General features: G+C 43.6%; 3 protein-coding genes and 1 pseudogene across 4 annotated transcripts; 2 read left to right on the top strand and 2 right to left on the bottom strand.

Moving 5' to 3' along the window:
* Positions 1-1,542: 1,542 nt before the first annotated feature.
* On the bottom strand, positions 1,543-8,672 carry hgh1 (HGH1 homolog (S. cerevisiae)). The gene is made up of 10 exons (XM_036131046.1): positions 8,526-8,672; positions 7,047-7,173; positions 6,787-6,925; positions 5,878-6,015; positions 5,379-5,530; positions 4,519-4,619; positions 4,170-4,268; positions 2,732-2,823; positions 2,537-2,659; positions 1,543-2,443 (listed from the first exon to the last, which is right to left on the bottom strand). The coding sequence occupies exons 2-10, from the start codon at positions 7,154-7,156 to the stop codon at positions 2,222-2,224; spliced, it is 1,176 nt and encodes a 391-aa protein (XP_035986939.1). The 5' UTR covers positions 7,157-7,173; positions 8,526-8,672; the 3' UTR covers positions 1,543-2,221.
* A 1,856-nt stretch (positions 8,673-10,528) lies between these two features.
* Positions 10,529-12,692, top strand: LOC118560212 (tripartite motif-containing protein 35-like). 2 transcript variants are annotated; one of them, XM_036131045.1, is made up of 2 exons: positions 10,529-10,895; positions 10,995-12,692. In XM_036131045.1, exon 2 carries the CDS (start codon positions 11,012-11,014, stop codon positions 12,398-12,400), a length of 1,389 nt encoding a protein of 462 aa, XP_035986938.1. In that variant the 5' UTR covers positions 10,529-10,895; positions 10,995-11,011; the 3' UTR covers positions 12,401-12,692. The 2 variants fall into 2 exon arrangements, with proteins under 2 accessions (XP_035986938.1, XP_035986937.1); XM_036131044.1 differs by having other exon boundaries at positions 10,536-10,923; positions 10,995-12,689.
* Positions 12,693-37,377: 24,685 nt separating this feature from the next.
* Positions 37,378-42,812, bottom strand: zgc:153675 (transmembrane protein 263). Its single transcript, XM_012855888.3, has 3 exons — positions 42,570-42,812; positions 39,267-39,354; positions 37,378-38,333 (listed from the first exon to the last, which is right to left on the bottom strand). Exons 1-3 carry the CDS (start codon positions 42,576-42,578, stop codon positions 38,047-38,049), a joined length of 384 nt encoding a protein of 127 aa, XP_012711342.2. The 5' UTR covers positions 42,579-42,812; the 3' UTR covers positions 37,378-38,046.
* A 2,532-nt stretch (positions 42,813-45,344) lies between these two features.
* On the top strand, positions 45,345-52,194 carry LOC118560211 (annotated as a pseudogene).
* Positions 52,195-53,465: the final 1,271 nt, after the last annotated feature.

Genomic DNA, 53,465 nt, shown 5'->3' with positions numbered 1-53,465 from the left:
ACAGAACTTTAACGCGTTCTTATTAAAATGCTTGGTGTAAAAACATTTTTTTTTTTTTATATTTCCTGTTTACCTTCGGGTTACAGATGAACTGCCTCACAGATTGGAGGAAGAGGAGGTGAACAAACTAAGAAAAGGATGTTTGAACGTCTGACGCCCCCTTCTGGTCAGCCTGGGTATGTTAAACCCACCAAACAGCAGAACCGGTCCAGATTAAAATATGAGGAGGAACAAAGCAGCTTCAGACGCCATATGAACTGTAGGAAATTATATTAAACGGAGCCAAGGCCCGAATCCATGAGGCTCCAAGAGAAATCTGGTTTTGGGGCCTTTATTGCTGCCAATAATATGCATTTATTAGCAAATGTCACACGTGTTTTGATTGTTTTCTATCAAGCATAAGCAAAAATTTTGTTTTGGAGCCAAAACAAAATGGAATTTATAGTAACAACCCTGAGAATAAACTCAAAGTTAGTTTTCTATTAACAGCCACACAGACATAGATAAACATTACTTTACCAAAGCTTCTAGTCAGAGTGTCTCATGTTACCCTGAGCAACCTCTATAGTTATGCTGCTATAGGCTTAGGCTGTTGGAGGACATCAGGGTCTATTTCTCTCACTCTGCTGAGTTCTCCTACTGCTCTCCAATCTGCATTGTTTGCTGTTATTTCAGCTTTTAAGTTTTTGTTTTCTGTCTTTTTTCTCTACATAGAAGGTACACCTGGTCTGGCGTTCTGTTAGCTGTGACATCATCAGGGGAGGCAGATCATCCTCTATTACCATCTACCATAGAAAGTACTCCTGGGTCAATGTGAGCTTCTGTGCTTTCTGTGTCTCTGCTCTGTCTTCTCCAACATAGAAAGTACTCCTGGGTCAATGTGAGCTTCTGTGCTTTCTGTGTCTCTGCTCTGTCTTCTCTAAGCCCCAGTGGGTGGAGGCAGATGAGCGTTCACACTGAGCCTGGTTCTGGTTCTGCTGGAGGTTCTCCTCCCTGTTAAAGGGGAGTTTTCCTCTCCACTGTCGCTTCATGCATGCTCAGTATGAGGGATTGCTGCAAAGCCATCAACAATGCAGACGACTGTCCACTGTGGCTCTACGCTCTTTCAGGAGGAGTGAATGCTGCTTGGAGAGACTTGATGCAACCTGCTGGGTTTCCTTAGAGAGGAAACTTTCTCACCAACCTGGAGGATCTGATGGAGTCTGACTTTGGAAAGAGACTTGATGTGATGTGATGTTAATTGGAGCTATAGAAATAAAACTGAATTGAACAATATTTATAATTAAGTAAAATTCTCTATTATAGATCATACCTGGATTTTTGCTTTAATTAAAACTAAATCAAAGTAACAGAAACAATAAATAACCTAAATGTCAATACTGCATATATTTTACGCTCCACTATGTCATACTTACTGTAGTATCTGCCACATAAAATCCTAATAAACAAAACTAAAGGTTGTTGTTGTATTACGGCAAAGTGGGAAAAAGTTAAAGCAGTGAGAATACTTTTGGCATTCCCAGTTTCAACAAATACAACAGCTGACTTTATCCTTCTCTCAGCATATTTTTCTTTATTCTTCTGTGGAAACAGGCTGAAATGTGACTAATATGACATTTAAAGCTGGTTTTTGTTTTAGTCTGTACATTTAAAACAAGATAAGAGGGGAAATATTTGACACTCCAGATGAACCTGAAAGCAGCTCCTACTGTTAAAAATACTGTGTGAAATAAAGATAAATTTACAAAAAGTGTGAATTTATTTTAACACTAACAGGGTTTACATTAAAATAAAAAATAAAACCTAAAACCGCTCCTCTTGCTCTGGTTCTGGTCAGTTAGGAACGAGACGTTTCTCCATCCAGTCTTCGTTTCCTCCTGCTGAGGGTAGGACTCTTCAGGAAGGTTCCTGTGAAGACGATCAGGAGCTGGACTGCAGCTACAGGAAGTGAAGAACAGTCACAGGAAGTGGAGAACAGTCGCAGGAAGTGGAAAACAGCCACAGGAAGTGGAGAACAGCTACAGGAAGTGGAGAACAGCCACAGGAAGTGGAGAACAGTCACAGGAAGTGGAGAACAGCCACAGGAAGTGGAGAACAGTCACAGGAAGTGGAGAACAGCTACAGGAAGTGGAGAACAGCTGATGAAGACCACTTCAGGAGATGACAGGAGGCTCTGGCTCCTTGCAGGTCTGGATCTGGATCCATCGCGTCTCTGCAGCTTTTACTCAACGACTTCCCTCTCTTTCTCTCCATCCGTTGCTCCAGCATCCCGTTTCTGCTCCTCCTCTTCTTCTTCTTCTTCTTCACGTCTCATCCTCTCCTCCTTCTCCAGCTCCTCCTGCTCCTTGGCTGCAGCCTCCTTCAGCTTTTCCTCCACGTCCTGCGGGATCTCCACCTCCATCAGGTTCTCCATGCCCTGCTCCGGCTCGTCGCCTATCAGCACCTGCAGAGACGGACGGTTGGGGGGGGGGGGGGGGGGGGGGGGTAAAGTCAGACCTCAGCTGGAGACGCTCCTCAGACTCCTGCCGCTCCTCACCTGGATGAGCTTCTCGCAGGCGGCGGCCACGTGAACGTCCTTCTCCCAGCGGTGGAACTCCCTCATGATGGGATAAACGTTCTTGTGTCGGAGCGTCTGCCGGCCGGCTTTGGTCGCCGTCAGCTGTGTGAGAGACGCAGAGTGAGCGGCGCGGCCTGAAAACCTCAGAGCTGGGTGGCGTCGGTGGTTCCGTACCAGCAGCAGCGTTTCCAGCAGCATCTTCCTGATGTCGGGGTCTCCCTCTCGCTTCTTGTCCTCGGGGAGGTACTGCAGGTCCACAGGCAGGCCTGGACAACAAATCAGCTTCTGAATTATCCTCCTGGTGCTTTTACTGGACCTTTGAAAACCCGGGGACCCAGACGTGACCCTCTGAACCCCGACACTAAGCAGAGACGTTCTCTGCAGCAGGAAGATGTTGGTTCCTCAGATCGGAGCCAAATAGAGAGAACGAAGCTGCAGCTCTGATTGGAGGATAACATGAAGCACAGCGTGTCTGAGCGGCTTGTTAACGCCATCAAACTGCAGCACAGTTTCCTCTCTGCTCAACAGGGACCCAACAGCAGCGCTTCTCAAACAGTGCGCCCCCTGGGGGACGTTTGGAGGTATTGCAGGGGGCGCAAGAACAGCCTTGTCTTTTTGGTCCAGAAAATACAGGATGTGTCACCATGGTGATAACAGCGCCCCCTGCTGTTTGGTCTGTACCTGCAGTCGGTAGTATGATTATTACTATTAATAAACTTGATGTAACTGAAGTTTGTCTCTGATTTTATTAGTTTGATCTTTTTTACCATATCAGGTCCATATAGTTAAATAGTTAAAAGCTGACTGCAGGTACAAGTCAGACTAAAAGCCATTTATATTGTTATTAATATAAAAAAAGTGAAGCAATATCAAAATATTCTAGTTGTTATAAACTATTGTAAAATTATATATATATATATATATATATATATATATATATATATATATATATATATATATATATATATATATATATATATATATATATATATATATATATAAATAAACACTGTCAAATCAGGTTGTAATAAGTTGGGAAAGTGAGCTGCTTCCATCCTGCAGACCGTTTAAGGTCTGCAGTTCTGAGTGGACTTAAAGTGAGTCGAGGTCTCATTCTCTGCAGAATTGGGCTTTATAGTTTATTAACCACATAAAACTTACTATGAATTTTGTTTTTAGCAACAGTAAACAGTAAGTTGCCTAATGATCCTTTTTCTCTGGACTTTTCAACATTTCTGAAAAGTACCAGGGGGGTGAATACTTTTGTATTTTAGTTTTAAAGCCTAACCAGAGGCTGGGTCCAGGTGAATCAGGCCAGATGGCCGACAGACTGGACCACGTTTTCTTTTAATTCTATCTAAACATCCTTTAATGTTCGGTCTGTGCTTAAATAAATCTGAAATAAAAGAAATAAGATTTTCATTTTCTAGGAAAATTCATTTTGGGTTTAAATTTGTGAGGCAGAAACATTAAAGCTAACAGAGATTGAAATATTTCCCTCTGTGTGGATGAATCATTACAGTAAACAAGTTTCCCTTTCTGAACTGAAACGATAAATATACTTTTTGATAATGTTTTATTTTTTTCTGTGAATGACGGAGCAGAGACTTGCCGTCGTTCTCCTCCTCCGTCAGCTCCTCCGGTCCGGCCAGCGGCAGCAGCAGGAACGGCAGGACGTCCACGGCGTCGCTCAGCAGCCACTCATGATGCGCTGCAGGTCAGAGAACAACGTAAATTAACCAACGAGACCGAAATAATCCAGAGAAAACAGCCGGATCGCTCAGATTCCTCCGTTTAGACGGCGAGCGGCTGCAGCCGGACACTGATGGCCGGTAAAGGAGCGGCTGACAGCACCGACTGCAGGAAATACCTGCTGATTCATGAGAAAAGGGAAAACTACAGGAACCGATCCCAGACAGCGGGAATGAGCCGCGTTTGTCCGTCAGGACGGCGTCTCTCACCGTGGTCGAAGCAGCAGTTCCTCAGCGTGCCGATGACTCCACCCCTCCGCACCACCGACGCCTCGTACTGAGTGAAGGGCAGCAGCCGCTGGATCACACACCTGGAACACACATCTGCATCAGATCAGCGGGAAGAGGTCTAAAGTTGGCCCAGATAACGCTCCGTCTCTGCTGTGGAACAGAAAACAGCAACCAGGGAAGAAATCCTCTTTATATGAGGATATTCCTGTAAAAGGCAGGTAATCATAATCTGCACAACTTTTCATTTTAAATCATGTTGAGTTGTCATTTGTGCAGCTGATAAGGGAGCAGAACAGTTTTTTGCAAAACTTTAAAGTTTAGCATTCAAACTTATATTTGAATACTAAACTTGAGCCTCAATGCAAAATCCCACGTTCCCCCGTAGAGATACCAAAGTCTGCAGCTTTAGTTGGAGTTCATAGAGTGATGGTTTCTATGCTGACTATCCAGAGAGGACGAGGAAGTCTGGAAAATAGTAGTTTGAGAGAAGCGCTTTGGAGATCTAACCACCCGGCACCCTGTGGGGAGATTAAAAAGCCCTCCGCAGTGAACCCTGTAATTTACTACAATAATGTGACTAATGCTGTTTTTCAAACCCCTAGACTTTGGTAAATTTCAGGTTACTGTAGTTTCTGCTCCTGTTCTGACCAGCATTTTTACTCGGATGTCCTCAGATGTCAGTCCTCCCAATTTTCTGAATATCTGCACCACCAGGGTACTGCAGTGGTCGTGTAAGTCTCACTTTTCTCCACATAATCAGCTTTGTAAACGTGTCAGACAAACATCCTGCAATAGAGACGTTAAGGTTAGACAAGCAGACTTCCTGGTCACAAGCCCACCTGTTGTGGTCCATTATGTAGCTGCGGCCCTGGGGCAGCTGGGTCAGGTTGGACAGCAGGGGGCCCAGGTAGTGCAGTTTGGCCTTTTTGTTGTAGCTTTCATTGCAGAAGATCTCCACCAGCTTGGCCAGACCAAGCTCTTCCTGCAGGACCTGAGGGGAAAAAAAACAGCAGAACCTTCACAACCTGACAGGTGAGAAGAAGCTCCACTTCAAGGCCGACTTCAGTTTTATCTTTTTCTGCAGCTGAATTTAAAACCTAAAAGATGCAAGAAGAAGCAAAACAAAAAGAGTTATAGTGTCGGAAATTATAAAACCTGATTAAAAAAGAGAAATTAAACATGAGAGTAAATAAAATCATGAAAGGGAATTATAAAGTGAATTTTGAACGGACTTTAGGAGTCTTCTCCCTCTGCATTTTAATGAGGGAGAAAGGAGGGAGGAAACAGTCCAAACCGTTTAAGTTTGTAAGCAAACAGGTGAGGGAAGCAACAGAACACCTGGAACACGACCCTGCAGGTCTTCTCAAGGCGGCTCAGGTTGGACAGGATGGTCGAGATGTGGTCAGAGAACAGGTATTCTGGATCCTGCAGCTTCTTTAACAGCACTGGAAGAACGTTGACCTCAGAGACCAAAACCTGAGACAAACAAAAAGGATCTACAGTGAAACAAACTCAGACTGCAACAAGTGAAAAGCACCAATTCAGTTCTATTCCATTTATATAGTTCATCTGCCTCGACCCACTGGGGCTTAGAGAAGACATCTATGTTAGAGTTCATAGAAAGTACTCCTGGGTCAATGTGAGCTTCTGTGCTTTCTGTGTTAGAGAAGACAGAGCAGAGACACAGAAAGCACAGAAGCTCACATTGACCCAGGGTACTTTCTATGTTAGAGAAGACAGAGCAGAGACACAGAAAGCACAGAAGCTCACATTGACCCAGGAGTACTTTCTATGTAAGAGAAGACATAGCAGAGACACAGAAAGAACAGAAGCTCACATTGACCCAGGAGTACTTTCTATGCTAGAGAAGACAGAGCAGAGACACAGAAGCTCACATTGACCCGGGAGTACTTTCTATGTTAGAGAAGACATAGCAGAGACACAAAAAGCACAGAAGCTCACATTGACCCAGGAGTACTTTCTATGTTAGAGAAGACAGAGCAGAGACACAGAAGCTCACATTGACCCGGGAGTACTTTCTATGTTAGAGAAGACAGAGCAGAGACACAGAAGCTCACATTGACCCGGGAGTACTTTCTATGTTAGAGAAGACATAGCAGAGACACAGAAAGCACAGAAGCTCACACTGATCCATATAAACATCTTCAGTCATTTTTCTTCCCCTTGTTTTGCTTCTCATTCAGGATAAGTAATTCAACATTTGTTAGCGCAGAATAAGACGCTCACCTGGTGCAGCGTCTCATCAGCTGACAGGTTGATCAGGACGTGGTAACAGTCCTTCACTATGGCAACAGAGGGATCAGAGGTCAGCGCAAAGACAGCTGCTATTAGGTTAGGTTTAGAGCGGAGGAAGCGGCAGCCATCACTGGAAAAAAAAGCAAATATACTCAGAGCGAGAACAAAGAGTTTTGATTAAAATGTTCTTTGTGTTGTTGATGCTCATAAATCTGAGGTAAGCGCTCAGATAACCAGCCTCAGCGTCTCACCTGGTTCCAGACAGTCCCAGGATGTACTCTGTGGCCTTTCCCTTCACATCTGGCCGGGTGCTGGGAGTCAGGAAGGACAGCAGCTCTGTAGCCTCAGTGTCGCTCAGCATCTTCTGAACTGATGTGTCTGAACAGAGATAAAACTCACAGTAAACCACCAGCAGCAGCTCAAAGTGATCCGCAGCGCTAATCAGTAACGCTGAGCGTAAATAAAACAGTCAGTGCTTGGCACAAGGCGTGTTAATGTCAGAACAAACACTTCACTCCTCCTGAAAGAGCGTAGAGCCACAGTGGACAGTCGTCTGCATTGTTGATGGCTTTGCAGCAATCCCTCATACTGAGCATGCATGAAGCGACAGTGGAGAGGAAAACTCCCCTTTAACAGGGAGGAGAACCTCCAGCACAGGGGTTCTGCAACCTGTGGCTCTTAATAACTTTGACTACAAATTCTATTTTCATTATGGTATTTAAATGTAATAATGATAATAAATGCAGGTTTTAGCAGTTTTTTCTTGGACTAATTGCTTTAAATTTTCCCAACAGAATGATGCTAAAAGTGCCAGTAATATTTAATTTTAAAAATGTTTTAATATGTTGGGAGTTATGACTTTTTTTTTTACATCATTATCCACAAATATCAACATCCCATCCATCCTCTTTTTATTAAACCTCAATATAGACATAAAAGGGCGTTTCTTTAACGATGACACGTATTTCCTACAGCAGATCTTTATCAAAAATTATAACTTGTCTTTTTTTAAAAGGCCTCCGACTGAGTTTAATTCAAGTGGACTGTAGGAAAAATGACTCTTTAGACTGTAAAGTTTTCAGGCCTCTGCTCCAGCAGAACCAGAACCAGGCTCAGCGTGACCCACCGGGGGTTTGAGAAGACAGAGCAGAGACACAGAAAAGCCGATAAGCTCTGATACAGGAATACTTTCTATGTGAGAGAAAAGTAAAGGTCAATGGCAGCAGTAGCTCCATCGGTGGCTTCTTCTAGGAGAGAAACACAGTTAAGCAAATAAACTCTGAGCATTAAAAGCTCAGAAAGCTGCTGTGTCTATGAGAGAGACGGGGTTAAACAGTGGAAGACACGTCCAGCTGGATCTTCTACAGGAGAACATCAAGTTATATAGAGGATATAAAGATTAACATTACAGCAAATATTACAAAACTGGAGAGTAGTAGGAAACAATTTCAATTTCAACAATTTCCCCCTGGAATTATTAAAGTATGTCTGAGTCTGAAAATGTAGCAGCGTGAAGGAAAGTGGTCATTACAGGCATCAGTAGAGAGAAAGCTCAGTATAATTTACAAACCTGTAAAAATGTAAAATGATTGTGTAGGAAGATCTGTTGAAATAAGCGCCTCATCAGCTGATTTTCACACTGGATCTGCTTTGTTTTTGGTCATGTTTATGCTTATAAACATAATCAGGAATATAATCAGGTTTGATTTGTAAAAAATAATAATAATCACCTTATAGTCGCAGCAGCAGGACTCCTCCTGTTTTCATGTCGCTGGATCTTTTACAGAAATTCCTCCAAGATTCAGATTCAAGGAGCCAGAAACATGTGGACACGGCAGACAGTACGTCACTTCCGGGTTCTTCTTCTTCTTCTTTGGGTGTAGTGATGCAAACAACACATCTGCTCATTACCGCCACCAGCTGGTATGGAGGAGCTGAACGTCAGGAATTAAATCTCATTTAAACGCGATGGTTTAAGATGATTAAATATTAATCTAGTAAATCTAGTTTCACTTTAATTCTCTTTAGGGTTTGGATCAGCTGTCTTCTCTCCATCATACTCCTGACAGTGTTATATAATATAATGTCTATCTTCACCTCCACAGTACTCACATTATCCAATGCAATCTTTGCCTTTAACAAAGTGTGCACTGATAGATCCTGTGTTCCCAAATCTGAACATGTGAAATGATTTCTCTCCTCATCCTGTAGTTACTGCTTACGTTTATGAGTAAGTGGTAATACTTTCTACTTACGTTTGGAATCACTACTTAATTATGAAACCACGGTTGTTTTCTTTCTTTCTCCCACTTCTTCAGTCAATTCTCCTTTATTTTCTGTTTTAACACATTTCTTGTGTTTTACTGAAGCCGATAATTAAATCTACTGATCTGTTTCCAGCGACTTTACAATCATATTTGTCATTGCAAGGCTGCTGGAGGACATCAGGGTCTATTTCTCTCACTTCTCCTACTGGTCTCCAATCTGCATTGTTTGTTGTTATTTAAGCTTTTACCTTTTTATTCTCTGTCATTTTTCTTTTCATAGAAAGTACACCTGGTCTGGTGTTCTGTTAGCTGTGACATCATCAGGGGAGGCAGATCATCCTCTATTACCATCTAACATAGAAAGTACTCCTGGGTCAATGTGAGCTTCTGAGCTTTCTGTGTCTCTGCTCTGTCTTCTCTAACATAGAAAGTACTCCTGGGTCAATGTGAGCTTCTGAGCTTTCTGTGTCTCTGCTCTGTCTTCTCTAAGCCCCAGTGGGTGGAGGCAGATGAGCGTTCACACTGAGCCTGGTTCTGGTTCTGCTGGAGGTTCTCCTCCCTGTTAAAGGGCAGTTTTCCTCTCCACTGTCGCTTCATGCTTGTTCTGTATGAGGGATTGCTGCAAAGCCATCAACAATGCAGACGACTGTCCACTGTGGCTCTACGCTCTTTCAGGAGGAGTGAATGCTGCTTGGAAAGACTTGATGCAATCAACTGGTTTCCTTATATAGGACATTTTTGACCAATCTGTATAATATGATTGAATTTGACTTTGTAAAGTGCCTCGAGTTGACATGTTTCATGAATTGGCGCTATATAAATAAAATAAAATTTAATTTAATTTAATTTAATTGAATCAATACAAGAAACGGCTGAAAAATAACCTAATAAAATACATCTCATTATAAACGACTTGATCTAATCTTATATCTCTTTATAATCTCTTTGCAAAGAATTTAATTGCGCTAACTACTAGGCGGCAGCACCCCATTTATTTAAATCCATCCCTATTTAAATCTAGAACTGATCAAGAATTTACTTTAGATTATTGATTAAAAGCTTTTCTTTCATAAATAATCAAAGTAGAATCCTTCATTTAAAGGAAACTTTGACCTCTTTGGATCAGAACAGCAACAACATTAAACACAATAAATCTTGTAGGTTTTAGGACATCATCTGCAGCAAAGGAGGTTAATTTAACCAGATCTAATGTCATGGAGAAAGTCTTAGTGGAAGCAGGTGAACAGGGGTTAAAGGTCAGATCTGAGGTGTTGGTCTGCACTACACACCTGTCTGACAGTTTCCTGCTGGCTCTCTGACAGCTGCACGGTCCAGCTGAGCTCAGCCTGCAGCGACCGAGGAACGCACTCCAGGAACGAGGAGTTTCCCTCAACACCAAACACCACCTTCACCTCCACAGAGTCTGAATCTGACAGAAAAACAAGAAGAAACAAGAACGCAGAGCATGAAATGTGAGCATCTGGATGTTCCAGTCAGTGGAGACCCTACAAGAACTTTAGGACAGGGAAAAAATAAAATGTTCACTCAAATTCAAGTAGCTCTAAAACAAAAAGCTGTACTGGTGTTTTTCTGAAGCAGCAGATGCGCAGAACGTCCTCTAGAGGGCGCCACATATCTGCCTCCAGACTGATTACAACAGGAACCCTTTAAAAAAACAGGAAACAGTTCAGAAAGTGTCAGAGATTAATGGAGAATCCACCGTGAGGATCACCTTCATCATTACCTTCATCAGCTACTCAGGGCAGACTAACAGTGAACGAGGAGAACAGAGAGAGCTGAGGGACCGAGACGCTGAAACACAGACTGCTGCAGGTGGAAAGACAAGAAAATCAAAGTGAAAGTAAGAGAAGAAGGTTTCTGCAGGAGGGAAACTGACTTCCTGGTTTAACGATCTGTCTGCTGTGTTTTCAGCTTCACTCAGAGACTAAATGGCTTCCAGATTAGAGGAGGATCTCTGCTGTCCGGTCTGTCAGGACGTCTTTAAGGATCCGGTTGTTCTGTCATGTAGCCACAGCTTCTGTAAGGAGTGTCTGAAGAACTGGTGGAGAGAGAAAGCAGCACAAGAGTGTCCAGTTTGTAAGAGAAGATCTTCTAAGGATCTTCCACCCTGTAACCTGGTTCTGAAGAACCTGTGTGAGACCTTCCTACAGCAGAGAGACCAGAGAGCTTCAGAGGATCTCTGCAGTCTGCACTCTGAGAAACTCAAACTCTTCTGTCTGGACCATCAGCAGCCAGTGTGTCTCGTCTGCAAAGATTCAAAAAAACACACCAACCACAGATTCAGACCCATGGATGAAGCTGCTGAGGATCACAAGAAGAACCTTCAGGAAACTCTGAAACCTTTAAAGAAGAACCTGGAGCTCAGGAAGAAAGTTCTAGAGGAGTTTGATCAGACAGCAGAACACATGAAGGTCCAGGCCCGACACACAGAGAGGCTGATTAAGGAGCAGTTTAAGAAGCTTCATCAGTTTCTAGCAGAGGAAGAGGAGGCCAGGCTGGCTGCACTGAGGGAGGAAGAGGAGCAGAAGAGTGGGATGATGAAGGAGAAGATGGAGGCTCTGAGCAGAGAGATAGCAGCTCTTTCAGACACAGTCAGAGCCACAGAGGAGGAGCTGAGAGCTGAAGACGTCTCATTCCTGCACAACTACAAGGCTGCAGTGGAAAGAGTCCAGCGCTGCCCCCTGCTGGAGGATCCACAGCTGCCCTCAGGAGCTCTGATAGACCAGGCCAAACATCTGGGCAACCTGGCCTTCAACATCTGGAGCAACATGGAGAACATGGTCTCCTACACTCCTCTCATCCTGGACCCAAACACTGCTAGTTCAGAAATCATCCTGTCTGAAGATCTGACCAGTTTGACTTCAGGAGAGGAACAGCAGCTTCCTGATAATCCAGAGAGGTTTGGGTCATGGTGGTATTCTGTCCTGAGTTCTGAGGGCTTCAACTCAGGGAACCACAGCTGGGATGTTGATGTTGGAGACAGTAAACGCTGGACGCTTGGTGTGATAGAAGAGTCTGTCCAGAGGAAGAGAAACATAGAGTCTGGAAGGTTGATTCTATTGTTGTATGAAGGTAAATACTTAGCATGGTCTCCTCCATCTCCTCTCATGTATCTCTCAGTCCAGAAGAAGCTCCAGAGGATCAGAGTGAATCTGGACTGGGACAGAGGAAAGCTGTCCTTCTCTGATCTGGACACTAACTCACACATACACACCTTCACACACACCTTCACTGACAAGATGTTTCCATACTTCTACACTGAGGATAAAGTAAAAATCCTACCGATGAAGATCTCAGTGAGCAAACAGCAGCTCTGATGTTCTCAGCATGAAGAACACAAAGTCCAGATGAAACCTTGATGATCTGATTGAAACTCAGTGATTTTAAACAGAATCTTGGAGCTTTTTATTCTGAATTACTTTGAATTTAAAGTTAGTTCTTGGGTTACTTTATATTTTGGGTTATTAATCAGATTTATTTGTAGGTTAATAATTATGGAAATGTTTAGTAAAATTTACAGGATTTTATTTAGGGGATTTAAGGGGAAGGGTCCTGAATGTAAATGCACGCCACACTTTTCAGATATTTACTTTTACATTTTTGTTTTGCTCCACTTAATAAAACCTCAGCAGATTTATTGAAGTTTGTGTTTTTAATGCTGCAAAATGTGGAAAAGTTAAAGGAGGATGAAGCTGAAGCTGGGTAGTTTTTATAGATAAAGTCAAATTAATGAGATAAATTTAAAAGCTCCCTAATAAAATGGAAATAATTGGTGTAAAGCCATATCTCGTGTAAATGAGCAAGTAGCTTTATTCTTTAGCATAATATTCAACAACAAATAAAATCTCTTTTAGCATTTAAACATTCTATTGATGCACACTTATTATGCATCAGGATCACCTTCTTGTTATCTTGATGCATTTTCTCAACATTTGGACTTTTTCCTCAATATTTCAACTTTATTCTGTTATAAAAAGAAAAACAACCACCAGTTATTCCCTCTGAGTGAACCTGAAACTCCTTCATGGTCAATTTTAACTACATTTTAACAAATCAGACAAGACTAAATCTAACAGCCCACTTAAAGGGAGAGTTTCTGTATCTTTTTATTCATCTTAATTTGGAGCATTTAAGACAAAAAGTTCAGCTTCTCTGATAGTTTTAAGGTAAATTGAGCCAAATTAGACGAGCTAACAGAGCTAAACTTCAGAGAACTTTGATTGGACTAAATCCAGTCAGGACATGTGGACTCAGTGGCACCTCCAGGATTTTTAATGGGGGCATTTAAATGTTAGGGTGGCGGTTTTATTATTGTCATATAAGAGGAAACAAACACCAAACCTATCACAGACTATTTGTCTTTTTTCAGTTTGTTTTCACAAATTTAATTTCTAACAGACAGGAAATTAGAATATTACATTTAAAATATTTTATGAGAATTTATTCAGTTTTATTCATTTTTGAAGGTTTAACTGAAATATTAAGCAATACTAAATGTTGATATGATGTAATTTCTGTATACTAAAAAATAAAAAAGTTTTGGTAATGATTTTGTGCTTAATATTATCAGTGTGTGTGTGTGTGTGTGTGTGTTGCAATACGCTACGTTAAATATTTTTATTTTTGGACATAACAGTGATTATTCTAAGAAAAATACATGGAATTAATTAATCCAATATTTTAAATGTTGGCACGCTGTAATTTTGATTAAACCTTTAATTTAATTAACAACCACTGTAACCAGAACAGTGCAAAAATCCTCCAGAACACATTTGTTTAGGATTTTAAGTGTTCTAGTTAAACTGTTTTACTGAAACATCATTAGTTCAACTTTTTTAGTAAAACTGTTGTTAATGTTTGCTTTTAGTTTCTATTCTCCCATGTTCCATTTTGTTTGTACATTTTATTCCTACTTATATTTTAATCATGTAAAGCACTTTGCATCGTCTCTGTACTAAAATGTTTTATACTAATAAATTTGTCTTGCCTTGAAACATTTAGGTTTGATGAACACAAAAAAGCAAAAACAACAAATATGTGAGGGGCTCAGAAACTTTAGTAACTGATTTATTTATTCAGCTGAAATAAAAAAAAAAAGCAGAAATAAGCAGGAAGTAGAGCTGGAGCTGCTTTATTCCACATTTACTTCATCACTTTAAAAACTGTTTGTGGACAATCAAAATATAAATACATCTCTCTCTCACACCCTGATTCAAAGCTGCAGCAGCGAACCGTTGACGACCGGATCATCGGCGACCGGATCTCAGAGGACTCAAACACCGACGGCGGGAACATGTTTGCACGCGGGTCCGTTTGCAGAGGGAATACTGGGCCGGCTGCCGGTACCGGACACGCTGAGAGACGCTCCGGTACCAGAGAGTCTGGGCTTTTAATACGTCATCGTTAGCAGAACAGACAGGAAGTGATTCAGTGAATCTTTCTGGCTTTAATAAAAAGGTCTGGACCATCGGGTCAAAGTTCTGACTCAAACCCAGTTTGGACTGAACCAGATCCAGGTCCCAAAGTCTCATGTGAGCCGTTTACATCTGGACCTGCAGAAACCTTCACCTCAGCTCCTCAGCGCTGAACAACACGGTTTATGCTCCTGAAACGGACCTAAAGTTCTGGTAATAATGATCCATCCAGTACCAGCAGAACCACACATCTGATTCAGAAGCTCAGCAACGTTATAGTGGAACGTTCTACAGGTTCTGATACGTTTCAGAACCCCGGTACCGACCCGTTCCTCATCAGGAGGACCCATCAGAAGCTGAAAGCTGGATCTTTACCTGTTAGGACAGCTTTGCCCGAACCGACCCAAAACGGGTCGATCGTGACCAGAACTCTGTCCCGGGGCAGCTTAAAAGCCCAGAGGACAGAAATCAGACGTTCTGCTTCTCACAGCGTTTACATTTCCCCCTCTGCCCGTCCAGAACCCAGTTGGTGTTCTGAAGGCCGGACGTCTCAGCTTCGGTTCCAGAACCCGGACCTTCTCGTCCGTCCAGAACTCCGTGATTCTCCTCACGGCTCAACGGGCCGGAGTTCAGTTCATTTCAGACAAACCTCTGATTAGAGAAATTAGAGAGGCTGATGGTGAAAACAGAACCAGAACCAGAACCTCGGGTCATCCACACCAGCGGTGAACAGCAAACCAAACAAACCAGGAATCACTGCAGAAAAGTCCAGTTCCTGGTTCGGTTCTACAGCTGCAGCAGAACCCGGTCTAAGCTGACATCGTTCCACAGAGTCGTGGTTTCCCAAATCCAGCTCAGACCCAATGGGCTCATAAACGGTTCTGATCAGAACTTTTAAACCCAGCCATCATGGTTCTGTTAGTTCTGGTGCTTTTCATGATTTATTTGAGCCGTTCTTCATCCAGGATGGGATCACTGGACAGAAAACCAGCGCCGGTAAGTCCAGAACGAGCGGACCAGCTGCTGGCACCGTTCCCAGATGGATCTCTCAGCAGCATGAACGCAGAGGGAAATAGTCTATGATAGTCTGTCAACTAATATGAATATATTGTTTATTCATATTAGTTGTTGTACAATTGTACACCAAGGTGCCTCATGTTACAGAATCAGGAGAGAGTCTTCTAGTTGTAATGTGCAGTGAGTAGTTGGACACCATTATAGTATACACCATTGTGTAAACACAAGTAAATAAGTAATACCGTTAATATGAGAATATAAATAAGAGTGACAAACTTAAAATAGTTTTTCTCCAGGTCAGTGATGGAGTATTTTGGAATCCCCCCCCCCCCCCCCTTCAAAGAGTTGCATCTCTATCCCAGCAATCATCTCTGTGGACATAAACCAGAGAACAGCCTCAGTCTCAGGGTTTTATTTATTGATTTCCAAGTATTACATCCTTGTGACTGGCTCACTACATACCAGACAGGAACTCCTTTCTTAATGCCCCGGTGTCGATGCCAGCTTCTCCTATGAAGGTGATTTTTAATGCCTTTGCTGGGCCTCCAGTCTTCTACCGCTGCCAAAGCTTTAGACCTCTCTCCGTCATCTTGTCCCTCCAGACAAATTTCAAAGGTCTTCCCCCTCTCAACTTTTGAGTCAACCCAACGCAGAACATCTTCTTCACTGTTAAAATAAATATAAACTTTTAAAGCAAGTTTTTTTATAGTTATGGGTATTTTTTTTACTCATTCATACTTTTGTGGATGCTTATCAGGCAATCAGCTTTCATATATGTATTTCTAATATCTAAATTCATGTTTCAAAGACATTTTTAAAATTTATCATGACTAAACTTAATTTCTTCCTCATGATTTATTGCATGCCAATAACAGATACACATGATAACAATTTGAGAGAAAAAAAACACCATATGGATTTTGGGATAGTTTTGATTTACTTCTGGATTAACGACACAATTTTTCAGGAATATTCAGGGACAGTTGCCTGTTGACAACATCCATCTTTAACTTGCATTAAGTGGAAAAATGTGACAAGACAGGCATCTCACCTCTGAATCACAAAGAGTTGTCAGAGACGTCCCTTCAAAATCACATGAACATGCAGGGCCAGCATTTGCAAAGGCATGACCTTTTTGCACTGTGTGCATGTCGCCTTTGGCATGAGACTGAACTCTGGAGCATCACCTGGTAGTGGTGTCATAACAATCTTCCCTTGGAGAGGAGCAACATATAACATAAACTTCCCTCCTGCAGAGGCACTTCTGAGAACAGAGCCAGTGTATCCCTCTGACTCTAAGGCGACAGCGGTCATTCTCCTCTTTCCATGCCCACCTGCAAATTCAAGTTTTATGGGAATTAAAAGTAGTGTGTCGTGGATGTCCTCCAGACGACGTAGTAATTAGTGCTAAGTCTTTCAAAAATTCTAAGTTCTTGGTAAGGCAGTTGAAAAATCTCCAACAGTGGTCCAAAAATTAGTAGAGGCAGCTGGGTCTCGGTCCAGTATGGTTTATTGCAGTAATACAAGTCAACCACACATGAGATGTTCACCGGTCAACATCTGACAAAGCAAAGAAAGTGGTCTGCTTATATACATTCCCTGGGTCTTGGGGGCTCCTCCCCGAGCCCCTCATATTTATTACGTATTTTCAGATACTTTTCCACGGATATCTTTCTTGTCTTATTATATACCGGTGGAAATTTCCCGAGGGTGCATATTTTTTAAAAACATGGTTACACATTATTACATCATTCCAGATGGCCCCACCCCATTATGTTAACATCATTTGGCTATTCTGGACGGCTACACATCATCTCCCTTTCCGGACAATCATCCTACACATTTTGTTTACATTACAGTATAACTTGATCTTTGGTTCAGATGTTTCCAAGGTGCATCCTGTACTTCTCCACTGCCAGGGTTTGTGTGCATTAACTCTCTAACTCCTATCTTGACCTCTGGACTGACACACACACACATTTTCCTTAGATACATGTTAAAGCACACTTTTTAACCGTTGTGACAAGAATACATTCATTGTGAGATATGTAAGCACACCCTTCAACTATTGTGACAAAAATACATGCATTGTGAGATATTAATCCACTACATTCCCCCCTGTGATCCTGAAAAGGGTCACAAAGTAAATCACACTCTACAAGTGATTGTCGATTCATCACGAATACGAACTTCAAGAGTAAATATCGATTATACATAGCACACCAAAAGCTAACAGTAATTAGCACACCAAAAGCTAACCGTGATTAGTACAAGATTCTAGGATCAAAGCACACCTCAACCTAATAGTGAGTGATACACAAAACTATGATCACATGGTAAAACATGAAGGATTATAGTAAAACAAAGAGGGAACCCCCCTTGGCACTCTTGTGAGGACTTTTGATCTTGTTTACATTTTTTTATAGAAGGATTTTCAGTGTTTGTTTTAGCAATGATACGGGGCATCAGGATGACATGTCCAAGCAGCTTGATCATCTGCTCTGACACCACAACCCATACCCAAAGGTGTCACTGCACACCAGTACATCAAACAATTTATTGTTTAAATAATACTCTATCATGCCTGGCTAGGTCAGGCGAACTAGTCACTTAATGGTCAGTAGACCTTCATTACAACCAACATATGAGCAACCCTATCGGTACTCTCCGCACAGTACTAGTACTGTCACATAGGTTATAGGTATACACAATCATATTTATCTTTTTAGGTGTACACCATCATATTCATCATTGAGGTATACACAATCATATTTATCATTTATATCCAGCTTAGTTTTCTTGAGATTATTGATAGTTCTGGGGTTGGGGATTAGGGAACACCACCCCCCTTGGAGGTTGAATCCCCCGTCCTCCGGTGGAAGTCTCAGGAGCTTGTTGTCCCGGCAACTGATGCTGCGCCAGTGTGGTAGTAGCCAAGCGCCACTGCAATAACTGACGTCTTGCTGTGTCGCGTTCCATTGTCATCTGCAGCAGTCTTCCCTGTAAGTTGACTATAGTCTTTTGTGTATCTTGAAGTTGTTGTGTCAGTCTGTCATGTTCCTGGGTTAACTGCCACACTTTGGCCTTATGTTTGGCTCGGTATGTGCTGCGGCGAATTGAGAACATGCGCTTTTGTGACGCCGGAGATAGACCTCGGATCAGTTGAGTATAGACCACAGTGTTCATAGAGGCAATTTCAGTCTTTAGGTCTTGTGAGGTTTTGTAAGAATCCAGAGGGTGCATCAGGAACCCCGAGATGTGGTTCATCTTGAGGGAGCTTAGCTGCATCTGCTGAAAGACATTAGCAGGCGGTCCCAGTGCAGGATTCCCCATCGTGGTAGGACCAGTCGTCATCATGCCCGATGTAGACTGCATCTCCTGGAAAGCTCTGTTTGGCCATCCTCGGTCCTCTGGGTCCTCGGGGCTGGCAGGACTGAAGTCGATCCTCAGGGCCCCTGGTGATGGCAGGTCGTCCATCGGCAGTCCTCTGGGGTTCATCATGAATCTGCTTCCCCCCGGTGGTATGGCGCCTGGCCCCTCTGCTGGATCGTCTGGCTGCCTATTGGGAATACTGGTGGCTGTGCCTACATATGCTTGTGTGCCTAACGACGCATGTGCGGTGTTTCCTCCTCTATTTGCGCGTTCCTGCCACTCCTCCGCGGGTATGTGGTGCACATTAAAATAAGCGTCCGCCATTCTTAACAGTCTGCATGTGGAGACATAGCATAGTATAGTTATATATCCTCATGAAGCATATATTCTCCTAAGAGAATCTATAAACACTTTGGCATGCAAATTACTACATCTAAGCAAGTCTATACGCACTTGGCATGCAAATAACTATATATATATATATATATATATATATATATATATATATATATATATATATATATATATATATATATATATATATATATAACTGATCAAAAAATACACATACCTGGTGGGGGTGAGAGGAGATCATGGTATTACTTTATATGAGTTGGTCTACCTGTACCTCTATTATTGGGAACTGACCAGTTACACTCACAATAAGTTTTGAGACCAACCCTCGAATGAGGGGTACGACGCAGCAGACGACTACTAATATTATAATTATTATGACTCCTAGTATTATCCCTGCTGCTTTGAGGTATCTTGACCACCCAAGCTTATTGAACCAATCCCAAAACCCCTTCAGCTGAGTGTTCCAATTGGATCTCTCCACATGTTCATCTCTCATGGGCTTCATTTCTTGAAGAACACCTGTTAGGCTGCTGTTAACATCAGTATGCATAGGGATCAAGGTACAACAATCTTTACCGATATAATCACATAGCCCCTGGTCCCCGGCCATGCGGGATTCCAGTACGAACCTATGTTGTAAAACCATTAGTGATGTGGCATGTAATAAGGTCTATGCCATGCATTGTGAAATTTATAAACCTTTGTTGATTGTACCATAGGAGATTTATCCACCTACTATTTCGAGCTATGTATTGCGCATTGTTAATTGATCCGACGATTGGTATTGGTATCGAGCCGACCCCTCTTCCAGTTTCTAGCCACTCACTTTCAATAGCAACATGTTCTTCAGGCACCCCGAATGGGGTCTGATCCCATGTAACATATACTTCATCTGACATTTTCCAACTCCGCTCGTGCTTAGAGGGAATATTTCTTTTTGTACGGTTGCTTATTTCATTAGATGTTTCGTTGCTGATTATTTGATTATTTATTATTAACTTTAGTTGTCCTGTCAGCATTACTGGAGCACAGATACCTTCCCACTGAGGAGGCAGTGAGGATAGCATTTGCTCATTATTGTGACACATCCAAAAAATGTCTCCTAAAGGGACAGATCCTTGCGCCAGACTCATTACTCGGTATTGAGCTACCGCTGTAGGTCGTAAGTCATAGATGATGTTTCCTCCATCTGGTACTACTTGTTTACAACTTATATTAGCTTTGAGGCTAGTTTCACATAGCTTGATGTAGCTAACGTTCCCTCCAGCTGTCGGTGGGTACCACTGTAATTTACTACATTTCACCATTTTGTCTGCAGTCCCCATTTTGCTAGAGGTTCTTTTGGTCACCTCTTCTAATTCTTTTCCTCGTGCTATACAAAACGGAAAAATTAGTTCAGCTGGTTTTTGTACTACCGGAGGGAGGGAGGATGTACTCAGTACAGTAAAAGAAGAAAACTAGTCAGATTCAGAAGAAGACGCATACGAGAGACGCCCAGACGGCGATGGAGTGGGCTGACACGGCTCGATCGCTGGCCCAAACGCACCGTACGGGGAAGGGGAAAGGGAGGGAGGGAGTGGGGAAGGTGAGGGGTGTGGAGAAGGGGAAACACTTCCACCAGTGTCTGGTGGGTGAGAAAAAAGAGGTTCCTCCAGTGCCTCAGAGCTGGGTGAGTCTGGGACAGGTCTGTCAGGACTCTGAGTGGCAGGAGAAGCAGCATTACTGCTGCCAGAGTCAGAAGGCGAATCGGAAGCAAAAGAATGAACACTATCATCCTCAGAGTTCCCTGACAGTGGAGACCGTCGGGCCGCCAAGCGGGCTGATCGTCTCTGGCCGTCAGACGATGACGGGGGTGAGGCTGCATCAGTGCTCGCCCCAGGTACGACATCAAACGTTGGTGAATGTGATGTGGTGGCATGCGGAGGGAGACTTGTTGCTGCCCTGTCAGCATGCGCAGAGCCCGTCGGTCCTGGATCAAGTCCAGGTGGGTCTGGTGGATGGTGACGGGTGCAGTGGTTTTTGTGGAACCAGAAGGGCTTACCTTCAACTTTTAGGGCAGTGGGAGTGGTAAGAACAACTTTAAAGGGACCTTCCCTACGAGGTTCGTTCCACTGACGTCTAAACACTCGTATGAACACTCTGTCACCGACTTGGACGTCTCTGACGTCCACTGGAATACGTGTCTCGTCTCGGTTGTGAGCTGCTTTCACCTGTTGAAATATAAGTCTGTGAATATGGGTTAGTGACCTGAGGTAGTCCCCCAGTTCACGTTCGAGTTGCGCTAGGGAAATCTCCTCCTGGGGCCCTCGGACCTGTGGGAGAGGCATAGGTCGACCTGTAAGCATTTCATGGGGAGTGAGATGGGTTAGTCGGTTAGTTTGAGAACGCATTGCCATCAGTGCAATTGGCAACGCATCTACCCATGTCAGACGGTTATTGCTATCAGCAATGATTTTTGCAATTTTGGTTTTGAGGACACCGTTGGCTCTTTCCACAGATGCCTGCGATTGCGGATGATACACACAGCCAAACTTTTGTTTTATACACAACTGTGTGAACATTGCCTGGATAACCTGTGAAACAAAGTGAGGCCCGTTATCAGATGATATAGTATCAGGCATACCAAACCTGGGAAACACTTCTTTACATAAAAACCTTGCTGCTGATTTGTGATCGTTCTTAGCAGTGGGGCAGGCTTCCACCCATCTGCTAAACCGACAAACAACCACAAGCATGTATCTCTTTCCCTGAACACGAGTTAACATGTCAACATAATCCATAATCAGATGACGAAATGGGCCGTCTGGCATGGGGATATGTGCTAAGGGTTGTGTGAACATTTTACGCACATTGTACTTGGGGCAGTGTGGGCATATAGCCAGTTCTCTGTCTACCATAGGTGTCATATAAGGTGACCACCATACTGCCTGCAATTTTCGAACAACTTGGGCTCGCGAACAATGATCAGGTTCATGCATTATTTTGATGGCTGTTGGCAATAAGGACAATGGTAGTACGAAATGCCCTCGGAAACTTCGCCACAACCCTGCATGGGGGTGTGATGTGCGTACTGCTCTCCTTTGCACCCACAATCGTTTTTCTGCTTCAGAGACGCTGTTCTGCGCTTCAATTAATGAGGCTAAATTAGTGATGGGTTTACAATCAGCTGCAAGAACCATTGGTCCTTGTACTGCAGGTCCTGTGGCTTCTTTGGCTGCTTCATCTGCCAAGTTATTTCCTATTGCTATAGGTGTTTTCGCCGTCTGATGAGCAGCACATTTTACAATAGCTAACGCAGATGGGAGCTGCATGGCTTGTATTAATTCCATGACAGCCTGCCCATGTGTCACGGGGGAGCCATCCGTTCGAACAAAGCCTCGCTGTTTCCAGATGCTCGCGTTTATATGACATACCCCGTATCCATACACACTGTCAGTATAGATGGTGACTCTTTTACCAGTAGCTAATTTACATGCAGCTGTTAATGCCTTTATCTCTGCCAATTGGGCAGAGCAAGGTTGGTCAAGGCTCACTGACTGCACTTTTGTATAGGTGCCGTCGGGGTCAAGCCTACCACTCCGTATCCTGCTTTGTTCCCCGTCTCGCCTCTGACGCATGACCCGTCAACAAACAGCGTCAGATCGGACGGGATTGGGTGATTGTATAAATCCTCCCTTACTTTCATGAAGGCGTCCGTCTCTTTGAGACAATCATGGGGCTCACCTTCTGTTGGCAATACCATTCTTGTGGCCGGGTTGATCGTGACACAATGTGCACGGTAAGGTCAGGTCCTGAAAGCAGAACTTCATAACCAGTCCGACGAGCTTGGGTTATCACAAAGCGTGGGCTTGTGAGCAGTGCATGCAATTGATGTGATGTATACAAGAAAATGTGGTGGCCCATAGTGATTACTGAGGCCTTTTTGTACGCGAATGCTGCTGCTGCCAAACCTTGGTAACAGGGAGGCAGGCCTTCTTCAACTCCATCCAATTTTGCGCTGTAATAAGAAATTGGCTGTTTACCTGTGGGGGTGTCTTGCATCAATACTGCACATGCATACCCTTGTCGCTCTGCCACGTACAGATGGAATGGTTTGCCATAATCTGGATTGGCCAGAGCAGGCGCAGTTTGGAGATCTTGTTTCAGCAGTTGGAACGCGCCCTCTGCCTCGTCTGTCCACTGTAACTGAGCCGACTGGTGTCCTTGACCTGCGGCTTTAATCAGTGCTCTCAGTGGAGCAGATTTAATGGCGTAATCACACACCCATGGTCTGCTGTAACCTGCCATGCCAAGGAAAGACAACATGTGACCCACAGTCTGAGGTTTGGGCAATTTGGTTATGGCTTCTATTTGGGACGGTGCGATAGACCTCATGTTCCCACTGAGTTGCCTGCCGAGGTATTCCACTGTTTGCTGCCAGAATTGCAGTTTTGGTCAACACCGTAATTGAGTCTCTTTCACACTGCTCTTTTGAGGCAGAACAGATCAAAATGTCATCAACATACATCAAAATGGTGGATGGTATGTCTAAGTGATTTAGATCATTTGCCAGTACACGATTGAAAATAGATGGTGAGTGTACAAACCCTTGGGGCAATCGTGTGTACGTATATTGTTGACCTTTGTACGCAAATGCAAACAAATACTGGGAGTCTGGATGGACGGGCACACTGAAAAATGCTGAACACAGATCTATCACAGTAAACCATTTTGTACCCGGGGGTATATTACTCAACAGTGTATGGGGGTCTGGTACTATTGGTATTTCTTCTGCTACAATAGCATTGATTAATCTTAGATCATGGACTAGTCTATAGTCATTACTGTTAGGCTTTTTGATGGGAAAAATTGGTGTATTACAGGGACTTACTATTGGTCTAAGAACGCCTACTGTTTCTAATCCTGTTATAATGGGCTGTATGCCTTCTACTGCTTCACATTTGAGTGGGTATTGTCTTTGGAAGGGTAATTTAGCATTTAATTTGATGGTGAATTTGATGGGGTCAGCTGATTTCACTAAACCTACATCTGTTTTGCTTTTGGACCACACCTGCTCTGGAACTTGTTCCAATAGTGATGCATGCTCCTCAGTCACCGCCATTTGTCTTTTCCCAGGCACTTTAATGTGTTCTGCCATTACTTCATCTGCTTGTGAATATGAGATTTTGAAGAACAGTCCATCTTTTGATACACTAATCCGGTTCCACGCAGTATCAATCCATTCCGTGACTTGCTTGGCTTCTCGAATCATGGGACCCAGGTCATGTGACTCGTACTTGTCAGCAATCAGCAATGTGACATGCGGCGCTGAGTTGGCGACTTGGAACCATTCTGCAATGTCTTTTTCAGGAAACTTGACAACGGCTGCGGCTCCTTGTGGCCCAACCATTATGTCAGCATATTGGATGACAGTTGTTTTGTTGTTAATTTCTTCATCCCAGCTTTTCTCGTAGTCTTCATGTTTCTGGCCTTTGACATAAAACATGGTACAATGGAGAGGGAGGAAAGGTTCTTTGGATTCGTCGTAGTGGTTCATTACCAGGGGTCTCCATGTTTCCCACTCCATTTGAAGGAAGGAAGTCGGTGATGTGAGTTTCATCCAAAATACTTGGTCTTCTGGTTCATGATTTGCCACTGGTGGGGTCATCTGTAGGCCTAGTGGCATCATGAAAGCTTCACTATTGTCTGTTGCTTCGAAATAGATTCCATTTGGAGTACATTTAATCTTTGCATTGAGCTGGCATAATACATCTCTGCCCAGCAGATTAATTGGCGTATCTGCTGAGTATAGCAGTGGCGAACACACAGTCTTTTCTCCTATAATCATGGGAACTGGCTTAGTCATGGGTATTATTTGTGTCTTCCCAGAGAAACCTACTGTTCGAATTTTTGATGCTGAGAGAGGCAGGCCAATTCCACTTTTTCCTATACAGGAGTAGGCAGCTCCTGTGTCAATCATGAATTGATGATGACTGTCGTCTATTGTGACATAAATTCTGGGTTCCGTTTCCAGGCGTTGTGTTAATACCAGTGTTGTAGTCAAGTCACTATGCCTCGATTCCGAGTCCAGGTTCGAGTCACCAGTGTTCAAGTCCGAGTCAAGTCCAAGTCATTAAAAAAAAAATCCGAGTCGAGTCCGAGTCGAGTCCACTACTCATCCGAGTCGAGTCACTATTGATCCAAGTTCGTTGTAGGAACATGTCGTGACGTGTGATGTATGACATGAAGCAGTAACATTCCATTGCACTAATAACTCTTTCGCTGTAGTTACTCTGGGTTTTACTCGGTAAAACGACTGCTTTTTCCAAGTCGAAGACGTCTCCTAACCATGGTTTTTAAACATTGTTGTTATGGAACGTGCAACAGCGACTCGAGGTACGCTGATAGGCCGCATATGAAGGATGTTAAAGCCGCAGGCGGTGTCGATCGCCCCTCGCAGCCAAGCGCCGCTCCAGCCTATTGGCCACCGCCGCGGTGCCGGCCTGCGGGCGGGGTTCGCGCACCGCTGGCCGCCCGCCACCGCAGATGCTGACACGCATTTTCCTCCCCCGTCCACCGGGCGATTCCCACAAACGCGTTCGGCAGCGTTCCCCCATTACTCACAACAAATCTGGTGCAGATCGGTCGATGCAGCGAGGAGATACAGCCGTTTGATAATGATAATGCATTTGGCCACCGGGCCGGACTAAATTGTTCGGCCGGCCGAAAAATTTATACGATTCCTGGACGGTGACAACAAACAGAAAAAAAAAACGGCCGATGACGCCATGAACGCCGAGCAGGAGAAAAACAACGACTTACCTTCCTATCAACTCGGCCCGTTTTCCAGTCTTTCTAAGCCCTCGACACTCAAGCCATCGTTTGAGCTGAACGTTGGTATGTTGTTCAACAGTTCTACCAGTAAACTGGGCACCTGGGAAATCCTTTTGTGAAAGTTTAACAGCTGTAAAGTCGGTCATATCGTTGTTTCTGTTGCATGTGTAATGGCTGGTTGCTACGTGCGCTCTCACACTGTTTGCCCAACCTTAGCGGCAAGGGGCGTTGCTCATGAAATGGTGACGTCACGTGCGCGGTACGACATTTAGATATTAAAATCATACACCAAATAATATATATATATATAATGACATACTGAAATTATAGCCTAATGATATAAAAAAAAGTCGAGTCTTTTTCTCAATTTCCGAGTCAGAATGATCTGAATGTAGGAGTCCGAGTCCAAGTTCGAGTCATCAGTGCTCAAGTCCAAGTCAAGTCACGAGTCTCTAAATTTAGCTAATGACTCGGACTCAAGTTCGAGTCTCGGACTCGAGTACTACAACACTGGTTAATACTGGTAGAATGGCCTCTCTTTCAGGTTTCTCTGGGCACCCGTATTGCCAATATGAGTCTTGCCCTGCTCCACCGTTGGCTGGTCCCGTGGCAGGGTGCTGGGGTCCCATCCATGGATTGGTTGGGCAGTCCCTTTGCATGTGTCCGACTTGTCCACATCCCCAGCACTGCAGCCTCAGTTGCTGTTGTCCCATGTCTGGACCTGCCTGGGGCATCCGCTGATATTGTCCTTGAGGGGGCCTCCTCGGGGCTCCTTGTGGTCACCTCCATCTTCCCTGCATGGGTGGCCACCCTTGTCCTCTTCCAGTCATTGCATGTTGGGGACCTGCCCCTTGATTTAGATGCACATGGATAGGAGGGACCTGTGGAGTTTGGGCCCCTCCTGCGGGTGGCGCTGTTGGATACTGCATCTGCTGTGTGGGTGGATGGGTAGTAGGAGATATCACTGGGGCTTGTACAACTTCGTCCCCTGCTGGTCCACCCTCGACCGTAGTAGCGGCTGCCACCGTCAGTGCTGCTTAATGTTTGGGCTTTTCTCTCTCTTTCTTTGCTTTTGATAATTCTCCAATTTGCAGTTGGGCCAATTTTGTGGCCAGCATCTTGCTTTGGTCTTCAAGTGCTTGTTTTTCAACTCGGTGCATGTTTACATAGTGTATGACATGCTCAGAGAATGCAGGCCAGTCCATTTTATGAGTCCCACCACTCCATCCAGCTTGGCCTGTACCTCTTTGGGCATGGCACCTTTGACGTACATCTTAAACAGTGCCTTGGTTGACTCCTGCTCATCCCATTCACTTCCTGTCTCTGCTTTCCACATTTGTTGAGACTTGTGCAGAAACTGGGCTGGGCTCTCGTCATCCCTTAGGCATTCTTCTTTCAGCTTAGTTGGGTCTCTGCGTGAGGGGTACTTGCTTCTTAAGGCTCGCCATACTCGGGGTCTCATATGGTTGAAGGGTTTTCCCTTCAAACCGGTGTCCGATCATGACCCCTGGAAGTTTGGCTTCCCCGAACACTTCTTTGGCTGCCGAGTATCCTGCTGCTTTTATTAGCAGTGCTTTGATGTCTCCTGCTGCCAGATTGATGCCTCCCATGATTTCTTCTAATTTTTCTATCCACCTGTCTGCTCCGTCTGCCAACGGTGTCAGCCTTCCTGCAAGCGTTATAATGTCCATAAATGACCATGGCACGTACCTGTCCTCATTAGGTCCTTTAGATATTAAGGGAGCTATAATGTGATCTCACTGACCCAGTGCTGCCGCATGTCGCCGTGATTGCGATCTTGTTTCCATTAGGTGCTTGCGGCTTCTCTCCACCTCCAGGTCCACATCATATTCAGTTGTGAGTTGTCTTTTCACACCTGAAGACATCTCGCTCTTTTTCTTGGCCTTCCAATGATTTACAGCTGGGCCCTCCCTGCTGAACTCATAACTTGGAGATATCATGTCCTTCCCCTCATCCCGACATGTAGCTCCCTTCCATAGCTCCTCCTCACTTTCTTTTGTTTCTTCTTCCCCTTCTTCCGCTTCTTCGAGCAGAGTTATGACCTGACGGTCTGAGCTGTCCGCAAAGTCAATCAGGGTTGCTGCCTCTTCCACACGCTGCGTAGCCTCGTTTCTTTTCTTCTCCATTTCCCTTTTTTGTCTTCTCCTCCTCTCTTGTTCCTCTTCTTCACACCTTTTTACTTCCCTTTGTCTTTCCATCCATTCCCTCCCTTCTCTTTTCGAGTCACGGATCATTTTAAGGTACTCCTTCAATTCCTTCCGCTCTGCAGTCGTTCTTTCTGTCAGCGATACTGACTTCTCTTTTAGACTTGGCTCTTGGGGTGTCCGATGAAGTGCAGGGTTCCATTCAAAGGATGCTGGCGACAGAAGCCTTGGAGGTGCTGGTGAGCTAGAGCATGCACTACTCTCCTCTTCATCTAACGAGCAGTTTGGTATCTGTTCTTGGCTTATATTTTCCCACCTTTCCTGTTGTCTGTCTCCTTTTTTTTTCCTTCCTCCTCCTCGTTATCCATCACTAATTTTAACCTTCCTGTAATTTTACCCCTACTAATTTGGTCTGTAAACACTGGATACTGTCCTGCTGTTGCAGGGCGATAAGGAGGTGGCCTACGATCAGTATACTCAGGCGCTGTTGGGCTTTTATCACTTTCAACTTTAAAATATCGCAAGATATCTCTCTGTTCAGCATGCTTCTGTTTTTTACGCAAATGCGTTTGGTCATGCCTCGCATTGTTATGCCGCAGCCTTTCCTCTACTTCATCACAGCATAAAGGGTCAAAACTGCCTTCTATAGGCCAGCGATTTTTCCCAGATGTTATTATTATGCCATTCTGTCATGCATTTTTGGATTTTGCGCTTGTTAGATGGATGTGTTACCATTACTAATTTAGCAGGCGTCAGTTCCTTAGTCTGTTTGCTCTCGTTGGTTCCCATGGCAATCAGCAGTCAGCTAACAGTGGGGCCCGTGTTTACTCACCAACCCTTTTAGTCCCTATTTATCTGATCTTATTGTGTCCTGCTCTTTCCAATACAGATTTTCCTTATTTTAACTTCCTACCTTTTTCCATCTTTTATGTTTCACCAATTTTAGGGTTAGGGTATTTATATTATGCTAAACTTTTTGTTTTATTCTATGCTTTATACTTTTAATTATATATATTTTTACCGCTACCAATTCTATTATCTATTATTATTATCTTACCTTTTATGTTTTATTGCTATAGTTTATTTTATTCTACGCTTTGTACTTTTTACTTGTATATATTTTTACAGTTACCACTTTTATTATTTATTATTATCTTACTTTTTATGTTTTATTACTATAGTTTGTTTTATTACTATAGTTCTCTTCTCCTTATTTCCACTTAAACAATTAATTACCTACACTCTATACAGACAAAGACATACAGACAGATATTTGTGTTTTACTTAAGCTCCCGTTATCTACTATACACTTCTTTTACTTTACGCTACAGGCCTATTTTACTCTTTACAGCAACTTTCCTCACTGTCTCTTACAGTGGCATACGCGTTTTTCCCAGCTGTCCGGCTCCACTCCTCGATAGGCTAAGTGGAGGACGTCCCCTTCGAGCGGTACTTATTTTCTCTGACTATCGCTTAGTCAGGCTTAATCACCAATACCTTTATGCTTTTTTTCTTTGACTATCGCTTAGTCATCAATACTTTTATATATAGTACAAGTTTATAGAGCACTCTGACTATCACCTAGTCATCAATACTCTGAGTTTACCTCAGATATGAAACATACACTAAATGCATCCACCGCTCCGGGTGGCTGCCTCCACAGACTATGTGAAGCGCCTTGACCGGTCTGTCCCTACTCCTCTATCAATTGTCTATTCAGACTATGGCTTGTTATGATTAACCCAACTGTACACAAAACAGTTCAAACACCAATCTATACTTTAAATAAACATTAAGCAAACATGCATCCACTTACATTATCCATACATTTATACACACATACCTTTTGGACCGTTCTCCAGCTTATTCTGCTTTTGTATGCTATTTTACGTATATATCACTAAATTTGGAATGCTACGTTCTTTTTAGGAGAGCTTTATGGTGCCTGACGTCCACAAGCTACTGCTGGAGGCCGGTTCCCAACAAATTTAGAAAATTATAACAAATTTGTATCTCACCTGTATTTGGTGGATAGTGGGCCCTTGGGGGTTCCTAGCCTCCAACCGATGCCTGTAGTCGTCCGGGACCACGCTTCCTCCTGGCTGGCTCGCCAAAATGTCGTGGATGTCCTCCAGACGACGTATTAATTAGTGCTAAGTCTTTCAAAAATTCTAAGTTCTTGGTAAGGCAGTTGAAAAATCTCCAACAGTGGTCCAAAAATTAGCAGAGGCAGCTGTCTCGGTCCAGTATGGTTTATTGCAGTAATACAAGTCAACCACACATGAGATGTTCACCGGTCAACATCTGACAAAGCAAAGAAAGTGGTCTGCTTATATACATTCCCTGGGTCTTGGGGGCTCCTCCCCGAGCCCCTCCTATTTATTACGTATTTTCAGATACTTTTCCACGGATATCTTTCTTGTCTTATTATATACCGGTGGAAATTTCCCGAGGGTGCATATATTTTAAAAACATGGTTACACATTATTACATCATTCCAGATGGCCCCACCCCATTATGTTAACATCATTTACAAAATGGCTACACATCATCATATCCTTCCAGATGGCTACACCTCATTACGATAATATCATTTGGCTATTCTGGACGGCTACACATCATCTCCCTTTCTGGACCATCATCCTACACATTTTGTTTACATTACAGTATAACTTGATCTTTGGTTCAGATGTTTCCATGGTGCATCCTGTACTTCTCCACTGCCAGGGTTTGTGTGCATTAACTCTCTAACTTCTATCTTGACCTCTGGACTGACACACACACACATTTTCCTTAGATACATGTTAAAGCACACTTTTTAACCGTTGTGACAAAAATACATGCATTGTGAGATATTAATCCACTACAAGTGCCTGCATACAAGGTACATCATCATCAGTGTGCTGAGCATGGCATTCAGCCAGTGTAAATTGACCAATTCATGGAAAACTTGTGTGTGAAAAATGTTGACATGAAGAAAAGTATTATCACCTTAATGATTATGAAACTGTGGACAAAAAGTAAAAAAAAATCTATTCAAATATCTTTATGTTAAAAGGCAGAATCCAGTTTTACTTGTGCAAGTAAAAACCGTCTCAATCCGTACCTTTGGGCTTCTACTCTCATGTGGCTGTAACTTTGTTTGAAACCCCCTGAATGTATTTTGTTTCTCTTTTATTGTTGGTGTGTTTGGGACGTTTCTGCGTGGAGATTTGTGTATTTGCCAATGACAGAGCTAAAGGTGTAGCGCTCTTTGGGCATAAACTCATCGATTGGAGCAGACACCAGATTTACTATAATCCACCCACCCACCCAAAAAAAAAGGCAGACGCAGCAAATAAAAGGAGGTAGGCTTACCTTACTCTGCGAAGATAAAGAAAGAAACTAGGCAGCGAGAAGAGGTGTGGATAGTGCTTGCTCAGAAACCAGGATTACATTAGCTTGAGGGGAGGGAACTCTGTTTAAATAGTGTTTATTTAACCTTTATGCATACATGCAAGTCCCATTTAGACACAGTTTCTTTTTCAAGGGAGACCTCTTTAACTCTTTTGATGGTAGGAGGAAGCTGGAGTACCTGGAGAGAACCTGCGCATCCACGGAGACCAAATGCAAACTCCACACCGATAGGCCACTGTTCAAAGCCCCTTCCCAGCCCTGGCTCAAACCAGCGACCTTCATGCTGTGAGGCCACAGTGCTAACCACCAATCCACCATGTAGCACTAAACTGATTACAGACAGAAACAGGGAAAAACTACAGATTCTACCTTTAATCTAATGTATTGTTTAACATACCAGCTGCTTTATATAGAAGCCGTCCTCCTTCAAGACTTGTTATTTTCGGGTACGTGCTCTCCAGTAAAGTGGACAACTACACCAATAATGACAAAGTGCTATATAACTTCAGTCCATTTACAACATTTAAGGAATATATATCTGTAAAAATAGATTTTGGAGAAGGCAATGATTAGGGAGGTAGCAGGAGATAAAGAAAGGTGCTTCTCCTCACCTCTTCATGGCTAAAGTCTTTACTGATGGAGAGAGTCCTCTTTCACAGCCCTGCCTGTAGTAGCTCCAGTTCATCTTGTGTGGTCGGTGTTTTTTCTGCTTTATCACTCAGTAAGAAAAACGCCATGTCAAATCCTTTCCGTGCTTTTTGTTTCTTGCTTCCGTGTATTTTCCGCAGGTTTTCTTTTGAAAAATCCAGGGAATTATCTACAAAAATTAAAAAAATGTGAGAGCCTTGTTTGTAAAATAGGTTTGTAATAATTAAATAAATGGGGTCATACTAAAAAAATAAATTAATTTGTATTGGATGGCTATCTATGTGAAATAACGTCTCACAAATCCCCTACGACCAACATGGCTGACATGAAAAATAAATGTAATAGTGCTGGCTGGCTAAACTAGCTGGACATCTCAGCAACTCAGCCAAGTGGTTTGCCACGCATTGACTGCAGGTCTGCTGGTGGTTCCTAGAGTCTCTAAAAGTAGAATGGGAGGCAGATCCTTTAGCAATCAGGCTCCTCTCCTGTGGAACCAACTCCCAGTTTTGGTCCGTGAGGCAGACACCCCGTCTAGTTTTAAGACTAATCTTAAAACTTTCCTTTGTGACAAAGCTTCTAGTCAGAGTGTCTCATGTTACCCTGAGCTACCTCTATAGTTATGTTCCTATAGACTTAGGCTGCTGGAGGACATCCGGGTCTATTTCTCTCACTCTGCTGAGTTCTCCTACTGCTCTCCAATCTGCATTGTTTGTTGTTATTTCAGCTTTTAACTTTTTGTTCTCTGTCATTTTTCTCTTCATAGAAGGTACACCTGGTCTGGTGTTCTGTTAGCTGTGACATCATCAGGGGAGGCAGATCATCCTCTATTACCATCTACCATAGAAAGTACTCCTGGGTCAATGTGAGCTTCTGTGCTTTCTGTGTCTCTGCTCTGTCTTCTCTACCATAGAAAGTACTCCTGGGTCAATGTGAGCTTCTGTGCTTTCTGTGTCTCTGCTCTGTCTTCTCTAAGCCCCAGTGGGTGGAGGCAGATGAGCGTTCACACTGAGCCTGGTTCTGGTTCTGCTGGAGGTTCTCCTCCCTGTTAAAGGGGAGTTTTCCTCTCCACTGTCGCTTCATGCATGCTCAGTATGAAGGATTGCTGCAAAGCCATCAACAATGCAGACGACTGTCCACTGTGGCTCTACGCTCTTTCAGGAGGAGTGAATGCTGCTTGGAGAGACTTGATGCAACCTGCTGGGTTTCCTTAGAGAGGAAACTTTCTCACCAACCTGGAGGATCTGATGGAATCTGACTTTGAAAAGAACCTTGATTGTGAACTGCAGCTATATGAACAAAATAGCAGTTTCATTACACTGTAATGTGTAGATATCAATTACCAACACTTGTTTAGTGTTTGATTTTCTGACAAGACGTCTGGTCTACTTTCTAAATGGCTGAATGTAAAACTTACTAATCAGCTGCAATCTGAACAAACTGGTCAAAGACTAATCTAAATTATCTTCGACCCGCTGGATGGCTAAAATTTATCACAAGCATTTCTACTCTAAAGATTCATCCAATACCCTTTTCTCTACTGATTTATATATTTATATATATAAATAATTCAATTAAATTTTATTTATATAGCGCCAAATCATGAAACATGTCATCTCAAGGCACTTTACAAAGTCAAATTCAATCATATTATACTGGGTTAGATTATACAGATTGGTCAAAAATGTCCTATATAAGGAAACCAGTTGATTGCATCAAAGTCCCGACAAGCAGCATTCACTCCTGGAGAACCGTAGAGCCACAGGGAGAGTCGTCTGCATTGTCCATGGCTTTGCAGCAATCCCTCATACTGAGCAAGCATTAAGCGACAGTGGAAAGAAAAACTCCCCATTAGCGGGAAGGAAAACCTCCGGCAGAACCGGGCTCAGTATGAACGGTCATCTGCCTCGACCGACTAGGGTTACAGAAGACAGAGCAGAGACACAACAAGAGAGACAAAAAGGCACAGAAGCACACATTGATCTAGTAATCTGTTCTACATTAGATGATAGTAGCGGGTGAGCCGTCTTCTCTGGATGATGTCACAGTTAACAGAACGCCAGACCAGGTGTACCTACTATGAAGAAAAAGAGAGAGAACAGAAAGTTAAAGCAGAAATGACGACACATAACGAATAATTGAAGAACAGTAGAACTCTATAGAGTGAGAAAATTAGATCCTGATGTCCTCCAGCAGCCTAAGCCTATAGCAGTAAAACTATAAAGGTAGCTCAGAGTAACATGAGCCGCTCTAGTTATAAGCTTTGTCAAAAGGAAAGTTTTAAGATTAGTCTTAAAAATAAATGGGGTGTCTGCCTCATGGACCAAAACTGGGAGTTGGTTCCACAGGAGAGGAGCCTGATAGCTAAAGGATCTGCCTCCCATTCTACTTTTAGAGACTCTAGGAACCACCAGCAGACCTGCAGTCTGAGAGCGAAGTGCTCTGTTAGGAACATACGGGGTAATCAGAGCTCTGATATATGATGGAGCTTGATTATTAAGGGCTTTGTACGTTAGAAGAAGAATTTTAAATTCTATTCTTGATTTAACAGGAAGCCAATGAAGGGAAGCTAAAATTGGAGAAATATGATCCTGCTTGTTGATTTTCATCAGAACTCTTGCCGCAGCATTTTGGATCAGCTGAAGGCTTTGAACTGCATTTTGTGGACTTCCTGATAGTAAAGAATTACAATAGTCCAGCCTTGAAGTAACAAATGCATGGACCAGTTTTTCAGCATCACTACTGGACAGAATGTTTCGAATTTTGGCGATATTCCGGAGGTGAAAAAAGGAAATTCTGGAAACCTGTTTAATATGGGATTTAAATGACATGTCTTGGTCAAAAATAACACCAAGATTTTTTACTTTATTACCAGAGGCCAAGTTAATGCCATCCAGATTAAGTGATTGATTAAGAAGTTTATTTTTTGAGGACTCTGGCCCAAAGATTACAACTTCGGTCTTGTCAGAATTTAGATGCAGAACATTTAAAGTCATCCAGCTTTTGATGTCATCAAGACATGACTGCAGTCGAAGTAATTGATTGGATTCATCAGGATTTATGGATAAATATAGCTGAGTATCATCAGCATAACAGTGGAAATTAATCCCATGCTGTCTGATAATTTTGCCGATCGGAAGCATATATATAGTAAATAGAATTGGTCCAAGGACTGAACCCTGAGATACTCCACAGGTGACCCTAGAGTTTGAAGAAGATTTATTATTAATATGAACAGGACAAGTATAGACACAAGTCCATTATCTGAGGCCATGAGAATATCATTAGTGACCTTCACCAGAGCTGTTTCAGTGCTATGATGAGCTCTGAAGCCTGACTGAAACTCCTCAAGTAGGTCATTACTTTGTAAATGTTCACATAGTTAATTAGCAACTACTTACTCAAGAATTTTAGATAAGAAAAGAAGATTAGATATAGGTCTGTAATTTACTAACTCATCTTGATCAAGAGATGGTTTCTTAAGTAAAGGTTTAATAACAGCTACTTTAAAAGCCTGTGGTACATATCCATTTACTAAGGATAGATTAATCATGTCTAAAATAGGACCACTGATCAAAGGGAATATGTCCTTAAACAACTTGGTTTGGATTGGGTCTAACATACAGGTAGAAGGTTTAGATGAAGCTAGAATTTTAGATAGCTCAGAAAGCTCTACTGCTTCTAAACAGTTCAGACACTGTGCAGGTTCTAAAGATTCCTCCAATGCTGCCTCACTTACTGAGGACAAATTTATTGATTTTAAACTGGTATAACAAGGTCTTTACAGGACGGGTCAGAGCAGACTCTACCTGCTGAGGAGGGTGAGGTCTTCTGCCCTGCAGGGGGCGCTCCTGAACACCTTATGACTCTGTGGTGGCTTCAGCTTCTTCTATGGCTTGTTTTGATGGAGCAGCTGTGAGAAAAAGGTTAAATGAGCTCATCAGTAAGGCCAGCGGTGTCCTAGGATGCCCACTGGACCAGGTGGTTGGAGACTAGATGACTCCAACCACCTGCAATACACACAGATATTTTGCACATAACATCACTGCTGTCAATGTCCACCTCCTCTGCATAACTGCTGCATCCTAGGAGCACAAAGGAGCGTTAGTGCAGATCCTTCCTCCCAGCAGCTCTTAGACTTTAGGACCTTCACCACTCAAAGTTATTTATATTCCTGCTGTTACAGTTTTTTCTGTAATCTGTTGCTGTTCTTTAAACTTGTGCATTTCCTACACTTGCAGGTCACCCCTCTCAGACGCACATTTGAGTATTTTTAAAACCTGTACAGGATTTTTCCATCCGTTTCCCTTTACTTCTTGCTGATAAATCTGCATTTCCCTGCTGTGAGGCAGCAAAAGCATCACTCCGTTCTCTTCTAAAGCCCAGACTTGAGTTGGAGCAGGATGCTGCACCGTTGGCGACTCAGTCAGCATGAAGAAACTTTGCACCAGTCTGCAGGATTTCTATACTCCTCCTAAACCTCTTTGTCCCACTGCTTCTCACATCCACCAGTTAAACGAGCCCTCTTCAGTAGTGCCCTCTTCAGCCGCAGATGATCCTGAAGCTTGGACCTTCTCGGGCTGAAGCTGAAGCTTTCAGCTTGGAGTTCTTCAAGCACCAGAAAAAGGTAATTTCTGCTGCAATGTTCCCAGCAGCAGTTTTCTGGAGGCGAGCCTGCAGCTTTTCTTTGGAGGTAACCACTGGAAACATCTGCTCCTCCGTAAAAGCTCCTACTTGTCTGACTGAAGGAACTACTGCAGATGTTTCAGTGCTTCATCTCTGCTGATGAAGCCAATGATACATTATTAGGCCCGTTTACACTACATTTTTTAACCAAGCTGAGACCAGTCCGAGCTGGTGTTGTCTGTAACCGCTTATCCATGCAGGGTGTCCTGGGGTGGGGGGCCTTAAAGGCCGGAGACAAACTGGATGTTCTAGGACAAAAAAAAAAACAACACCATTGAAAATCTTGTTTCATTGTAGATTTAAGGAAGGATTTGTCACAGCAATCACTCTGCACTCGTTTTTAAATCTGTTATTTTTCAGCCTCCAAATGAAAACTAGAACAGATCAACCAGAAAAAAAAAAAAAAAAAAACAGAAACTGAGCTCACTCTTTACCTTCTAAACTACTTTATTGATATATTGGAAAAACAAAATAATAATACAAACATCTTTCACAAAGTTTAACAACAGCTGCATTGAAATGCTCGTGATTGTTTCCTGCGCCGCAGCAGAGGAAGGAACCGCTCAGCTTTCCTGGGTTGTTTCACCAGAAAGACGCTGCAGAGGAAACCCGGTTCTGACGGGTCCGGTGTCGTCAGCCTGTAGGTATTTCAGAGATGTTCCTGCATGCGGGGGGGGGGGGGGCCTCAGGGCTCCTCAGCAGAACAAACAGCGTGATCCCTCAACACAAACAGGTTGCAATAATACTTCAACACCACTGAGAAACAACCAGGAACAAGAATCAGCATCTGAAGACGGAAAGGTGTCAGCGGACGTCTGCGGGTCGGGGAGCAGAAAGTGGGCGTGGCCTCAGGCGGGTCTGTAAACTAGAGTTCATCGTGACGTCGCCACGGAGCAGACGAGCAGGACGCGTCCGGGTTGGTGTAGTAGTACTAAGAGCTGCGCAGTCTTTAAAGTCTGGGAGTTATGGTGACCGTGGGGGGGTGGGGAAGGCACTGTGGCGTCTGATTGGTCGAGATCAGCGGGCCGCCTCTCTCGGTTGGCTCAGGGCGGGGCGAATCCGTCACTTTTCAATCCTTTGGTCCTCGCCTCCTCCTCCTCACTCCGCCTTGTCTTTCCTCTTGGCGGTGAACGGCACCTTGCTGGCGACCGTGGAGCCCACGCTGGAGACGCCGCCGGCCACGGCCGACACGCCGCCCTTCACCAGCCCCACGCCCATCGACGGCACCGTGGTCACGGCCGACTTGGTGATCTCCAGGCTCTTCCCGCCCACCCAGGCCACTCCGCCCACCGCGGCGCCGACCACGCCCTTGGTGACGTTGAAGAGGCCGCCGGTGACCCGCCACACCATGCCGGGGGGAGCGACGGCGTGGTCCTTACCGGGCTCTGGAACACACGTCACACACAGAGTTCGTCTTTTAGAATCAAATGTCCTGAAGGTCGTTGATTTCACCGACCAAATCTTTCTTTAAAATGTTATTTTAGATCAAATAATGTTTTGTTTAACTCAGGATTTGCATCGTGAATGGATTGAAACACCAAATGTTCTGAATTAGTGAAGCTAATTTAACATCATTCCATATTATTTAAGGTGAACTTTGGTTCTTTAACTCAGATCTGCAGTGAACCAGGATTTACTGAATCATTCTGATGATCAAACATTTTAATGTTGTCTTTTGTTTCTTTTGCATATAAATAGTTCCTTAGCTTCTTTTTATTTTAATTTTGCTCAGTAGTTTAGTTAACTTTCACTAGCCTAGTAGAGAGGATTTACTGATTGAAATATTGTGTTAATTCAGATAAACAGCATTACATAGTGATGTTCATTTTATTTCTGTTATTAAATTCTTGAACTTGAACAGAAGTTGTCACTCCTTTATTCTATGTGTGTGCAGGTTTTGCTGTTAAAAGATCGCTAGTGCTCAAATTCATCCCTTTCAACCGTTGTCTTGATATCAGCTTAACAGCTGATTATCACCAGACAATACTTAACAAAGTTATTTATAAAACATTAAATAACTTTAAACAGTGCATAATGGCACAACAATGGAAAGGGTAAATTAAATTAAATACATTTTGCTGAGAGGCCATCAGACCTGTTTTATTGTGATTAGCAGTGAAACTATAATTTATGACATTAAAGTCATATAAGCTGATGAGAGCAGCTTCCTCAGGAGGCTGAGGCGCCATGGTGACCCAGAGGCGTCTGAACCGCTCCAAGTGTTTCTGAAATAGCAGCAGCAACATGTGAGCCCAGATTGCACCGTATTCCCCGCTGACGCTCCAGCATTTAGACCCGTCCCTCGCCGCGGCGCTTACCCTCTGGAGGCTGGCCGTCAGCGGGTTCTGCTTCGTCCGAGGACAGGCTGGTCCCGGGCTGCGGCTCCACGTTCACGCTGTTCACATCCTGGATAAAAAACAAACCAGGAAGACTGAGCGTAAAAAAAAAAAAAACAGACGAATGTCACCTGCCGACAAACTGGAGACAAAACTACCTGCATGATTTAATCTAATCACCAGAAACACAGAATAACGTTTCAGGTTTGTTACAAACACACTTCTGTGGTTTTAGCCACAGGAGAAGAAAAGCACATTTACATGTTTGCATGTATGGAGTTAAAGAAAAAATAAAATAAAATGTGTGGCACTAGTAATGTTTATATGGAATAGATAAAAAGCTGCTTTGCTGAGTGAATATGTCAGTTATGCCTGATTACTAATAATCATGTTAGATTTTATACAGAAAAATCAACCTAAAGTAAAATGTGAATTTCAGTTTTGGGCGACAGATGTTTAATTTCATTATCTTTTGTTTTGTATATTTTGATGCTTATTGTGTAGTTGATGATTTTGTAATTTAAGGTCTTAGTAAACGTATTGCTTTTGGTAAAGGCAGCCAATAAGATTCTTCTTTCTGCTCCCTTTCATTCAGGACTTTAGAATGTTTGTTTTTATGTTTGTTTTGTTTGAACACAAATTAAATAAAGACTTTAAATTACAAATATTAATTAATTCTGACGGTAATCAGGCAGACTTTAGCATCCCTGTGCGGGGCGCCCAGTCGACCACTTTATCAAACAAGCTGCTTTAATCTAAGACCGCGGCTCAAATTTGCTGAATTTAAAACAAACTTTGTGCAGCTGGAGAGTGGAAGACGTTGCAGCGTAAGCAGAGACCGCTCAGACTTCTCTTCAACTCCTCCTCACCCTGAGTAGTAGTAGGGATGATGATGATGATGATGGACGCAGGTTTCTGCCTCCATACAGAATATTTTTACATGGATCACAGACCCAGAATTTCTTTATTTTCTATATTTAAACATTTTCATCAGCAAAGAAACCCCACGGACCAGAAGAATTATATTAGTTTCTCCCTGAAATGATCTTTAAAACGCATTAAACAGAGGATGTGTGTCTGAAATCTGAACAATGTCCGCCACAGAAACAGATCAGGGTTTTCCAGACCGGTACCGATTTTTGGTTTTCATTGAGCTCTGAGCTGCTGAGATTAAACAAATCTGATTTTTTTTTTTTTTTTTTTTTTTTTACTTCTGCAGGTTTTTTCTTTTTATTCCAACTGAATATTTAGATAATCCCATGTACTAGATGCACCTGAATGCACCATGAAAAAAAATGGGTGATAATATGGTCTGTTGTGTGCCTGTAAATTAGGGCTGGATGACATGAAAAAATAAGGATATCGATAAAACAGAAATATTGATCTATATTGATAATTATCACAAATTCAAAACATATTTTAAGTGCAGCCCTGGCCATTTTATGCTGTTGCTTAGCAACCTATTTTTAGATACAGAACACACAAACACTGAATTCACACTCAACCCTTTATTCAACCAACTTTTTACTAAAACTGCAAGTTTAAAAAAAAAGAACACGTGCTCTCTGAACTCTTTGAAGGGGGCGGGGCTTCCTGGGTCTGCATTGTGATTGGTTGGGAGGATGTAATATTAACCTACATGGCTAAAATGCATAAGGAATGAAAACATATTCTACTGATCGATATTTATCGTTACTGAATTATCGTCCAGCTCTACTGTAAATGTTATTGTTCTTCCTGAGGCGCCGTCAGTCTCAGAATCACGTCTCCACGGTATCATGGTACCACATGGTGATGATACAGATTCCTGATGAAGGGGCAGCGGTTGGTAAAGCTCCTTCGGGTCAGAGGGACGCCTCAGGACGGTACCGGCGTTGTCCCGTCCACTGTGGAGCGTTCTGGTCCGGTTGGCTGCTGCTGGCAGCCGAGGTTTCTCCAGAACCACTGACGTTTACATGCAGCTCGACGTTGTTCCGGTTAAATAATTAATTTCACTCCAGCGTGAGCTATGGACCTTGCTGCTGTCTGCGTAAAGTTCTGGTTCGGTCCACCTTTTCTTTCTCCACCGTAGCTGCAGGAGAAACCTTTCAGTGACGGCTGGGGGTTCCTCTCTGCTTTACTGCTGTCCTACAGAACATTGCATTGAGCTCCTGGGTCCACACAAACGTTCTGGTTCTGTTCTACGTTCTTAAAAGGCCCGCCTGGGGAACTGCATTGCAAACAAGCCATAGCTATAAACGTTTAAGTGTTCAGTCTTTAAACTTTGAGGCCTGTCCCCACGGTGGAAAACAACGCTGCATTTGTTCCCGACAGCTGCTGCTCAGAACCAATAGGTGTTCTGTTCCACCGACTGTAGCCTTATCAGGCGGTTACTGGAGCAGCCGACAGTAAAAAATGCTTCACCAGCACTAGGGGGTCAGACTAGCTGACATGTCGGATCCGTGGGGATCCATTTGGTTCCGCCATCGAGCTCCAGCGGCCCACACCTCTGATGCGGACCGGGCCGGTCTTCCTGACTGCCTGTTAGCTCACCCGTTACGAAACTGTGGATCTTGGCATGAAGGCCCGGTAGGATTGGGACAGACTGTGGGCTCCTGGTGCTGAATGTTCTATCTGTGCCGATCCTTACGGAGGAAAACGCAGAGATCTGCTCGCCTGCAGCTGAATCAAACACACATTTCACTGCTGGAGCACAGAGTCGTGCTTAAACCTGTAATTATCCAACAGATTTTTAGCTCGGTCTGAACCCGAATGCGTCGCTTCGGCTGCTTTTTATCGTCATATTTAATAAATGCTGCACATTAACCAGGTTTCTAAACCCTTAAAGCTGCTGGGGGTTTAAATTAGACGTATTTTTGGCTGTTTGGTGGGAGGTAAACGCTCTAAAACCTCCATCTTGGAGCCATGACACTATGATGTTAATGTTTTCAACATTTTACTGAAGCCAGGGCCTCATTCAGCTCCCTGCTGCTGAAGAACGAACCAGGCTCTGAATCTGAAATGTGACTCAGATGATGATGGGTTTTTATTTTTAGGTTATTTAACCTGAACACAAACATCCATCTAGCTCCTGCTGCAGGTTTCCCAGGTTCAGGTGAAAGCTGCTGTTATTCAGACAGTTAGAATAAAAACAAACGCAGCAGAAGTTGCAGGAGGCGCTGGTGTTTTTTTTAAAGGACCTGGACAGTGAAGCAAGCTGGAACTGCGTCCATGCTCCACATCATCACCAGGACGTGAGCGTGGAGGTGAGCTGAACACCTGGAGCATGCTCAGACACATCCTTACCTTCACCATGGTTCCTGCTGCTTCTCGCTGAGACACAGCCGGGCCTGGGACGCTGCTTCCTGGGTTCAGCCTGCAGCCTTCCGTCCTCCTCAACAACTTCTGCGGACTTTCTGCAGAGCTGCGGCTCTCTTCTCCTCTGCGCTGCTTCTGCCGACGTGGCGCCTTCACCGAGCACACGCACACGCTGACGAGCACGAGCACCGCTGTCACAGCGCGTCTGAACAGGCCGCGCACTTCCGGTAAAGGCCTTCAGAGTAAAAGTCTTCACTTTGTCAAGCCAGGCTGTCATGGGTCGAGAGGTGGAGAACATCATGTCCATCACAAAGACACAGGCCAGGCAGCCATGTACGCACTAGACCAATTAACTGGTCAAGGTTAATTGGTTAATTGTAATAGGTTGACCATAACAGCCATGACCAGAGTGCTGCAATGTTTACAGTCTAAAGAGCCATTTTTCCTACAGTTCACTTGAATTAAACTCGTTCAGAGCCCCAAATGTTGACTGGCCTTTTGAAAAAAAAAAAAGACAAATTATAATTTATGATAAAGATCTACTGTAAGAAATATGTTGTCATCATCAAAGAAACGCCCTTTTTTGTCTATTTTGATTTTTTTTTTAAAGAGGACGGTTTGGATGTTGATATTTGTGGATAATGGTGTAAAAAAAATCATAGTTTCCATCTATCTATCTATCTATCTATCTATCTATCTATCTATCTATCTATCTATCTATCTATCTATATATATATATATATATATATATATATATATATATATATATATATATATATATATATATACTCAAATATTCAAAGAGTCTTTATTATCACGGCGTGTTACCGTGGTAAATTTTCTTTTTAGCTACTCCGGCTAAGAGTACAAATAAAAAAGACAAACAAGCACACAGGCAATGCACAAGGGTTGTAATGTTGTTTTTTGTTTTTGTTTTTTTCCCCTCATTATAGCATTCAAAAGATTAGAAAAATAAAAAGATGAAGATTCAAAAGTTTGTATGAACTAATTCATGAGTCACAGATAATGAGGAAAAATGTGCTTATTGTGCAATGATGATCTGAGTGTTTATTTACAGAAATGTGCGTTTAGATATTTAGAGATAATATTGGGCAGTAGGTAGCAGTGGAGATGCGTCTGGTCCTTCTGTGGACTCATTCTGCATGAACTGAGTCTAGATCCTGCAGAGGGCATCCCATAATCCCCTGCTCTGTCCTCACCACCCATGCTAGGTCCTTCCTCTCCTGGACTGTGCAGCTCCCGTACCACACACTTATGCTGAGACATAAAACTCTCTCTATCGTAGCTCTGTAGAAGTTCTTTAGCAGCTTAGTGGGAAGTCCAGACCTTTTCAGCTTCCTGAGGAAGAGGAGCTGTTGATGGGCCGTCTTCACCAGGTGTTCACAGTCCAGGAGAGGTCAGAGGAGACGTGAATGTCCTACTACTGATCGTCAAAATCAAAATCGTAGCATCTCAAGAAACATTACTTCATCCACCATATAAATTAATAAATATATATGTGGATGTTTTTTTTTTTGCCATCTGTTTGGCTTCCATAGTTTGATTATTTTTAAATGGACAGTAGAATTACTATCATTTTTCACAAGTCAGTCTGAATTGAACTTTTATTGTGAAAACAGGAAGCTGGGCGTGGTGCTCGCTGACGCTGCAGCTCCGGATGCTGCCCCGGATCCTGCATCATCAGCACAGCTGCTGTTTCTACTGCCTCATGTAGTCTCTGAGTAGCTAAAAAGTCTCATTGGTACCTGCTTAGTTGTTGTCAATAAGTTCAAAATTAAACATGCACTGTAACGTCTGATGGAAATATAGACAGCACTAAAACCATAAAGTTGAAGATGACGAAGGTGAAAGGGTCAAGGTTCATGAAAAACATTGTGATTTGGCAGTAGGTATTTTTTCTGAATCACCTGTGTGATTCAGAGCTGTAAACTGCTGATGGCAAGATACATTTATTAATTGATTTATATAATTGTATTCAAAGAAACATTGACTCAATCATATGTTGTCCATCTGAAGTTGTAGATTTTAGAATCTAGTAAGTATAATAAAATCTTCTATCATGCCCTGATAAAAGAAACTCACAGTTTCAAATGGGTTAAAGGCTTTTACTGTGATTATTTTGAATATAACAGTGATATAAAAGTGGATGTTTGTGTGATATAAAAGGTACATTAATGGCAAATATTTTATTGTTTCTATCATATTTAAGTAAAAACTAAGCCTAAAAATAAGTATGCGGACAAAAGTGTGACAATTAATTGGATTATTTCATGGAGACCTGATCCCACACATCGTGACTTTTGGCACAGGAGTTAGTGAGGCTTGCAGATGTCCTGGTTATTGAAACTGTTCTGAAATTAATTGGGTTAAATAATCAGATGCTTGAGTTTATTTGGCAAACTGCAGTGAAAGTATAAGCCATTTCACGGTGCATGACTGACCAGGATATAAGCCATGAACTATTTACACACGGTTATAACATCTAAGGCTTCAGTTATGAAGTATATTCAGGTTATATTGTGTGAATTTTGCATTTTATTCAATTAGTTGTGTTTTTAATAAATAACACATTCAAATAATTATGGATATTTATGGCATATAATGGAATTTAATTTGTTTGATTGGTAGTTTTGTGATTTTTATTTCATTGACACCCGTAAATAATTGTTTTATTCATATTTTACTTTGAGGCGTTTAACTCGACACAAGCGATCCTTGAATCGGGATCATTTAGTTCAGGCGCCTGCTCGGTCGCTATGTTTGGGGTCCTCAGTGGCGCCACTCTCTGGGCAGTTGCAGCAAATGTTAACAAAAACGAGTAGAATTGACTGAAATATTGTAAGAAATCGGGCTTTAGGGGGCTGTGGATCCTTGGAAACCCAGCGATGAATCTAGAGCTGCTCGGTAATTATGAGAAGAGGCTTTTGTTGTGTTTTCTACGGCGCAGTTTTGCTGCGGCGCTCCGCTCTTGTTGTGGTTAGCATCGTCTGTTAGCCAAGGATGCTAACAGCTAAGATAAGAATGAAATTAAAATTATAAACAGTTAAGATTGTTTACTCACGTTTAGCTGTTTAGACTCAACGGGTGAATTGGCAACAATCTGATGAATATTTACATATTATAATTTTTGTATTATTATTATTTTTATGGAAGCATAAAACTGTCAGCTAGCCACATTTAGCATCCATACATTGTTCGGTTATATTAAATCTACTGACACCTTTGTAACAGTGAGGATATATGCCGCCAGCTGACTATATAATAATCAAACTGTTTAAAACTGGACGTATCTCCAGGATAAAAACATCAATGTCAAATGGAGCCAAAGCATTTGACTTATTAAAGAACAAGGCAAATGTAGTTTGTTTACCACCTTTCATACAAAAGGGGATTTCAAGTGTTCATGTAAGAAAAATGTTATCAAACGAAAACCGTTAAAAGTAAACAATGAAGTAAAATTAATGTGTAAAAAGAAACTCAGAAAATGATTAGACAAAATAACTGACATCACTCAAAAGTGTCTGCAGGGAAATTATCAATTGCCCTCTGGCAGCAAAGAAGACACCTTTACAGCAATCTGCCAAAAATAAAAGCCTGCATCGATGTTTCTGGGTGTCTTTTTGACAGAATGCCTTTGGTTAAACGGCGTGCTTAAGAAGCTTGAAGGCTTTAGTCACAGATTTTAACACACATACTAAAATTCTGAGTATAATTAGGTTGATTGCATGTTTTCTGCAGTTTTAACCTCATTTATTGTTGGCCTTTAACTTTGTTAACATATATTGGACCAAAAACAATTTCTTGTTCATTTTTGGCCATAACAATAATAATAATAATAATAATAATAATAATAATAATAATAATAATAACAATAATAATGTAATGTCAGAAAAGTGCAAATAGAAGCACAAATAAGCGCAGTTTAATAACAGCATTGTTAATAGTAAAATAAGTAGAAAGCTGTGAAGAAATTATATGGAGAATGGGAAAACTACACAGTACTGATTAGACAAAAAAGACAATTCTTAAGTATATAAGAAGTTCTAATCTTGTAACTTTGTGTATTCTGCGGAATATGGTCATTTTTATCATCAGTATTCAGCCTGCTGCAGAAGCCCACGCCCTGAAACAGATTATAGTTCCCCAAATGTTAAAGATCAAAGGAGCATATATGAAAAGGCGAGGAGGGAATCGTGGATTCATTGCAACTGAGATGTTTGTTGCATTATTTACTAATATTGTTGCAATGTCAAGGTTTTCTAAAAGCGGGCAACTTTAACGTAACGTCAACTTTTTTAAACAAGAAGTGGTTTAAACAATTAATGGATCAGAAACGTCCTTTAGGTGTCGGTAAAATGTTTAAAGTGGGTTTGCTCCACATGGAAGGGAAGAGAGCTGCAGCAGTGAGATAAACTAGTTTATTATTTGCTTATAATCATATTTTTTTGTTTTGTTTTACCAGAAACTTTCAGGAATCTCACCGTAGCATTAGGTTCTGGTCAAACTTGTTGGTTGGTTGCACTTTATGTTCAACAAGTATTGATGTCCAACTCAATTAAAAGCTGTTCTCATGAATATTAATATTTTGGTTAATAAAAACAGTTAAATTTCTTGTTTTTAAACGGTCCTTGTTTACAAACATCTTTATCTAGCGGCCATTTTTGCTGCTCGTGGTTAACGCAGAGATTAAATCGTAGTTTAGATTTTTGGCAAAGTGTCACTAGGGGAAACCCTGCTGTCGTTTTCTCTGAACGTTTCAGTGTCTGACACGCTGGAGTTCTCTTCCTGCTGCGTCTCTGTTAATACTTGTTGCTGCTTTGATGACATTAATGTTTAATCTGTTTGTGTTTTTTTTTTTTTTTTTTTTGCAGAATCGTTCGGGCAGAACTACCCAGAGGTAAGCGGCCGTGTTTTGATGCTACTTTGACTTCCTGGTTCCCTGTAGCTCCTGGTTTTGATGCCCTGCTGCTACCTTTGTGTTCAGGAGGCAGATGGCACCCTGGACTGCATCAGCATGGCCCTCACCTGCACCTTTAACCGCTGGGGCACCCTGCTGGCTGTCGGCTGCAACGACGGCCGCATCGTCATCTGGGACTTCCTCACGCGGGGAATCGCCAAGATCATCAGCGCTCACATCCACCCCGTCTGCTCCCTGTGGTGAGAAGCAGCCCGCTCAGGCTCGTAAACGTTGCTGTGCCGTTGGCCTCGCCTGGTCTTAACCCCCCACCCCCCCCCCCCCCCCCCGCGTGTGTGTTCGGTCCAGCTGAGTCGGGACGGTCCACAAGCTGGTGAGCGCCCTCGACGGACAACATCGTCTCCAGTGGGACGTCCTGACCGGAGACTGTGACCAGAGGTTCCGCTTTCCCTCCCCCATCCTCAAGCTTGCAGTATCATCCGAGGGACACGTGAGTTCTGGACGCTTTGCTCAGTCTGCGTTAGGATTTAATATTTTTCCCGAAAATGATATGTATCAAATCCCGGGGAAATAGCTGTTTTTTGTAGTTTATGCCTCTGGTGCGCTCTGAGGTGCGTCCTCCGCAAGATGGGAGGGCTCAGACACACACACGCGCGCGCGTATGTCCATATATATGTCCATCTCTCTTAAGTGCTGATCCGAGACATTTTGCCATACTATTAAACGTAAATCCATCAAAAGCTGCCATCCTCCGCTAGTATTTTCACCTAGTGACTTGCTAGCTTTGCTAAAGTAGCCATCTAGCGTTTTCAGACGTTTTGTTGATGGGCTTTCCTCAGGAACTTTACTACGATGAGATTCTAAATGTCTGCACAATCCACTTGTCGACCCCCCTGAACAATCCGGTCACACAACATGCACTTTGCGTTTTCATTTTCAACCTTTTTAAAATGCTCCTATACAAAGCTGGCAGTAGACATCCTCTTAGGCAGTAGGCTACTGAATGCAACGTTTACCGTAAGACAACAATAGACGCGCACTGGATTTTTTTTTTTACTTTCATTGCCCGTTTCCCGTCATAACATTTCCCGGGATTAAACCCTAGTGTGCGTCGGGTTTGTGTTTCAGAGACAAGGTGCTCGTCTGTCCCATGAAGTCGGCTCCGGTGCTGCTGACGCTGTCCGACTCTAAACACGTCGTCCTGCCGGTGGACGATGACTCGGATCTGAACGTGGGTGGCGGCCTTCGACAGGCGGGGGGCGGGAATACATTTACACGGCAACGCCCCAAAGGAAAGGTAAGGGGGGGGGGGGGGGGGGGGTCACCGGCTCCATGTTCTCTGGGGTGGGGGGGGGGGGGGGGGGGGGATGTGAGGGCGTCAGAATCACCTGACCTTCTCTGTGTGGTGCTGCAGATTCTGGTGTTAAACACAAACACCCAGGAGCTGGTGGCGTCCTTCAGAGTGACGACGGCACCAGCAACACCACCGCATCAAATCCATCGAGGTTTTGCACGGAAGGGCAGGTGAGACGCTGTCACGTTCTGAGGACATGATCGACGTGCAGGAAGCTGCTGCCGTTAAAAACGATCGCTGACGCCCTTCCCTTTCCCCCCCACAGCTGCTTTCTGATAAACACAGCCGACCGGATCATCAGGGTGTACGACGGCAGGGAGATCCTGACCTGCGGCCGGGACGGCGAGCCAGAACCCATGCAGAAACTGCAGGATCTGGTCAACAGGTGCGTCAGGTCCCCCCCCCCCCCAGCCTTTACCTGAGCTTCCGAGGGGCTGCTGGCTCCTGACAGGTTTCTAACGCTTCCTCTGCCCAGGACTCCGTGGAAGCGCTGCTGTTTCTCAGGCGACGGGGAGTACATCGTGGCCGGCTCGGCCCGGCAGCACGCCCTCTACATCTGGGAGAAGAGCATCGGGAACCTGGTGAAGATCCTGCACGGCACCAGAGGAGAGCTGCTGCTGGACGTGGCCGTAAGCACCTTAGAGGCTAGCAAGGCTTTCTGAATGCCGCTAATGAGCGTCTGTCAGTGACGCCCACCTGCTGTCTTCCAGTGGCACCCGGTCCGACCCATCATCGCCTCCATCTCCAGCGGAGTGGTTTCCATCTGGGCCCAGAACCAAGTGGTGGGTGGCGGTCACGAGCCGGTTTAGTCCCGGGGAGCCAATCAGCTGACGGCGTGTTTCCTGTTTGGGTTCTCTGCAGGAGAACTGGAGCGCCTTCGCTCCGGACTTCAAGGAGCTGGATGAGAACGTGGAGTACGAGGAGCGGGAGTCCGAGTTCGACATTGAGGACGAAGACAAAAGCGAGCCGGAGCAGACGGGTACCGAGACGGGTTCTGTTTTAGATTTTAGTAGAGATGTGGCTTCTGGCGGCTCAGAGCTGAACCTTTGGTCGCGTTTCAGGCGCAGACGCCGCGGAGGACGAAGAGGTGGACGTGACCACCGTCGATCCTATAGTTGCTTTCTGCAGCAGGTAAACCATCTAAAGATGCGGGGCGGCATTTTATGTCGTAGACCAGAGCCCCTGATAGTGTAGCATGCATTAGATTTCAGCCCCCTTCACACTGATACCCTTAAATAAAACCCAGAGCAAACAGCTGCCTGGAGAAGTCCTCTGACTGATGATCAGAGTCCAACTCTGTGCTCTGCAAAAAGGGAACTAAAAGTTAAATTAGAGAAGCTAAATAAGACTATTTGCCAATGGAATAAGATTTTTGCACTTAAAATAGGAACAACTCATCTCCATCATCTTATTTCAAGTGCAGGATGTCTAATTATCTAATTTTAGGGGTAAAATTACTCATTCCTTATTTAGCTCTTAAAATCAAGGACAAATACACTAATTTCAAGACATTTTTACTTACTTTTAGTTCTCTTTTTGCAGTGTGTGTGGTTTAATCTGCATGAATGCAGCTGTTCTAAACACTAGTGACCAGAGAACATCATGAAGACCAAAGGAACTGAGAATCTGTCGACATCTGTGAGAGCTGCACAGATCTGAGGCCAGAAGACGGTCTTTGTTGAAGAGAAGCCGTTAGAAAACAGTTCATTACAAACCATGATGGAGACGCAGCTAACCTGGTAGAAGCTGCTAACTGTTTAAAACGAAGCATGGTGGTGGCAGCGTCATGCTGTGGGCAGCTGGGTGGAGCTGAATCCAGGACCATCCTGGAGGAAAACCTGCTAGAGGCTGCAGACCTGAGAGTGGGTGGAGGTTCACCTTCCAGCAGGTGAACCAGCCTGAACCTGCAGCTGGAGATATATGGGATGGCTTGGATCAAAGCAGAGTCATGGCCTAGTCAAAGTTCAGTCACAAGGCTTGAAGCTGGATGTTCCCACATGCTCTCTGTGCCGTTTGACTGAGTTTCTGCTGTTTTGCGTAAAACAAACATTTCCATCTGTAGATCTTCCACAAAGTTCTGAACCAGGAGTTATTTTAGTGGAATATTTAAACGACTTATATTGTTACTGTGTTTGTAAAATGTTCAACATCAAAGTTTGTTTCAGATTAATTATAAACCATAGATAATTTTTATCCACTCATCAGTTAAAAAACACTTTGATTTTGTCACAATCACACAAAATCCTATTAAAGTTGATTTTAGGTTATATAATTTAGGCACCGGGTCTGACCACCAGGTCCAGTTATTCTGGGGCTAAATACTGATGGCAGGAAAATGATCACGATTTTGTGAAAACACTTCCTTAAAACTAGGTTTTGTTTAGTTTAAAGTTTTAGTAAAGCTTCTAAACTGGGAGAATCGGATGGTTTCAGTGTTTAATGTTTAAGCAGAATCATTTTCCCATCAACTTGAGACTCATTTTAACTGTTAGATTATAAATTATCTTCATGATTTGTGTTTTTATTTTCTGTTTGATAAGACCATAGAGATTCTGCTCTTGACTTTGAACCTTTTATGTTTTTAATTCTTCCTAAACATGCCTGCCATCCTTGTGTTGTGTCTGCAGTGATGAAGAGCTGGAGGACAACCGGGCCCTGCTGTACCTGCCCATCGCCCCCGAGGTCGAAGACCCCGAGGAGAAACCCCTTCGGTCCTCCGCCGGACGCCGCGGTCCAGCCCGGCGCCGCCGAGGAGGCGCTGGCCGGCGGGGATAAGAAGCAGAGGCAGCCCTCGTCTGAAGGAGGCCCGGCCAAGAAGAAGGCCCGCACTACCACCATTGAACTGCAGGGGGTGCCCAGTGACGGTACGACAGGACAGCAGATAGAAAGTTATCTGGTTCTGCTGCACGTCTGAAGCTAATGTGGAGATTTTTGCTTTTATTCTTGTTTCTCAACAAGTTTCGACTTTAGCTGCTGAATGCATTAGCTGCTTCCCATTTAAAAGACTCTTTTGTCCCAGAATCTCTTCAACTTAAAGTTCTGCCAGTGTTCTGAAGGTCGGACCTTTTTTATTTATCTTCTCAGAAGTGCACCCCCTACTGGGCGTGAAGGGGGACAGCAAATCAAAGAAGAAGACCGCAGGCCGGCCCAAAGGCTCCAAAGGTAAAGACAAAGACTTCTCCTTCAGGCCAAAGCCCTACAAGGGTGAACGGCCCTCCTTCCCATGGGGCCCGAGGCCCTGAACAGCTCTGGCCCGGGAGGAAGTAGGAGGAGGGGAGGGAGAAGGAGGGATGAAGGTCAGGGCAGAGGGGGCCTGGCTACAGGTAAGCCCACATCCGGCCCTGCTGTTGCTGCTGCTGAGTGTGGGAGCGCTGCTCGCCCTGCTGACCTGCTTAACAAACCCGGCCTGTTTCCAAAGCCCCCCCCCCTGTGTGCCGCTTCCACCCCCCCACCCCACCCTGAACCACCCAGCTCCCTGACAGAGAGCCGAAGGCTGCTGCAAAGCCACAGTCTGTTACTCTACGTCTCTACATGTGAGGATCTGAGGACAGAGTAGCTGGACTACACTGCCCTGTTTCTAACATCAGGCCTAAATAAACGTAACTTTATATTAATTAACTTACCAGGTTTATTGTTGCTAGCGCGTACTCCAGGCTGCCTTACATGAATGCACTTCTAGTTTAGACATTACAGTCAGGCAGTCTGGTAGACAGCTCAGGGGTCCTCAGAATATCCATTGAGCGGGCGGCTAGTCTTGCTTACACATTTTAACAGGTTTATGAGCGCATTGTTCCAATAGAATCAGTCAGTAAGCACAGATTAAGGCACAGTACCATCAATTGTAGAGAAGATTTAAGGATTTTAAGTGGGCTTTAGTCCAGGAAAAATACGGTACTTCCTTGAAGTGAACATTTCAGGAGCTTTCGATGCTCTGGCCGTCGTCCCGTCTGAAGACGGGTCGAGCGTTCTTCCCCTGGTCTTCCCTGTTCTCTGAGGAGAACAGGGGAAGCCAGAACTCCCTGGAGGATATGATCCCGTCTGGGCTGGGAACGCCTTAGGGGTCGCCCAGAACGTTGCTGAGGGACGGAGGTTGGGGATAAGGGGACTTGATGGAGATTCGCGATGGTTTCTGCTGTTTCTCTTTTATTTTTATCACCTTTTGGCTTTTGTTGAGTTTTACTAAACAGTATTTTGGTTCAGCCTGATAAGTTAGAAAACAGTTTTGTGATTGAAATCGTCAGCAGACTGTGGCTTTCTGCAGCCAACCTCACAACTGCAGCCTCTCTCTGATCGAATCACCGTCGTTTAAAGCCGTTACCGTCGCCTCGGGTCTGCAGAGTCTCCCCGGCGCGACAGCTTTTCTCTGCGGCTTGTTTCCCGCGGGCGAGCTGATTGGTCTAAATGAACTTCCTGCTTGGCCTTTGACCTCCTGCTCCCACTCCCGCCTCGCTCCGCGGGCTTTCTGCGTGACACGAATGTTTATCTGCTGTGGTGCTGCTCGGGTTCTGTCTGCCGTCCTGTGTTGGTACTAATGTGAGCTTCTGTTCCAGCTTCTTTTTACTCAACAGGCGTAGTATCTGACGACAATTAACAC

Source organism: Fundulus heteroclitus, unplaced genomic scaffold (assembly GCF_011125445.2).
Source record: "Fundulus heteroclitus isolate FHET01 unplaced genomic scaffold, MU-UCD_Fhet_4.1 scaffold_408, whole genome shotgun sequence".
Classification (NCBI taxonomy): Eukaryota; Metazoa; Chordata; class Actinopteri; order Cyprinodontiformes; family Fundulidae; genus Fundulus; species Fundulus heteroclitus.
This window is presented reverse-complemented; position numbering and strand designations above follow the sequence as displayed.

Excerpts from the sequence above, each read along its gene's own strand:
- zgc:153675 (XM_012855888.3), bottom strand. Across the intron at positions 38,334-39,266 it reads TGACGGCCAGCCTCCAGAGG|AGCCCGGTAAGGACCACGCC; the intron begins GTAAGCGCCGCG and ends CGTGTGTTCCAG.
- hgh1 (XM_036131046.1), bottom strand. The coding sequence starts at position 7,156 with ATGCTGAGCGACACTGAGGCTACAGAGCTGCTGTCCTTCCTGACTCCC. Across the intron at positions 6,926-7,046 it reads CTGGGACTGTCTGGAACCAG|TGATGGCTGCCGCTTCCTCC; the intron begins GTGAGACGCTGA and ends TTTTTTTTCCAG. Across the intron at positions 4,620-5,378 it reads TACATAATGGACCACAACAG|GTGTGTGATCCAGCGGCTGC; the intron begins GTGGGCTTGTGA and ends TGTGTGTTCCAG.
- LOC118560212 (XM_036131045.1), top strand. The coding sequence starts at position 11,012 with ATGGCTTCCAGATTAGAGGAGGATCTCTGCTGTCCGGTCTGTCAGGAC.